This window comes from Sceloporus occidentalis, unplaced genomic scaffold, assembly GCF_023333645.1.
Source record: "Sceloporus occidentalis isolate IW3139 unplaced genomic scaffold, rSceOcc1.0.p SCAF_30, whole genome shotgun sequence".
In the NCBI taxonomy this organism is placed as follows: domain Eukaryota; kingdom Metazoa; phylum Chordata; class Lepidosauria; order Squamata; family Phrynosomatidae; genus Sceloporus; species Sceloporus occidentalis.
This window is the reverse complement of record NW_028317010.1, coordinates 432,856-504,944: the sequence shown is the minus strand read 5'-3', so window position 1 is coordinate 504,944 and position 72,089 is coordinate 432,856. Positions and strand designations below refer to the sequence as shown.

General features: G+C 40.8%; 2 protein-coding genes across 2 annotated transcripts; both read left to right on the top strand.

Moving 5' to 3' along the window:
* Window positions 1-19,510: 19,510 nt before the first annotated feature.
* Window positions 19,511-29,995, top strand: LOC149298848 (FACT complex subunit SSRP1-like). The gene is made up of 16 exons (XM_089486934.1): window positions 19,511-19,564; window positions 19,905-20,090; window positions 20,697-20,802; window positions 21,161-21,351; window positions 21,438-21,668; window positions 23,419-23,522; window positions 23,648-23,776; window positions 24,091-24,312; window positions 24,661-24,733; window positions 25,951-26,080; window positions 26,187-26,232; window positions 26,759-26,885; window positions 27,377-27,547; window positions 29,412-29,506; window positions 29,676-29,860; window positions 29,946-29,995. Exons 1-16 carry the CDS (start codon window positions 19,511-19,513, stop codon window positions 29,993-29,995), a joined length of 2,100 nt encoding a protein of 699 aa, XP_089343060.1.
* Window positions 29,996-34,196: 4,201 nt separating this feature from the next.
* LOC149298847 (P2X purinoceptor 3-like) lies at window positions 34,197-46,984 on the top strand. The gene is made up of 12 exons (XM_089486914.1): window positions 34,197-34,315; window positions 34,932-35,067; window positions 35,687-35,758; window positions 35,875-35,938; window positions 38,566-38,644; window positions 40,051-40,128; window positions 40,250-40,373; window positions 41,016-41,152; window positions 41,342-41,435; window positions 43,161-43,226; window positions 46,336-46,413; window positions 46,868-46,984. The coding sequence occupies exons 1-12, from the start codon at window positions 34,197-34,199 to the stop codon at window positions 46,982-46,984; spliced, it is 1,164 nt and encodes a 387-aa protein (XP_089343040.1).
* Window positions 46,985-72,089: the final 25,105 nt, after the last annotated feature.

Genomic DNA, 72,089 nt, shown 5'->3' with positions numbered 1-72,089 from the left:
AGGGCGCTGCGTTCCACCAAGAGTACTGAGCACGCTACTGAGCATGCGTGAAGCAGTTCTCTTGTTCAGGGCGCAAAAACTAAATTGTTTTTCGCATATATAAACCTGTGCTACCCAGTCTGACAGCAGAGGAGCTTGTCAGCACTGTTTTTTCCGTGTCACCAGCTCCCCCACACGGATTGAGGAGTTGTAAAGTAGGATTTGGTTAATCTTAACCCTTCAAATCCTCTGCCCTGTATTTTCTACAAAAATTTTTTTTTTTTTCTCTTATATTATTAGATGTCTGGTCCGGTTTCACCAGATAAGCCGGATAAGGAGAAATCTATTACACCTGCTCCAAGAAAGGCTGTTGTTAAGACTAAACATTTATCGTGCACTGAATGTGCCAGTCCTTTGGCGGATGGTTGTAAAAAGAAATATTGCAATGCCTGCTCCACTGAGAGTTTGGCAAAAGAGAAACAAAAAGACATGCAGTCTTTCTTAGGTTGGTTCCAGGACAACCTGGCACAAACGTTTGAAACGTTTAAAGCAGCAGCAGTTAAGCCTGTGGAACCCGTAAGGATTAAATCCCACAAACGTAAAAGGGCATCAGCTTCCCCTCATTCTGACTGGTCCTCTGGAGAGGTCTCTAGTTCGTCCTATTCGGATTCATCTAGCGAAGAGTCAGAGGATGAGACCAATTTTCCTCCACAGGAAACTCTTTGAGCAGCTTTTTCACCTTCAGGGTGATGAGAAATGGGAAAATATCCCTAAAGTAGATGTCCAGATAGCCCAGCTTTCTAAGCGTACTACCATTCCCATTAGTGAAGTGGCTGGTCTCAAAGACCCTATGGATAAGAGGGCAGAAACGTCCTGTAGACGGGAGTTCCAGTCATCTGGTTTCCAGTGACAAGTGGCGTTATCTAGCGCATCTGTGGCTAAAGCTCAAGGTATCTGGTTGCAGTCCTTAGAAGGCAGTCTGTCAGACTCCATGGATGAAGGTTTGTCTAAGCTTTTTAAAAACCTTAGGCTGGCTAATAGCTTCCTGGTGGAAGCTGCCGAAGAGAGCCTTAAACTATCAGCCCGTAACAGGGGTTTGTCTTCCGTGGCTAGAAGAGCTTTACGGCTACGCTCTTGGGCGGCAGATACTGCTTCCAAATCTACATTATGCGATTTACCCTTTGAAAGAACCAAACTATTCGGTTCTCCCTTGGAGGAACTGATCAGACACATGTCAGATACTAAAAAGGCACTTCCTCAGGATAGAAAAAGCAGATGGAATAAACGATACTAGTATAGACCTTCCAGGCCTTTTCAACCAGTGTTCAAGGCACAAACTTTTCGTAAACAACACGAAAGGAAGTTTCAGGAACATCCTAAGAAACCAGAATTCCACGTCCTCTGTTCCTGATTTCGTTTTACCCTTCTCAAGTGAAGAACTCAGCACTGTTTGCCGAAAGCCTTACCCTTCTCAAAAAAGGTGTCATAGAGCCTGTTCCAAAGAATCAGGAGTTTCAGGGAGTCTATTCTCGTCTCTTCCTGGTCTCAAAACCAGATGGGTCCTTCCGTCCAATTTTGGATTTAAAGAGAGTCAATTCCTGCATTCCTTACCGTCACTTCAGAATGGAATCCATTCTCACGGTTACCCACCTGTTAAGACAAGGGGACTTTATGGTTACACTAGACCACAGCTTCCAGGAAGTATCTCAGGTTTGCCATAAGAGTCAGGACAAGAGCTCGACATTTTCAGTTCACTTCTCTCCCTTTTGGCCTGTCGTCAGCTCCTCGGTTTTTCACAAAACTTTTAACCCCTATTGCAGCAACTTTGCAGAAAGAGGGAATCACAGTCGTCCCTTATCTGGACGATTGGCTTCTGAAAGCAAGTTCTTCTCAAGAGCTCCTGGCACATCTCAGGTTTACGACCCGATGCTTGGAGGAACACGGCTGGATCATAAACCACAAAAAATCCAGCCTTATTCCAACCACGAAGATCCAGTTTCTGGGACCCATAGTGGATTCCGTCTCATCGAGACTATTTCTCCCACGTTCAAAGATCAAAAGAGTAAGGAAACAGGTTTCCTTTTTACAACAAAATCCAACCCTTCCCTTCAGGATGGCTATGAGTATCCTGGGCAGTCTTACAGCTTGTATTCCAGCAGTAAGCTGGTCCAAGGCACAGTTGAGATCCCTTCAATGGGAGATCCTACAACAGTGGTCCAGGAGACTGCAGGATCTGGACGTCGCCTTCACGGTGTCCAAGTACGTCTTACTCCAGCTGAATTGGTGGAAAGTGAAGGGGCGCCTCGCCGGAGGGCGATCTTTTCTGCCACGTCAGTGGGTCACTCTCACCACGGATGCCTCCAAAGTAGGCTGGGGAGCTCATTTTAACGGCCTCTGCAGTGAGGGCAGCTGGTCCTTAATTGATCAGACCCAATCGTCAAATTTTCGAGAACTGAAAGCTGTGCTTCTGGCGCTCAAGGCATTCGGTCCAAGATTACGGGGGAAAGCTGTGCGAATCCAGTCTGACAATGCCGCCACAGTCTCATACATAAACAGGCAGGGTGGCACCCGAATTCCAAGGCTCCAGGACCTGTCAGACGAACTCATGCTCTGGGCCCGAAGGAATCTAGAGGATTTAGCAGCCACACATATCAGAGGAGTGGACAACGGTCTGGCAGACGATCTCAGCAGATCTCGTTGCTCCCAAGCAAACTGGTCCCTGGACAAGAGCATCTTCTCTCTCTTGGTTCAAAAGTTCGGCCTGCCAGATATAGACCTTATGGCAGGGGCGTCCAACCTCGAGGTGCGGCCCGCGTAAGATCGGCAGCCAGGATCACAAGAGCCCTGCTGCTTACTTGTGGGAGGGTCTATTCTCTGCTTCAGTCCTGCTTCCTCTGTGGGGAGAACGAGGGAGGCCGCGCCCCCTGCTGAAGTCTGTGAGCGGCATTGAGAGCTGTAGAGCAGGTAAGGGGATGGGGTAGGTTGTGTGAATGAGTATGTCTGATTGAGGGAATGAATCTGTGAATGAATGAATTTGTGTGTGTGTGATAGCATGGATGTGTAAGTGCTGGAACCTAGGCATGATGGGACTATGATTGCTGTTAGCAATCACACTCCTATCATGCCAAGTCAGCCAGTACATGCTGAAACCTGGCTAGCTGCCCCCCTTGTGTATTGATGCTGCCAGTAGTACGGGGTCTGCACTTACAGCCACCCTGTACCAGCACGTATTGGCTGACTTGGAATGATAGGAGTGTGATTGCTAACAGCAATCTGCTAACAGCAATCACAGTCCCATCATGCCTAGGTTCCAGCATTAACTGGTTGCCTGGGTATAAAAAGAGTGTGTTTGCTGTTAGCAATCACACTCCTATCATGCCAAGTCAGCCAGTACATGCTGAAACCTGGCTAGCTGCCCCCCTTGTGTATTGAAGCTGCCAGCAGTATGGGGTCTGCACTCACAGCCACCCTGTACCAGCATGTACTGGCTGACTTGGGATGATAGGAGTGTTATTGCTAACAGCTAACAGCAATCTGCTAACAGCAATCACAGTCTCATCATGCCTAGGTTCCAGCATTCACTGGTTGCCTGGGTATAAAAAGAGTGTGTTTGCTGTTAGCAATCACACTCCTATCATGCCAAGTCATATTGTTGATTTTTTTTGTCCAATTTTGGTGTGTTACTTTTAATAAAAGTGTGGTTACACACTAAAATTGGACAAAAAATACAATGCCCAGCCAACCAGTACATGCTGGAATCTGGGTATGCCTGAGATTGCTGTTAACAATCATAATATATAATTTTTTTGTACAATTTTGGTATTTAACTTACTTTTATTAAAAGTGTGTGTGTGGGGGGGGGGGTCATTTTCAGTTTCGGCTAAGTGAACCCTGAATTTTTGGTTTTGGTCCAGAATTTTCATTTTAGTTCATCCCTAAAATAAATAGAACTATTTTATTTTTACTTATCCAGAAACCAAGATAAAGTCGTTTTGTACATTATGCCTTCTTTTTTGCATAAGGTCATCTCTGAATTTAATATCAATCAGCCATTAATTTTACCCTCCTTCTTCCCGTCACCTGCTACTCCAGAGGAAACGCTCTGGCACACTCTAGACGTCCGCAGAGGTCTACGGATTTATATAGACCGCACTGCTCCTTTCCGCTCTATGGATCAATTGTTTGTTAATTATTTTGGTAGATCTGCCGGCCATGCGGCCTCCAAGCACACGATATCTCGATGGCTGACGGAAACTTTTCGCTTAACCTACGCTCTCAGCGGTCAGGTTCTTTCATCTCGCATTACTGCTCACTCCACCAGAGCTATGGCTACGTCCTGGCTGAAAGGTCTTCTGCATCCCCGGAAGAAATATGCAAAACAGCCACTTGGTCTTCATTTCACACGTTTGTCAAGCATTACCGGCTAGACATCTTCTCCTCCTCTGATGCGGATTTCGGGCGTAAGGTGCTCCAGTCAGTTACCTCGTGACTACATTCCCCACCCAAAGGGGGCATCTTGCTATATCCCCGTGGTACTGACACTATATGACAGGAAAAATAGAAATTTTACTCACCGTAAATTCTTTTTTCCTTAGTATAGTGTCAGTACATATATCCCTCCCTGTACGTTTTTGTATTAAAATTATTTTTTGCAAGCTATCTTGTGTTCTTGGTACTTTCTGTAAGTATTTGGGCTACCGGGGCTCCTATAGGGGAGGAGTAGGAGGTAATCTTAACCTCTTCAATTCTAGGTCCTTGTCCCTAGGAAGAGCGACACCCCCCGTGGTACTGACACTATACTAAGGAAAAAAGGTGAGTAAAATTTCTATTTTTGTTCTCTAACAGGTGAGCTTTATTATTTTTTTTTCTTTCAACAGAGTATAAGAGTGTAGTCCCGTTCTGGCAGTGTGCATTCTCATCATTGTTTGCTTTCCACTTTATCTGGCTGTCTCTCATGCAACTTCGGCACTATATGTTTATTGGGACATTAAACCCTACAGTGACACGTCTCAGTGGAGGAGACCAAGACATAGGTTTGTGACACTTTACAGTGAGTATGCAAACAAAACAATAAAGAGCCAAAAATGTAATAATGGTCTCACCAACAGAACTCCCTTTGATCAAATGTTATTTTGCCATGGAAGTAATTTGATATTCTCTTCTTTTTATAGTCAGCCACTTCACTAATGTTTTTGCAATATCACAGTTTTGTGGAGTTATATGTGCTCCTTGGAATGGTCTTCTCATGGACAGACATAAGCGGAAACAGAAAGGTAGGAACCAACTGCAAAGCATGGCAAGATACACACATTGCTACAACTACATACCAATACAAAATATAATGGGAGTACAAGTAAAGGGATACTACCGTATTTGCTCGATTATAAGACGAGGTTTTTTTCAGAGCAAATGCTCTGTAAAATAACCCTCGTCTTATAATCGGGGTCGTCTTATAATCAGACCTCAAATTGGTCTGACTATGAGATGACTAAGATCCAGATCCCCCGCAGCTGCAGGGGACCTGGATCCTCCTGTCTCCCCCCCCCCCCGCCCCACTTACCGGTACTTCTGAGTCCCCGGTGTGTAGCTGGGGCAGCGTGTAGATGTCTACGCGATTCACGTAGACAACTTCCGCTGCAGCAGGAAGGAGGTGTGGCTAGCAGCGGGGGTTGTCTGCGTCCATCACGCAGACCTTCCCCGGCTGTCAGAGACATTCCCTATTCTTTTACCATCACCTTACACGTGTTTTTTGGGTGTTTTTAGTTTTTCATTTTTCCGGCTGTCAGAGATCAGAGTTCCCCGTGCCGGTGCCTTTTTAACTCTCTATACGCCACTCTGCCTCCTGAATGCCTTAAACCTCCCTATATGCCACTCTTCCCCATAATATGCCTTTTAACCCTCTAAATGCCAGAGTGGCATATAGGGGTATAAGGCATTTCTGGAGGCAGAGTGGCACATAGGGGGTCAAAAGACATATCATGGGGCACAGTGGCATATAGGGGGTATAAGGCATTTCTGGGGCAGATGGCGCATAACTGGGGGGCAGGTTGGAAAATAGAAGGAAATAAAACCAAAATATTTTTCTCAATCATAGCTTTTATTAAAAAAAAATAGTTTAGATGAATTAACATTTACTGGTAAAACTTTTTTCCTATAGGGTCGTCTTATATTCAGGCTTTTTCTTTTTTTCCTAAATTAATAGGATTAATCAGATTTGGGGGGTCGTCTTATAATCAGGGTCGTCTTATAATCGAGCAAATACGGTATTTATTTTTTTCATTGGAAAATTAATCAAAGATGTGAGAAAAAACATTCTCTGGCTCTGCTGCTTTCACTGAATTTGAGGGGTGGGCAACTGCCCCCTGGACCAGTCTAAAAGTCTTCACAAAAGGCCAGTCTGAAGCCAGTACACATCAAACGTGCCCTTTGTGAACAATTTTGGACCTGCCCAGGGCAATGTTACTTGACCCCACTGTAAAAGCAAGGCTGCTCGCACAGCGTGGAAGCATCAGAAAAAAAGCTGGGGATGAGATAGGGGGGGGTACTGGGAGTAAGGGAGAGGTATATATGTGTATGTGAGCATGATTAGGTATGTGTGTTTGTGTGTTAGCAGGAATGTGTATGTTAAGTGTGTGTGAGCATAAATGTGTATATGTAAGTGTGTGTACATAAATTGGTCTCTGTGTGTGCATGTATGTGAGAGGGAGTGTGTGAGCATAAATGTGTTAGTGTAAGAATGTGTAAGCATGCGTGTGTATGTATGTTAGCATGAGTGTGTAAGTGTAAGTTTGTGTACATATGTGTACCTTTGTGTATGTGAATTACCAGGGAGGACAAGGGGCCGATGGGGCTAATTGACCACCCAGACTGCAAGGTACCAGCCCTCCAATACCACCTAGTTTTGTATATGCACACTTGGATTTTCATAGGTGCATGCACATGTGTTTGGCTTTACTGCCTTTACTGGTTTTATTGGATCTGCAAAATCGGTTGAGGCCAGGAGGCAAATGGTAGGGTGCTAGCAGGCAATATTTTTCATAAAAATATTGGACAGTAAAGGTAATCAGGGTTTGCTTTAACTATGCCTCCACATACTCCACTAAATTTTCTTTGGACAACATGTTGTGCTAATAGGCATATCATATGACAAAGAAAAAAACTTTTTGTATCATTCTTACCCATTTTTATGACAATTGTATAAATACTTTAGCCAACTTGATCAGGACTGTTTTTCCTACAAGGCCCACCAGCATGATTATACCTAGTACACAATTAAAGTTAAATACATGCCTGCAAACCATAAGAGAACCCAAATAACAGTAATTATTTTCTCCTTTGCTCAGTTTCAGACTCATCGGTAGATCTACGTGCTTCTGTCCTCTCATTGACTGTCACAACCACACAGTGCTTGCTCTTCTCAATCTGTGCCGCACTTTCGATGCTCCCTGCTCTGTATCCAACATTTATCCTGCAAGTTTTGAACCGCTCATTCTTATATGGAGGAAGCGCAGCATTCCTGGCCATAGCGTAAGAAAATAGAAATAAAATCAAGGAACAGGAAACCGTAGTATACAAATATACATTTTTTACATTTATTAATGTTCAGTGGTTGTCAGCCTTGGTTAGGGATCCTTTAATAATATTTCTGGGTATTAGCAGGTTAGCAGAGTGGACATCTTCCAGTCCCGGGTAATTATTTCACTCAATTTATTTTCTCTGAAAAAACCTCGTCTTAAAATCAAAGCAATATACGGTATTTTATATATGCGTTTGGGTTTTTTTAGTTTATTTGTTAGTACTTTCTCTGCTCTATTGTCAGTATAGTACCAGTTTTGATCCATATATTCATTACTCTTATTGATATTTCTCATCTTTATTTCATCAATTTGTTGTTTTTTTTATTATTCTAAGGGACCTAACTTTGGTTGGGGAGATTTTATTCTTTTTAATCAGATTGTCTAATTGTATAAATTTAAAGAGTCTGCTGTTAATTAATTAATTAAATAATAATTAATTAATTAAAAAATTATTTGTTCGCAATTCTCTCATTACCTTACTTTGTATATTGTTATTTATCACCCAAATAATAGCATTATGGTCCATCTTTTATTATTATTCTTTTTGTAACCTTCATAAAAGCTACATCTTCCAGGACCATATCTTTTCTGCCATAAGATCCATGTGGGGCAAAGAAACGGGTATAGGCTTTTTCATTCGGCTCTTTGCCCTCCATATAGCATAGAAAACTGATCATTAATTTGGAAGATTTAAATTATTCGGTTGTCCATATTTTCCCCTCTTTTTTGTTTTTCAGTCATTTTATAATCTACTACGCAATTGTAATCTCCTGCCATTACTCGTTTTCCTCTGATATATTTAGTTAGGTGAAATATTCTTCCTGGATTTTACAGACTACCAGTAAATATCTAGCACCTGGGTCTGCTTTCTGGTGTATAATTTCTATCTCCAACTCCTTGGAGAACAAAATCACTACACCCTTATTTTTTTATCTAATAGGGAGGCAGATATTACTGAGGATATTAGCTTAGAGTTTATTCGTACCTCATCCATCCTATGCCAATGTGTCTCTTGTATAAAGAATATATCTGTCCTTTCTTTTTTTATATATCCATTAATGCAATTCGCTTTTGTGGAGAGTTGAGCCCCTGGACATTAATTGATATACATTTAACCATGAGACAGTATCACTTGCTTTATCAAATCATCCATATTATCCTCTTTTCTTTCTTTTATTACCTCTTTCATCTTTACGCATTACTACATACACTTAACACAAATCACACAAAATTACTCCAGTTGTCCACCAAGGTAGACCTACCAGAGGACTATACCTCCTTCCTGTACAGGAAAGCAAAGTGTCTAACCTCTAAAGATACCAACACTATAGTAGAGGATATATATATATATATATATATATATTATATATACACACATATACTTCATATTTCCTATTGCCTTTTCTTCTTCAGTCTCCTGCACCCCCATTTCTTTAAACAATTTCAATACATGTGAATTTATCTTTGACTGATCCACATGTTCTGGGATTCCACAGATGCGCAATTTCTTTCAGCCCGGTCTTCCATATCCATCATTTTTATATCCATTGATTCGATTTTAACTTCTAGATTGTTTACTTTTTCCTTCATTTCTTTGACTTCAAATTCCGTATGTTCCAATTTTTCCTCATTTCTTTTAACCCTTTCTCCAATACTAATGAGATCTTTTTTGAATTTGCTCAATTGTTTTTCTGGTTTCTTTTTTTATAAGCTCTAATTGGAGATTCCAAGCATGATTGTAATTTTTCCTGCGTTATTACTTGTGTCACATCCTCATAGAATGATCCTGTGGTATTTTCACACTTTTAGTATGTAATGAAATTGTACAAATCTTGTCTTAGGTTGACTTATTTAGATGTGTCTTAAACATCTTGTTTCCTTTGCATCCAAAGATTTGTTGCTTTTTTTCTTGTTTTTTGGGGTGATTATTTGATTTAATTACCATACCATATTTCTGTGGTTACTATTAGCTGTCAATCTCTAATGGTATGAAAATATGATACAGCATAATAGAGAGATACCTCACTACTTGCATACCAAACCACAAAGATAATTGTAATTCTATTACAGGTCTACTATCAGAAATACCAAGGCCCTGTGTCAGCTGTAACCTCTGCAACCCTAATTTCACTTTCTACCCTAACATAATCTTTTCATTTTGCTTTGATCATTTAGATTTCCATCTGAACACTTTGGGAAACTGTATGGATTGGTGATGTGTCTTTCTGCAGTGGTGTCTCTTCTTCAATACCCAGCATTTTACATCATCAGGACTCATCTACATGGTGACCCTTTATATGTACGTTACAAAGTATCCTAGTTGAATGTGTTCTTGGAGGGATAGTAACATCCTTGATTCAAAAAATGGAAACTGACAGCCAAGGCTTTATTGATATAACTGTCAATTACAATGGTGGTGATAAATACTGTCCCTTTAGAGGGTTGTTCACTAAATGGTATTACAAACTTAATTGGACAATGTTGAACATAGTATACACTATGTGAGCAAAATATTGGGACAGACCTCTTAATTATTGAGTTTAGGTGTTTCAATCAGACCCACTGCCACAAGTGTATAAAATCAAGCACCAAGCCTTGCGGTCTGCATTTACAAACATTTGTGAAAAATATGGGTCGTTCTGAAGAGCTCCATGAATTCAAGTGTGGTTCCACTGGCATAACTACAGGGGTCGTTTGGGACCCATTCATCCTGTCTCCTCGCACCATTTAAAATAGTTTAGAAAGGGCCATTCCGACCTGGACTGCATCAAACCACTTCGGAAGAGCCCTTTCTAAACTGGTACAGGGAGACATGGGCGTACCGGGGGGTGAAACTGTGGCTGCCCGAACAGTGTGCAGGAGCAGCCAGAGAGCTCAGACCATACACTGCATACTGCATCAAATTGGTCTGCATGGCTGTCGCCCCAGAAGGAAGTCTTTTCTAAAGATGATGCACAAGAAAGGCCACAAACAGTTTGCTGAAGGCAAGCAGACTAAGGACATGGATTACTGGAAGCATGTCCTGTGGTCCGATGAGACCAAGATAAACTTATTTGGTTCAGAGGGTGTCAAGCGTGTGTGGCAGTAATCAGGTGAGGAGTACAAAGACAAGTGTGTCTTGCCTACAGTCAAGCACGGTGGTGGGAGTGTCATGGTCTCGGCCTGCATGAGTGCTGCCGGCACTGGGGAGCTACAGTTCATTGAGGGAACCATGAATGCCAACATGTACTGTGCCATACTGAAGCAGAGCATGATCCCCTCCCTTCGCAGACTGGGCCGCAGGGCAGTATTCCAACATGATATATTTTCAATTAAGATCAGAGGTCTTGTAATGGTGTGCTGTAATCTGTTACCCTGCATAAAGTTGGAGAGGAATTTTCCCAGCACTGATTTTAGCAGTTAAACATTTGATGATATTGCTCCCTAAAATGTTGCTGGGAGATTTGTCTTCTAATTCCTCTTCGTCTATGTATTTTTCAGATTGATATTACTCTCCTTATCCTGGTGCTCCTTACATTTATTCATCCTATTAACGTTTTTCGTGTTTGCAAACAGAAGAAGCATGCAAAGGAGGGATAACAATTTTATCATCTATATTAATAAAAAGCAAATAAAGCAATAAAACAAGATGGCGGATTACATAAACTGTCATTTTAAAGGTTTTTTTGTATATGGCTTTAAATGTAAATGGAAAAACTATGGTGGTAAAAGTCAATATTAGGCAATATTCAAGTTTCAAATGTAATTATAATTATATTTTGTCACTTAAATTCACATGTGACTACTTTCTTTCAAATAATTTAAGTATATATATATATATATATATATATGTATATATATATATACACCATATACCTTTATCAGTATTTTCCTATGGTTCTAAGGGTTAAAAGGTTTTGCAGGTCACATAGGAGTCTGCATACAAACATACAAAATAGTTATATGTATTTTCTCGTCAGTGGAGGGCTTTCTTTATATTATACATTATGCATCATTATTTGTCAGTCTAAGTTTGTCATACTCTAAGTATTGTATCAAGAGTTGTATACATTACTATTTCTTCTATAAATAAATGACAGTGTTAATAAGAATTAACGTTCCCAAGAGACGTGGATTCAAAGGTGTCCATAGGCTTGAATGGGGTTCTTTCAAGTCCATGGGAGATGCATTGCAGCTTCCAAACAGAGGTTGGCACACAGCCACACTTCATTTTTAATGTTTCAGCAATGGCCAGAGTACTCAATATAGTGTTTTTACTACTGGAATGGCTAAAGAATGCTCCAGCATAGTTTTCTGGTAACCTCGTAATTATCTCATAATAATTGTAGCATGTCCTGTAGCAGCATGGTGTTCTGCCTGCAAGAATGGCCAGAGCTCTTTTTGGTACACTGTTCTGGCTACGAGAATGGCTGGAGCATGCTCGAGTATTGTGTTCCACATACTATAATGGCTAAAACACACCCCAGTATAGTGTTCCAGTTACTGGAACAGACATAACACTGTGATGGAGATATGTACTCAGGGTGAGTAGCTCTTCCGTGAAGGTCTTCCTGCTGAGAATTCACTAGACAGCCCATTAATTATAGCTCTCATTAACCCGGTTACTTGCCGAGAAACAGTGTAGGGTTTACTGAACAGGACAGCATCCATCCCTGCCCCTCCTTCCCCTGATGTCCTGCTGTGAAATGTCAGAAAATAGGGTCCCTCTAATGGTGCAACCTCAAACCCTGTATATCCCTGGACACCTCTCACAATTGCCTCCCTTGTCCCGAAGCAGCATACCAATCAGAGGCCTTACGGTGAGCAACATCCATAGTACGGCAGACCCAGTGAGACTCCAGTCAGCTCCACTTGGGGCTGTCTGGGTAGCCCCATTTATTCTCTCATCTCAGTTTGTCTGCGTTGGTATTCTTTTTTTCCTGGGCAGTACTGCACCACAAGCCTAAATGGTTGTAGGGCCAGACTGTGTGCCCCCAATACCTACAGGGTGACTTTGACATAAGAAGGAACTGGGAAGCTGAGAAAGGCGCTTCCCCATGTGTAGGACCGGACAGGGAATGAAAAGCAGCCCTGGAAACATTTGGAGACCAGCCCCATTTATTGTATCTCGTGGTCAAGCTCTTGTACCCACACACAACCCGTATACATACATGAGTCATACTACACTTGCCATACAAATAACTATAAAACATTCTTTTTATCACATTATTTGTATTAAAAGGCCCTAATAAACTAAATTAGACATAATGGAATCAAAACATTTTCTTCTGCAAAGATTTTTAGATGAAAAAATCCCAGTGGAACAAAACAGTGATCACATTATTCTTCACGGTGTTCTTGTATGAAACTTTTGGCTATTAATACCACCACAACAGTTCTATCACTGCATCATCCAATGAATACCTCATCCCAGATACACAACACAATACCTTTACTTTTCCACTCACTGCTTTCTGGGCCTAGAAAGTTTTGTCCTCTGGAGGGTGTTTTATCTCTGAATAAACATTAAATAAACTTATTACTACAGTAAGTACAGTGCATACACCGACACCCAGACACACACACACCAGGACAGGCCCTGCCACACCAACACCCAAACACACACCAGGACAGGCTCTGCCACACTGACACCCGAACACACACACACCAGGACAGGCTCTACCACACAGACACCCAGACACACACACCAGGACAGGCTCTGTCACACAGACACACCCAAACACACACCAGCAAAGGCTCTGCCACACCGCCACCCAAAAACACACACCAGGACAGGCTCTACCACACCAACACACCCAAACACACACACACCACGACAGTCTCTACCACACAGACACCCAAACACACACACACACCAGGACAGGTTCTGTGACACAGACTCACCCAAACACACACCAGGAAAGGCTCTGCCCACACCAATCCCCAAACACACACACCAGGACAGGCTCTACCACATAACACACCCAAACACACACACACACCGGGACAGTCTCTTCCACACCGACACCAAAACAGGCTCTACCACACATTCAAACACATACCAGGAAAGGCTCTGCCACATTGACACCCAGACACACACCAGGACAGGCTCTGTCACACAGACACACCCAAACACACACCAGGACAGGCTCTACCATACCGTCACACCCAAACACACACACCAGGACAGGCTCTACCACACCGACACATCCAAACACTAACCAGAAAAGGCTCTGCTACACCGACACCCAGACACACACACACCAGGACAGGCTCTGCCACACCGACACCCAGACACACACAGCAGGACAGGCTCTACCACACTGACACCAAAGCACACACACACCAGGACAGGCTCTGCCACACTGACACCTAGACACACAGCAGGACAGGTTCTACCACACCGACAGCAGAACACACTCTGTCACACAGACACACCCAAACACACACCAGGAAAGGCTCTGTCACACCCAAACACACACACACCAGGACAGGCTCTACCACACCGACATACCCAAACACACCCACCAGGACAGGCTCTGCCACACTGACACCCAGACACACACACACCAGGACAGGCTCTGCCACACCGACACCCAGACACACAAGGACAGGCTCTGCCACACCGACACCCAGACACACACACACACACACACCTAGACAGGTTCTGCCACATCAACACCCAAACACACACCAGGACAGGCTCTGCCACACTGACACATCCAAACACATACCAGGAAAGGCTCTGCTACACCGACACCCAGACACACACCAGGACAGGCTCTACCACACCAACACCAAAACACACACACCAGGACAGGCTCTGCCACACCGACACCCAGACACACACAGCAGGACAGGCTCTACCACACCGACACCAAAACACACACACACCAGGACAGGCTCTGCCACACCGACACCCAGACACACACACACACACACACACACACCTAGACAGGTTCTGCCACACCAACACCCAAACACACACCAGGACAGACTCTGCCACACTGACACCCAAACACACACACACACACACACACACACACACCGGGACAGGCTCTGCAATACCTACACCCAGACACACACACACCAGGACAGGCTCTGCCACACTGACACCTAAAAACACACACACACACACACCGGGACAGGCTCTACCACACAGACACCAAACACACACACACAACAGGACAGGCTCTGCCACATCATCACCCACACACACCAGGACACGTTTTACCACACCAACACACACACAAACACACCAGGACAGGCTCTACCACACCGACACCAAAACACACACACCAGGACAGGCTCTGCCACACTGACACCTAAAAACACACACACACACACCGGGACAGGCTCTACCACACAGACACCAAACACACACACACACCAGGACAGGCTCTGCCAGATCATCACCCACACACACCAGGACAAGTTTTACCACACCAACACACACACAAACACACCAGGACAGGCTCTACCACACCGACACCAAAACACACACACCAGTACAGGCTCTGCCACACCAGCACCCAGACACACACACCAGGACATGCTCTGCCACACTGACACACCCACCAGACAGGCTCTACCACACAGACACATCCAAACACATACCAGGAAAGGTTCTGCCACACCGACACATTCAAACACATACCAGAAAAGGTGCCACACCGACACCCAGACACACACACCAAGACAGGCTCTACCACTCCAACACCAAAACACACACACCAGGACAGGTCCTGCCACACAGACACATTCAAACACATACCAGAAAAGGCTCTGCCACACCGACTCCCAGACACACACAGGAGGACAGGTTCTGCCACACCGACACATTCAAACACATACCAGGAAGGGCTCTGCCACACCGACACCCAGACACACACACCAGGACAGGCTCTACCAAACCGACACCAAAACACACACACCAGGACAGACTCTGCAATACCTACACCCAGACACACACGCACACCAGGACAGGTTCTGCCACACCAACACCCAAGCACACACCAGGACAGACTCTGCCACACTGACACCCAAACACACACACACCGGGACAGGCTCTGCAATACCTACACCCAGACACACACACACACCAGGACAGGCTCTGCAATACCTACACCCAGACACACACACACACCAGGACAGGCTCTGCAATACCTACACCCAGACAGGTTCTGCCACACCAACACCCAAACACACACCAGGACAGGCTCTGCCACACTGACAGCCAAACACACACACACACCAGGACAGGCTCTACCACACAGACACCCAAACACACACACACACACACACCAGGACAGGCTCTACCACACAGATTCCCAAACACACACCCACCAGGACAGGCTCTGTCACACAGACACACTCAAACATACACCAGGAAAGGCTCTGCCACATCATCACCCAGACACACCAGGACAGGCTCTACCACACCGACACCAAAACACACACACACCAGGACAGGCTCTGCCACACTGGCCCCCAGACACACACACACCAGGACATGCTCTGCCACACTGCCACACCCACCAGGCAGGCTCTACCACACAGACACATCCAAACACATACCAGGAAAGGCTCTGCCACACTGACACCCAGACATACACAGCAGGACAGGCTCTACCACACCAACACCAAAACACACACCAGGACAGGCTCTGCCACACCGAGACCCAAACACACACACACCAGGAAAGACTCTCTGATATATATAGATATATATATATATATATATATATATATATATATATATATATATATATATATATATTAGGGCTGAAACAACTAATCGATAAAATCGATAATGAAAATCGTTGTCAACGATTTTCATTATCGATTCATCGAATCGATTTTTAGCGATTATAAAAATTATAATCCGACCTCAAACAGAGATCGGATTATAACACTAGAATCCAGATCCCCCGCAACGCTGCAGGGGACCTGGATTCCCCTCACTGTTGGCCGGTCTCTCACTTCCGTCTCTCTGAGGAGGGGGAGGAGGCAGAGTGGTGTATGGGAGGGGGAGGAGGCAGAGTGGAGTATGGGAGGGGGGAGGAGGCAGAGTGGTGTATGGGAGGGGGGAGGAGCCAGAGTGGTGTATGGGAGGGGGGAGGAGCCAGAGTGGTGTATGGGAGGGGGAGGAGCCAGAGTGGTGTATGGGTGAGTTATAGTGGTGTATGGGGGGTATTATGAATTTCAGGGCATAAAGGGGGTATAAGGCATATCGATATTAGGCATATCAGGGGGGCATAAAACATATCTGGGGGTAAAAGGTATATCAGGGGGCTCAGTTGCATATCACTGGCATATAACAGGTATAAGGCATATATGGGGGCAGAGTGGCAAACTGGGGGTCAGATGTGCATAACCAGGGGCAGTTTGGTAAATAAAAAAAATTTAAACAAGGCTTTTTTCTCATAGTTTTTATTAAATATGAATTAATATTTCCTAATAGCTTTGTATTAAAACCTAGTTTGAAAAACACTGTGTTTGGGTTCTTGTAGCTTTTATTATTATGTCAGTAAAATAAGAAGGTGAATAGAGAGAGGCCATTGTGATAAAGAGATGAAAGTGTAAATTGTACGTTTTTTATTACATTATTTTAAATTTAAAAAAAAAAAAATTTTTTATCCGATCAAAAAAATAATCGGCCAACTAATCGATTATTAAAATAATCGTTAGTTGCAGCCCTAATATATATATAGATATATATATAGTGACAAACCCTGTTGCATGAGGGGCATACATGTCACATTTAGGGGTCCTAAGCACAGTCCTCTAGGGCAATCAGAGTCGGGAACACCAGCTTTGAACAGAACAGCAATTTATTTTAACCGCTTAAACCCCCAAAAAATAAATCATAAAAAGAAAACCTAGCTCCCGATTGGACCCCTCTCTAACTAAACTATGCTGGTCCAGACTGACCAGCCTAATCACCCACTAACTCAACCTCCCAGCCAGACCCAGCTACGCCAGGCTCTGGAAAACGTCCCCGGGACAGCACGCACAGGTCCAGGCAGGTATTGCCTCACTTGGCTCACGGACGGTCTTCTTGTTCAGGGCCTCTCCTTGCCCTGGGAGCTCAGGGAAACTTCCTCTTCCCCCAACAGTCTCCCTGAGTATCAAGCTCCAGGGGTTTTTAATGCCCAGCACCTGTGCCTGATGCCGGCCCCATAAGAATCCCGGACCGGATCCTGCAGACTTCTTGCCTCCTGGAAAACCTGGCATGGAATTTCCACAAAATGGGGAAACTGAGCATTGGCCCACCCTGCTCTCCAATTGCTCCACCCCAGGGACCCATATGTATAATCTGCATAGCAGCTGTACTCAGATGCCATGCTAATCATCTCCCTGGGGTTGACAGTCTCACAATATATACATATATATATATATATATATATATATATATATATATATTTATAATGTCTAACAGCAATCACACTCCTATCATGCTGGAACCTGGGCATAATAGGAGTGTGATTACTGGCTCTCAATGCCATGGCACCCCCACACACACTCATATACTCATTAATTTACAGATACTCATTAATTCCCTTAATCACACATACTTGCTCATAACCCCACCCCCTTACCTGAACTGCAGATCTCTCCCTCGCAGACTTCTGCAGGGGCCCTGCAGCTTCCTCTCGTACAACTTCTCTGGCCATGCCCCCAGGGGAATAAGGAACAGAGCAGTCATGTGCATTCACGTGACTCTGTTGGGTTCCTGCTTTTCCTGGCAGAGATGCTGCTCGCACACTGTGTGACCAACGCGCAGGTAAGGTGCGTGCACGCCGGCGGCGGTGGCCTGACTGCCGCACGACGGCTGCTTTCAATCCTGCTCGCTGCTGCTCATCGGCTGTTTTGAACTTTCGCACGGCGGCCACTTTGAATGTTGGTCTGCCAGCCGCCCGACACACCAACAGGTATCCCGGTGGGCCAGTCCGGCCCTGCCCATGTGTGACGGCTGATTCCCAGCCGAGAACTGTATACGGACCCACTCCAAAGCACCGACTCTCCAGTCACCCGAATCACTAGCCGAAGCTTAATGCAGGGTGAAGTACACACACAGGGTTTTTATTTCAGACATAAATACATTTTCAACGTAGTGGAATACTATGGGGAAAGACTGATTTAACCAACATATTAGTGTGCCATGGGGGGGGGTTCTTGTGCTTGTGGCGGGATTGAAAGAATACTGCAACATCAGCGGGACCACCCAATGACAGCAGTGTGACCACATACCTGCATCACGAAAAAGGGAGGGCTCTGGGTAGCTGGATGTTACCATGTATGGTTATATGTTATAATTGAATTGTGAATGTTATGTATTTTTTTATTAAATCAATGTGTTTCATCTCTCTGTCATTTGCTTACTTTATTGAGTCATCACTAAGGGATAGCACTCTAGAATCAGTCATACTAGCCTCTTATAATTAAGCAACAGGCAGACCAAATGGGCCCAAAAGTTCTTACCTCACGTCAGATTCTGTGTTTTGCAAGCCCCACTCTCCAAAGCAATCCAGTACGGGAAGATTCATTTTCCGCCGCGTTTTTAGACACCTGGGGGAGGTGAGCACTGAGAGTTACATGCCCACCAAAGTCATGCCCTGTGACAAGAGGGACAATCAATCTTAAGAGAAACCCATAGGGGTAAACGCAATAGACGATTTTTTATTTTATACAGCTTTTTTGTCGGTTACAATCTTTTAAAGGGCTGTATTAGAAGCAAAAGTGTTTAGCGCAGAAAATTGGATAGCTAGTTCGCTACCTTTTCTCAAACCAGCAATATGGCAGCACACAAGCAGGCGACAATTTTGAACAATACGCCGTCTGAATTTTTATGGAAGTGACGTAGTCGAAGCGACACGTTCTCTGCGCCTCAGCGGAAGTGTCTCTCTTAGAGGTCCGGCTCCCGTGCTTGTGGCGGGATTGAAAGAATACCGGTCCCGAACACACGTGACGTCATGGCTGACACTTTGGAATTCAATGATATTTACCAGGAGGTGAAAGGGTCAATGGTGAGGAATAATCTTCCATTGTTTTTTTTATGCGCTCATTCGTATCTTAATATGTGTTCACGGTAACATCTGTATCTGTAAAGTAAGGTGGCAATCGTTATCCGTACACACGCAATTAGTCTCTTAAGCGAATGTAAACTAATACATGTTTTCTGTTCAGGATGTACTACTGTATTTATAGAAAATAGTTGTTGCATGGATGCAGCTGCAGAGATACGTAGCCAGATGGTGTTATGTGTGACATATAGAGTTAGTAATATTAAGTAATCTGTGGAGTACAAGGTATTACTATTACACAGTATGCAATTGTCAACCTATATGGTGGTGTTCTGTGTTACAGAATGATGGCCGCCTGCGTCTTTCACGTGTGGGTCTCATGTACAAAAACAGCAAAACAGGAAAGGTGGAGAACATTGCTGCGACTGACCTTTCCGAAGGAGTATGGCGCCGCGTGGCTCTTGGATATGGCATCAAGCTGCTGACGCGCTCTGGGCAGGTTTACAAATACGATGGCTTCAGGGAAACGGTAAGTTTAGGAATTAAGTTAGAATGCGGGTGCGAATGTATTGTGATTGATGCATCTAACTGGTACTTAGCCCTTTTAGCTCTCCTGTGCCATTACGGAGGAAAAAATCACTTTGATCCTGCCTAAAAAGGCAGTCCAGAACCAAAATGTGAGCGAGACTTCCTCTGCACAAGGGAACCCACAATCCCAAACATACATTTGGCCTTCGTTGGCCTTGTCTGTGGGGTACGGTTGCTATACCTCTGGGTTAACTCCAGTGCATGCATCAAACTCTCAAGCGCTCTTCTGCCAGCAGTGAATACAGAGAAGGATGGTGGCTGAAGTTTTTTTAATTGTATAAATGCATGCATTTTGGTGTACTTTGATGTGCATTTTTCTTTAGAAGAGTTGTCCGGAACTAACATGCCCCTTGGTCAAGATCTACTCAAGAACTCCCCAACCTGGGATTCCTCCGTCTCCACAGAACGTTACACATAAATGTCTAGTACAAAGGAAAGGAGAACCAGCATGTCTCAGAAAAGTCTTAATTAAATTGCCATATATTACCTTTTTATTATTAATATTTAACTTTCCATTTTGTAAATCAATCTTAATATATTTCCTTAGGAGTACGAGAAGCTGTCTGATTACTTCAAGAATAACTTTCATGTTGATTTGATAGAGAAAGATTTATGCGTAAAAGGCTGGAATTGGGGTAGTGCTAGGTTTGGAGGTAGGTGTGCTATTTTGTTTTTTATGTCCTGCTGTAAAATCTAACCTCGCTTTTGTGTAAGTTTACCTTTAATATCTTTAGTTCCTTCATTGTACTGTGCATACGGTAGAATTTTTTTTGTAAATATATTATTTTTATACCATTCTGATAGTCTATTTATGATTTAATGTAAAGGAAAGCATACAGAGTTCAACACATTGAATAATAGGCTTGCAAGGGTTTGCCTTACTTTTTTCTCCATACCGTCCATTCTTCCACCTTCTATTCCTCTCGCTTCCTGTGTTAAACTTTGCTACCAGCTCTCCCAAACCTGGTTGCTGAGTAATATATTTATATTTTTATTTATGTTTGGTTTTAGGACAGTTGCTTTCGTTTGATGTGGGAGACCAACCAGCTTTTGAACTGCCTCTCAGTAATGTGTCTCAGTGTACCCCAGGGAAGAATGAAGTGACCCTTGAATTTCATCAGAATGATGACTCAGAGGTTTCACTAATGGAGATACGTTTCTATGTTCCCCCAACCCAGGATGATGGAGGAGACCCAGTTGATGTTGGTATTTGTTTTTCTCAGTGGACTTAATCACTTGTAACTCACCATACTAATAACCTCTCCCTCTCAATTTCTCTCATCTTCAGGCTTTTGTACAGAACGTTCTTTCTAAGGCAGATGTGATCCAAGCAACAGGTGATGCAGTGTGTATATTCCGTGAGCTGCAGTGTCTTACCCCACGTGGCCGATATGATATCCGGATATACCCCACATTTCTTCATCTGCACGGAAAGACCTTTGATTACAAAATACCATATACAACTGTACTTAGGCTCTTTCTGCTACCACACAAGGACCAGAGACAGATGTTTTTTGTGGTAAGTCTGACTTTAAGAAGAGTTCAGCAAAAATATTTGACACTGGAGAAAATTACCCTAGTATGGCTGTTGACATCAGTATCTGATTTTATCATTTGATTTTAACCTACTTTCAGGTTTAATGTCGGTTAGGGCTGCAACAACTAATCGATAATAATCGAATTTCATTATCGATTAGTCGAATCGATTATAAAATGTTTTTTTCAGAGCAAACGCTCTGAAAAACACCCCTCGTTTTATAATCCATTTGGGACTCATAGCAGTTCCTACTTACCAGTCACTCCCTGCAATCCCTGCCGGAGAAAGAAAGGGGTGGGGCCAATTGGCAGTGACTGCAGGGAGGAAGAAAGGGGCCGGGCCAAATGGCCAATTGTCCCCGCCCATTTCCTATAGCGTCCACATGGCTGTGACACTCGTCTAACGGAGTATAAAATTAATATTTGGGCTGCTGAAAGTTAGGGGAGGTGGGGGTTAATTTAGGGGCAGTTATAGTTAATGGGGTGTTTAGGGTTAATTTAGGGAAAGCTGTGGTTGATGGGGTCTTCAGGGTTAAATTAGTGGCAGTTGTGGTTGATGGGGTCTTCGGGGTTAATTTAGGGGCAGTTGTGGTTGATGGGGTGTTTAGGGTTAATTTAGGGGCAGTTATAGTTAATGGGGTGTTTAGGGTTAAATTAGGGGCAGTTGTGGTTGATGGGGTCTTCGGGGTTAATTTAGGGGCAGTTGTGGTTGATGGGGTGTTTAGGGTTAATTTAGGGGCAGTTGTGGTTGATGGGGTGTTTAGGGTTAAATTAGGGGCAGTTGTGGTTGATGGGGTCTTCGGGGTTAATTTAGGGGCAGTTGTGGTTAATGGGGTGTTTAGGGTTAATTTAGGGGCAGCTGTGGTTAATGGGGTGTTTAGGGTTAAATTAGGGGCAGTTGTGGTTGATGGGGTCTTTAGGGTTAAATTGGGGGCAGTTGTGGTTGATGGGGTCTTCAGGGTTAAATTAGGGGCAGTTGTGGTTGATGGGGTCTTCGGGGTTAATTTAGGGGCAGTTGTGGTTGATGGGGTGTTTAGGGTTAATTTAGGGGCAGTTATAGTTAATGGGGTGTTTAGGGTTAATTTAGGGGCAGTTATAGTTAATGGGTTCATTTGGGCAGTTGTGGTTTAATGGGGTCTTCTCTTCAGGATGAATTTAACGCTGAGGACTGAGGGTGCGAAAAATTCTCGCATGAGCAGGCAGTTTATTCCGATACTTTCGCTTAAAGAGTTCTATGAGTCTGATAACTGATTTTGTGGCTCTGTAACTTTAACTGTAGTCTCCTTGATTGTTTACCAAAGTGAAATACTAGACTGTAGAAAATACATAATGAAACCAGTTTGCATAACTTAAGTGTTTTTCTATGGATGCCATTTTTTCCTCACCAATCGTAGATATTAGTATCGCTGAAAAGAATTGCATTCGTTAAAATAGCCTAAAATACCTGTCCAGTATTGTTATATCAACAGCCATTCATCTTGTTTTTGTTTTTCTGTGGTAATTATGCAGTTTTTTGCCACTAACAGCTACTGAAATTGGTGGTATAGCAGATATTAAACCATTCCTTTCAAAAGGTGTGCCAACAATTACACTGATTCACAAACGAGAATCTCGAGCTATAGTTTATATAATAAACACACTTATTGATAACATAAGCTGTATAATAACGAGTTCCTTCTAGCAGTCTGTTGTATTCATTACCCGACCCGTTCATTTATGTCTTTCTCTTGTAGATCAGTCTGGATCCGCCTATTAAACAGGGACAGACCCGTTACCACTTCCTTATTTTGCTTTTCTCAAAAGATGAAGACATCACTTTGACACTAAACATGAGCGAGTGAGTGACATCTGTGCTCGCTGTGGCTTTTCTATCTTCGTTTTGCTATTTTGGCAACTGTTTTGTCTCCCCCCCCCCCACTGCAAAAATCCCCTTTTCATTTTTACCAACGTTCTACTTTTCAGGGAAGAGGTAGAAAAACGTTTTGAAGGAAAATTGAAGAAGAGCATGACGGGCTGTTTATATGAGATGGTTAGCCGTGTTATGAAAGCTCTGGTGAACCGGAAGATCACAGTGCCTGGGAATTTCCAGGGGTAAGCAAATGTCAAATTTGAGATCGGGAAGCTGTGCTTGAGGAGCGCCATGTCAGATTAACTCTAAACGTTCTGTGTTCTCTAGACTTACTTTCAGGGCAGTAATCCAGTTATAATGTCATTGTTGGTATGCGGAGGACTAAAAAGCTTGTAATGGTGTGATTAGGTTAAGGACAATATGTACGTTCGCTTTTGCCATTTCCATTTGTTGTTAGTTTTTGAATAATAATATAAAAATATTCAGTATAATGAAATCCATGTAGTCTATGTTCAGACAGGAGGACACTTGCTTTTACCTTTCTTTGTTTCTACAGGCACTCAGGAGCTCATTGCATCACATGCTCTTACAAGGCCAGCTCAGGCTTGCTTTATCCTCTCGAGCGCGGTTTCATCTATGTCCACAAACCACCAGTGCACGTTCGTTTCGATGAAGTAAATTGTGTCAACTTTGCTCGTGGTACCACAACTACGCGATCCTTTGACTTCGAAATAGAGACAAAGCAAGGATCACAGTATACATTCAGCAGCATTGAGAGGTTAGAAAGTGGGTGAGGCGTATATGTCTCTGGGGCATGAAATTGGGGTACATTTAGACTTTACAAAGTCTTATTTATTCTTTATGAGAAACCGTGTGCTTTGGCACCGTTAAATTCATTTTGGCACTGCTGGCTTCTTTGCTGTACCCAGCAAAACAGGGAACTAATACACAGGACTGCCTCACTGACCTCGCAGTGCAGCTGCGAGATAAGTATCAAAGCAGAATTCAACAATGTCCTATTTTTATTTTTAAAAAAGGCCATATTGTTTGCATTTCATCAACAGCATTCAGGTTGAAAACTTTGCATGTGTGTATTTGTGGCTGTCATGTTTTTCTCTCGTTACAGGGAGGAATACGGGAAGCTCTTTGACTTTGTCAATGCTAAGAAATTAAATATCAAAAATCGTGGCCTCAAAGAGGTGAGTTGTAGTTAATATTCCGTCACCGTCCTTTTTTTTTTTTTTTTTCTCTCAAACATTTTGTTCATGCGTATCTCATTCCACCGTGTTTTGTTTTTTGTTTTTCTTTTTATGTTTGTCTTCTCTTAGAAGTCACAGGTCAGCTCATACGTCACCAGACTCAGGTTACGTGTTTGTCTTGTGCATGTTTTGAAACTGTGTGTGTGATATCGCAGCAGGTTACAGAAAAGCAAGTGTTTGAACTTTTTTTTTTTTTTTTTGTATATGCACGAATCACTCTACTACTACGCTCCGAGTGGAGTATTATTTGATAATGTGCTACACCTGTGAGGGCACACCAGTCTGTAATGTACTGCATTTTTGTTTTTTGTCTGCCCTCTACGTAGTCCATCCTATGTTCTCCATTAGTATGCCGACACTTTTGAACTAGCTGATGTACTCCAGAATATAGCGCTAGCAATTTGATATACTTGAAATTTGATATACAGGTAGACCTTACTAAGCCATGTTAACTGTTTATAAGCCCTACACACACACACACATACTCAGTGTTGTGCTGTGCGTGATCCTTTTCTTTCATATGACATTTAGACTCTTGCTTCTTCGCAACATATCAACATATTAGATTTTAGGTAAAGGCATTTTTTTTTTTGCCTTGAAAATGTTTGTAGTTTAAGTTACTTCCTCTGGTGTGTAATGGAAATGGTCGCTGCGGTGCTGCCCGTGTTGGCCAGTTCCAGTTTTTGGCTATTTGTTAATGCCACCTGCTGCATTTTTCTAATAGTGAGGATTCACATAGACAGGCCATGAAATTTCTGCTTGCATATCACATACACAATGTAAATACAGCAGCAAATCTTTTTCCATCCGCTAAATAATTACAAAGTTGATTGCATCAAACTAAACATAAATCATTCTTAAATTGTTGCTATAAAAATATTTTTGATGAGTTCAATTGACATTAGTCACTTGGCTGGTACTTTCTCTGAACTTCAGCATGCTGATTTATTGCTTTGGTTTGGAATGCTTGAGAAGGGGCACATCATTTTAGTCTGGTGTTTGTTGTTTTCTTCCTAATTGTACTCTTGATATTTACTAGTTAACCTTTAAATTTATTGTCATTGATGGAATCGTTTGTGGTAGGAGCATTGTGGAATTTTGTTTCCTGGACAATACCTTTATGCAGTGATACGTTTGTCTTTTTTCTATTCTCTCAGGGTATTAAGCAGCCGTATGATGACTACGCAGACTCTGATGATGATCAACATGATGCTTACCTTGAGCGAATGAAGGAAGAGGGGAAAATTCGTGAAAATGCAGACAGTGATGACTCTGGAGATGAAACTGGTGAGCGCTTGCAACAGCTTAGTTAGTATCGGACATCTGTGGTTAGGAGCGGTAACAATCACTAAATGCATTTTTTTTTTTTTTTGATTTTTTTTTTAAATTTTAGATGAGTCATTTAATCCTGGAGAGGATGAAGATGAAGTTGCTGAAGAGTGAGTACCTTGATTGTCTGAGGTTGACTATGTAAATAAATTACGAGCTCTCAAATCCAAACCTGCAAATATATGCATTTAATAAGCATACTGTACTAGTTCTTTATGTTCAGTTGTTGGGTCTTATAATTTGTTAAATATAGCTAAATTCCATGTCATTGCTGCTGCATCCTGTAAATTGCTGGTGACTACAGATATCTCTGATTGTAACCTGTGACTGACACCAACAAGTCTGATGGCATAATTTCATGGTTTCCAGCTGTTCTTAGTAATTATTTCCACTCCTAACGATAGTTAATACAAAGTGACTCTTTCCTGTGCGACTCTCAGCTGGTACTGCATGACTGAAACATGGCCCTTTCTGTGATATATGCGCTGAATACGGTTGGACTTATGCCAGTTTTTATGTTGCGTTAGCACAATTACAAAAACAAAAATGTAATGCTGCAGAACAAGCATAAATTCCAACTATGGGTTTTTGGGGGAATTGTTCTGATTCATAGCAAATATGTTCGTTATGTTGCAGATTTGACAGCAATGCCTCAGGCAGTTCCTCCAGTGGTGGCAGTGATGATGATGATGAGGCAGAAAAGAAGAAGAAAGTTAAAAAAGCTAAAATTGTAAAAGAAAAGAAACCACGCAAAAAGGCAGAGGTAACTATTATCCTGATACTATCGGCGTTCGTTTACTGTCACCCCTTTCTTAATCTATCCTTTGGTTTTTGCCAATTACAAAGATATTTGTTACTGCCACAAGCAGCCCAAAGCTACTCACGTGTGTGTATATGTCAGGGGTCTCCACGCCTTTGTAAGGGATCTCAATATGTGTAGCATGAGAGAGGCCATGCAATAGCGACAATTAAATACTTAAAGGGAGTCAATAAAGTACAAGAGGGAATTTTATCTATGTAATGTAAAGAAGCTTTACATTACTGTGAATGGTGATAGATAAGTGGAACATCTTGGTAAATGCTAAAACAGGGAATTTAATCATGCTTGGGATAGGCATATGTCTATCCGGAATCTAGAATTGTCACAAGAATAAGAACTAATTAAACATTGAGTCTTTACATCAGGAAAGGTGGATAGACAAGATGGACCAAATGGTTCTGCTGTGAAATTCTATGTTTCTGTATTTCAATCAGGGCAAGAAGCAAAAAGACCCATCTGCCCCCAAGCGTCCAATGTCAGCTTACATGTTGTGGTTAAATGCAAGCCGAGAGAAGATTAAAAGTGAGAACCCAGGTATCAGTATAACTGATCTTTCCAAGAAAGCAGGAGAGATATGGAAGACTATGACACGTGAGAAGAAAGAGGTGAGAAAGCCACCAACCGTCTTATGAGGTTGATTCTGAGGTCTCTGCAAAGACAGCATTGGCACCTGAAGCTAAAGCAGTGTTATTAATTTTGACTAACTATGCTATAAGTTTATAGAGGTGGTCAGCCTTGAACATAACTTTGAGCAGTACATTTTTTGGGCCATACAGGGTTTAAATCGCGTTTCACTTCACAGCCATTTGTTTGGACTAGGAGCAGCATGATTTGTTTTCTCGCTACATCTGCCCTGAACAATGCTTATTATACTTTCTTTGAGCTGAGGCAACCTCAATGTAACTAGCTGAAAACAGTTGTGCTACAAAGCAGCTTGTATACACTTTACTTATATATTTAAAAAAAACCCAAAAAACTCTTTAGTAACCTAAAAACAAATCGGCTTGGATTAATCTCTGGTTAATGACCTCATAGATCATATAACTGATTGTTATTGAGGCTCTGGGGAAGAGATGAACCCAGCAATAAAAGGAGTGAGTTTACAATAAATGGCAATGTTTTTCACCGAAACAACTGTTAACTCTGTCAAGCATGTTGCATTATCTAGCAACCATGTTTGTCATAAATGCGAAAGGCGTCCGCTCCAGTCCCCCAAAAAGGATTTGTTTTAAACAGTTAATCCTTGCCTACTGATTTCCATAAGATTTGTACAATGGCCTAATAGTACATCTATCCCAGCTATTCATTGGGCAAAGAGTCATATGAGGCCTACTTGGTTCCTGCCAGGAACAAGTCTGCTTCAACTATGTGTGTATATATATATATATATATATATATATATATATGTATGTACCTATCCTGTCTGAAGGACAGAATTGGGCGGCTGCTGAATATGACCAAAGAAAAAACGACTTTGCTGAGTAGAGTTTAGCTTTAATGCCTCCTTAGAAAGAAAATGGTTACATTTGGAGATAACATTCTTGGTGCTGTGAATCTGTCATATCTGACTGATTTGTGCTGCGTTCTAATAAGGTTTAACTTTAAAGGCAAAGTATAATGTCCCTGACACACCCACTATAGAAGAATTCACATTCATACCCTGAAGACCTGATACATAACATTATGACCGCTGACAGGTAAAGTGTATAACACTGATATTAAGATCATCATGGCCCCTGTCAGTGGGTTGGATATATTAGGCATTAAGTGAACATTTCGTCCTCAAAGTTGATAGAAGCAGGAAAAATGGGCAAGTGTAATGATCTGAGCGATTTTGACAAGGGCCAAATTGTGATGGCTAGGCGACTGGGTCAGAGCATCTCCAGAACTGCAGCTCTTGTGGGGTGTACCGGGTCTGCAGGGGTCAGTATCAAAAGTGGTCCGAGGAAGGAAAAGCAGTGAACCTTCGACAGGGGTCGCAGTTTCCTTTTTTTTTTTTTTTTTTTTAAGTTAAATTAAATTAGATCAAAATGATATCCAAAAAATGACCTTGTCCTTAAAAGAACAATATATAAATTGTGTGGGTAGAGTAAACGAGAGAAAATTACAGCTAAACACAAGCACTGCAGAAACATTAAAGCCTCTGTCACATAGGGTAGAACAATTAATAGTAAGTAGGTGCCAGCGATGGCTGGTGTTTCCCTGTAAAAGTTACTACTATTACCGCAATGTAATCATGGGGCAACAAGTGGCAAACGCATAGATGTCTTTGGAATGGTTCCTTGAGACACCACAATTATTGAAATAAGATTGACTGTCTATCATTATAAGTAGAATTTACATATTTGCTCCAGATAGCTTCAGCCGTGATTCTGCTACGAAAGTTTTCTTTAGACTTGCCTTAGACTTGAATGAGCTGAGACTCCAGGTTTTATCTATAGTTCAGTAATGCTAATGTATCTCTCTTAGGAATGGGAACGTAAAGCTGAGGAGGCAAAGCGAGATTACGAGAAAGCCATGAAAGAATATAAGGAGAGTGCACCTTCTTCTGAGCCATCAAAAAAGTAAGAATAATTCTGCTATTCTGTGATTGGCCGGTTGAGTTTGCACAAAACTTTTTCCAATGGAGTGGACGAGACTCTAGTAAAATCAGAACTGAACGTTAGCAGCTTTCTCGTGGGAAATGTGAATCTCTTAGCACATTGGCCTTAATATATGTTTTTGCTTTCTTAGGGAGAAGAAATCCAAGACTGAAAAGAAGAAGGCAGAGAAACCCGAAAAACGGAAATCCGCAAAAGCCTCCTCCCCAGTCAAAGCAGCTGCTGCCGCTGCCAAATCAGCTTCAGACAGCTTCAAAAGCAAAGAGTTTGTATCCAGTGATGAGAGCTCCTCTGATGAAAGCACAAACAAAAAGGTGAGTGGCTTTTGCAATGCCTAAAAAAACTTGTATCTATTGAAGTTGTCTCATTTTCATGAAAAAAAATCTTGTTTTTCAGGGGTCAGATGAAGAGATGGCCAGCACTCCCGCCAGTTCCGAGTCAGGATCAGACTGAAGAAACTGGACGTGCAGGATTGAGGGCCCAGCTCCACAGAATGCGTCAGCCATGATGATGAGTGTTGTGACGCTGGGAATGCAGTCGAGATTGTTAGAAATATGATAGATGTGTAAATTTCAGTGTACTGCTTCCTGGAATATCACCCGTATATATATTTCTCAGTTCCTGTTTTTTTCTTTATTTTGTAATAAAATATGTGTATTACCTTTCAGTTGTTTTTTTTTGTTTTTTTGCACACCTATGTTTACCAGAGCAGTAATGTTTAATTTGATTCTTGAACATTTAAACCCTTTAAACCCCTTCATCCTTTAGCACTTAAAAAGTGCCTTTGTGTTGCTAAGTGTGTGTAATTGAGTTAAAGAACCTTTAAGTAGAGCCTTCCGAGAGCAAGTAAAGTGCATGGATCAATCCAAGAATTTAGAAGATAAGGGATGCCCCTTCATAATCCAACCCTATGCAATATATTTACAGGTTGTTTTTTTTGTGCATATATCCAATGTGAGCTTTCAGGTCTTTAACCCGAAAAAATATATCTATATATTCATATATGTTTATATTTTCTTTAAAAATGGACTAGAAATACAGCACTGACATTGTTGATGTTTAAATGACGAATGTAGCTGGAAACGTTTGGTTTTTAATGGAATATCTTCATAGTTGTACAGAGGTCCTTTATCCGCAACCATCACTTCTGTGTTCCATGTTGGCATGTTGTGCTAGCTAAGTACGTTTAAAAGGCTAATTGATCGTTAGAAAACCATTTTGCAATTATGCTGACACAGAAAATATTTAAGTGTTAAGTGACCCCAAACACTTGAATCCAAGTGTGTGTATATAAAGTACACACCATTTTAAAAATAACGGGGCGCCCTACACCTTGGCACCACATTTCTCCTTTACATTGTGCTAGTCACTTGGCAAATATGTAGGTGCAACACTATTTTATCTGAAAGATTGCCAGATCAATCCCTATTCTGTGTTGTACCTAAAGGATTGATAAAGGGTGAGTAAACTTACAAATATGTACACTGTCGTAAATGGTGTGCCTCCAATCCTCTCTATGCTATATAACTATATATACTCACTGGCCACTCTATTAGGTACACCTGTTCATTTGCTTGTTAACACAAATAGCTAATCAGCCAATCACATGGCAGCAACTCAATGCATGTAGACATGGTCTAGACAACTTGCTGAAATTCAAACTGAGCATCAGAATGGGGTTTAAGTGACTGAATGTGTCATTCTGAGTAATTCAGAAACTGCTCATGTACTGGGATTTTCATGCACCACCATCTCTGGGGTTTACAGCGAATGGTTCTAAAAAAAGAAAATATCCAGTGAGCGGCACTTGTGTGGACAAAAATGCCTTGTTGAAGTCAGAGGAGAATGGGCAGACTGGTTCGAGATGTATGCAGAATACCGTCTCTGAACACACAACACATCAAACCTTAAAGCAGATGGGTTACAGCAGCAGAAGACCACACCGGGTGCCATTCCTGTCAGCTAAGATCCCCTATTCACTTGAAAGGCAAACACCGTACATTTAAAGAGACCTCTCCGCAGCAGTGGCGGGGGGGGGAGGGAAGAGCGGGCCACGGCCCCCTATATCATGCTGTGCCCCCCCCCCCCCCCAATTGAAACGCTGTCTTTTTTTTTAATAGACGTGGAGAAGAGAGAGGTGCTGAGCGGTCACTGAAAAATAAGTTTTCAGCAACCGTTCAGCGCCTCTCAGTCTCCTCCGCGAGGCCTCTGCCTTGGTTGCGGTGCCGGCATTTCATGCTGAGCGCCAGAATATGATGTCATATTCCGGCGCTCAGCAGTGAAGCCGTGCGGACTGCGGCAAAACAGGGAGAAAGGCCTCGCGATCCCACCGCTGGACTTCTACAGGTAAGTGAACGTCAAAGGGGGGAGAGGGTAGAAAGTGAGGAGCGGGTAGATAGGGAGTGAGAAGAAGTAGATAGGGCAGAAGGGAATGAGAAGGGGTATATAGGGAGTGAGAGGGGGTAGATAGGGAGAAAGGAGGGTGGCATGAATATTGAAATAAAGAGTCAGAATGAGAGAGAGACTGAATGGATCTGTGGATGCATTAATGAATATGTGTAAATAATTTGTGTGAGAATCAATGATTGTGTGAATGAAAGTGAATTAGTGAGTGACTGTGAACGTGTTTGTGTGAATCATAGGTGTATAATGGATTTGTCACAAAAGCAAAGATGGTATAAGCAGGGTGTTTAAATACTGGGGACAAATATAGCACAGGTAGCGTGTTTATGGGACAAAGATGGCGTACGCTCAGCTGTTTGGGGACAATATTGACTCATGCTGGGCAGTTTGGCGACAAAGATGACACATCCTATGTATGTGTAATTTGGGTGCTGGTCAGGTTCTATGTGGGCAATGTGGACGCCAGGGTTGGCTTTGGGGTGTGCGACCGGTGATCTATGCCTGTAATTTTAAAAAGGGGGTTTTATCTATACCTTTAATGCAGAGTTTATATGTAATTTCCAATTGATATATACCTGCAAAGCTGGGTTTTGTGTTATTCTGTTGATCTGTATCTGCTATGTTTCTATACATTATTTATGTTTACCTGCAAATATAGGATTTGTATGTCTTATTCAGTTGATCAATACCTGGAGTGCTGTTTCCATGTGTTGTTTACTTGATCTATACCTTCAGTGCTGAGTTTACAAGTGATTTCCAGTTGATCTATACCTGCAATGCTGGGTTTGTGTGTTCTGTTGGTTTATACCTGCAATGCTATGTTTCCATACGTTATTTATGTATACCTGCAAATACAAAGTATTTTTGTATGCATATAACCAGATTTTTCTGTGATTGCAGAGAGGATTGTGCCTGTATTCTTAACCTTGGCGATATTTGTACATTTTATTGCTATGCTGTCAGTGTTGGAGGCACAGTACACAACTGGTGGATCTTCCTTTTTAGGATTGATGTATTGTTTAGAGAGAATTGTGTACGTCAGATTTCATTAGGGAAAGAATGTATGTAAGGTGCAATATAAAAGAAAAGCATCATTATTAGGCATGGGGAAAAAGTGCTGATGTGTTAAGACTGAGAAGATTAGGTGGAGAAAGTATTGATGTGTTAAACGATAGTACTCTGGTTCCCATGGGTAGGAAACATTTTATGCTAATTGTTATATCTAAAAGAAATGCAGGGTTTAAAAAGTAGAGAGGTTGGAGAACGACAGCAGCCTGAAAAAAAAAAATAGAATAGGAGCAAATTTAGAACAATTAGAGATGAGCTTTTAACTTTTAAAACCCCATGAAAGCATATACTCTATATACAGCTGCAGCTGAGCAATGTACCAGGGAATGCTAATAATAATTAATATTCGCTCTGGCGGGGAAGTGTGTGTTATTTATGAGTACTTATAAGAAGGCTTTCTACTTTTTGACTGCCTGCAATAAGTGGACTTTTTGGAATCTGTTAATAATATTAAAAACTTATTTGTTCTTCAATATTAGGAAATGTAGTCAATTGCATGTAAGCTACCGTAACTAAATGCCAGCTAGTTCCACCTAAAACAACTGAAGCCACTTTTCTCTATAATCGGTCCATTCTATTACATTTCATCTCTTGCCTCCCAACAGTCTCTTGTCAGTGAGAGAGGTCTCTTCCCTTACACAATGTCTCTTGACGTTATATTCATTCTGCATTCAACGGCAGTAATTGAGTTTGGCAAATTGAAATGTTTTAACGTTCAATCCTTAGGGATTGTCAGAGCAGACCCTGGTTACATCAGCAGTGAGAGTGAGGAAGCATCACTTAAAGATCAGACAGGGCACGTGGAGAAGTAGAGAAGGCAGAAAAAAAGGACCAGAAGGACCTCCAGTAATAAGCGAAAACCGATTCTAGGATAAATTAATGTTTTAAGGAAATACAGACATCATCATGAGGATTGCGTCCCTTCAAGACAGACACCAATCACCAGCATCTGGAAACTGGGCTTTATTGTCAAAGCTTGGGAATTGACAAAAAAAGGTGCCATCTTTGGTATCAGTCAATACTAATCAGAAGAGCTTTTACAGTAAACCATATTTAACCTGCGTTATCACTGTAAAATCCATGCAAGTGCACTTTGACGTGATCATTGACTAAGGAGTAATTAACTAGTAAAACAACTGAACACTGTCTAAGGAACACATTTGACCTGAAGATCTTTGAAGTCATGGGTTGGATTACTGACTTCTTCACATACGAAACCACCAAGTCTGTGGTGGTGAAGAGCTGGACTATTGGAATAATCAACAGAGCGGTGCAGCTCCTCATTATAACATACTTTGTATGGTAAGTGCAAAGTTTTACTATAATATCCAGCTTGACATTCTTTACCCTAGTTGCCAACTTTCCTTACACTACTGGAGTACCTTGATTGTTGTGTTCTTTATAACTGGGTTGATGTGTTTCAATGTTTCTTTGGGCCAAGAAAACCTATAGTGGCTTTATTAGTTGATGCCTCTTTTTTGAGCATTACCTTTTATATGGACTTATTTTTCCTGTATGCTTGGTATCAGTTTTCATGCTGGGTGCAAGATATTTTCTTAGCCATGGTTTGTAGCCATTGCTCTTTTTAGCAATGGAGATGTGTTATCTTCACGTGTTATGGCATAGCACTCAATAGCAATAGCTGGGTGCTACATATCTGTAACCAGTTGATAATTAGCTTGATGACTCTATCACTTGATATATTATTGGATAAAAGTCACATTTGGCTTCTTCAAGTTCAAGAAGTTGAACTTGAAGACTTCTTTGAAAGTATTTTTCAACCTGAAACCCAATGTGCCTTTTCCAGAACTCTGTATTATCTGTTGATATTAATGATATCTGAGTGTTGGTTTCTCTAAGTGAGTTTTATAGGTCTTTCTCACCTGAGCCGAGTCATGTCTTTCTTCTATCTCCCTAGCTGGGTGTTTCTGCATGAGAAAGCTTATCAGATTCGCGACTCTTCCATTGAATCGTCTGTGATGACAAAAGTGAAAGGTATCGGGCGCTATAGCAAAAGAGTAATGGATGTAGCCGACTATGTGACTCCCCCACAGGTAACCGAGATGAACATTATCCTCACTGAAAGAACAAAAATATATACTTCGCTCAAGTGTCCCAGAAACTGATCACTTATTGTTATTTTTTAATCAGCTCATTATTTTTGTAACCATTTATAGGTAGAGGTTAAACGGAAAAGGTTTAATTGGGGCTTATTCCATATGTTGCCTGTTGCCCATGTTGGATACAAGATGGGCAACTCATGTAACAACCTGTTCTGAGGTGTCATGTGCTTTTGAAACTGAATTCTAAGCTAATACTATTTATTTCAAGAATTATATAGTATGATTGTTTTTATCTTCAGTTCTCCTTCTACTCGATAAAAACACTATACATTTGCAGCTCACAGACCCCTTTTTTTCCACCCTTGATCGATATCCTGTATCCAAGTTGGCTGTGACTTTCCACAGAATTGAGCTTTTTGGGATAGTTGTCACGGCTTTAAGTGCACTAAATTCCTAGGTGCTGAGAAATCTGTGGAATTTAGACATGGGGATGATGTTAGCATTATTTATTTGTTCTACCAAGAATTATCAACAATCTGGGATTTGTGCAGAAAGCTCCATATGTCTCACTGCCTTCTACTCACTCTCTTGCTTCTTGTGTTATTTCCAGGGATCTTCAGTGTTTGTTATACTCACAAAGCTTATAACTACTGAGAATCAAGTTCAGGATTTTTGCACAGAGGTGAATTACAAAAAAAAAAAAAAAAAAAAAAAAAAGTCAACGGAAACAGATCCAGTAGCACCAGTACCAATTATACAGTTTGTCTTATTTTATGTTTTTTGTGTGTGTTTCTCCAGGCGGATGTGAAATACAAATGCACTTATGATAGCCAGTGTGTAAAAGACAAGTCCACGGGGAATGGTAAGAGATTATGTAATGTAGGTTTAGTCAACAACTCTTTAGCTGTTGTGGAACGAATTCTAGTGTGACCCTTAGCTGGTAGATTATATATATATATATATTGTTAAAGAGCAATTATATGGATAATGCTTTCCAAATCAGATCCATTAGAGTCCTATTAGCTTTTACCTTTAAAATTTCCAAGCTGTTGGCTTGCTATAATTCATACTTCTTTCTTAAATTTTGTGTGGAAGGGGAAGACCCCTAGGACCAATGCTAATCTTATGAGCGCACGTCCCAAAGATGGAGGCATGAATTTTCCATTGGTTAATCAATATTATAAAACCAGTATACTGTACCATACTGCTAAAACCTACTATGAAACATCTGAACAAGAAGTATGGTACAAGATAGAACGCAAAGCATGCGAGGCAAGTAGTTTGAATAAATGTATCTGGTCCTTAAAAGACAGAACTATAATAAATAAATTTAAAAATAAAAATATGATTCTAGAGAACATTATACCAGAATGGTTAAATATTTAAAAAAAATTGGGATGTAAAGATAAACTAATTGACACACTAAAGTTTAATATTTTAGAACATTGACAATATCTCACTTGATCACTGGCAACATGCAGGAGTTAATATTATATCAGATATAATGTCACACGGAGAGATACTCTCTTTCCCTTCTATTCTATCCAAATTTAAATTGATAAAACTATCTGTCTTTAATTACCTACGAATAAAGAATTGTATCAATAAACATGTATTAGTCTCACAAGTTATATATATTAAGAAACTTGCCCAAATCTTCAGTTCAAATCAACAAACGAAACTTTTTTCTAAATGTGCTGAGATAATAAGGCTAAAAGAGGGAAATACCCCTATTATGAGAATAATCTCAGCTTGGGAGAGAGAATTTGACATCTCAATTTCGGCTGAAGAATGGCTAAAACAGATTAAGAACTGTATTATAAGGATACATGATCTCTCCCTATTAGAGACGCAATTTAAAGTTACAAATAAATGGTATCTTGTTCCAACCCGTATCGCTAGGATGTTTCCACCGAGTTCTAACATGTGCTGGCGCTGCGAGCACGATGTTGGAACTTACATTCATATTTGGTGGTCTTGTCCTAAAGTTATTATTTTTTGGAAAGAAATCCTCGCCCTTCTAAAGAAAATAGACAACATAATAATTCCCGACACCCCGGCATCTCTAATTTTACATCTTGGTTGGCCCCCTTTAACTCAGATCCAACTAACTATAACTATTCATACCTGTTTAGCAGTCAAGAAATTAATAGCCAGAGAGTGGAAACAAAATGGTAACTTCAACTTATCTCAAGTGATAAATCAAATTAAATATCAGCTCACAATGGAGAGACATGTATCATATATAAACCACATGCCCTTTAAAAAAACTCAATTATGGGATACATGTCTTAAAATGGTCAACGATATAAGTCTACTCAGCAGTAATAACCAATAGTCCTGTCCCGAACCCCCTTCCCTGCTCTATCTCGATATTATATATTATTTTTATCATTTATTTATTTATTTAAGTTGTCATTTTTTTCTGTGTTTGATGTTTCTACGATATGTCTGCTTCTAATCAAAACGTAAATAAAGATTTGGAAAAAAAAAAAAAAAAGATTATTAGGAAAACTGATGTGAAGTAGAAAACAGGTTATTAATAAAACATGTGAATTTTACAAAAAAAAAAAAAAGAGTCCTATTAGCTTGTAAAAAAAATATATATAACAGTATTTACTAGACCCTACCTTATTTTGGATTACGTGTTAACCCCCACCACCACCACCTTTGGTCGTAATCATGTGGAAAGACGCCAGGCTCCTGACCATAATTTACTGCATCTCACCTACATCCTTCCTGTGAATATTAATAATTGATTAAAATAAGCACTAAAAGTTTTCAATTCTGATGCTTCTCTGCCAGTAAACACCAATAACTATAGACACTGCGCATCCATACAGGCAAGACAAGTCTATAACTAACATTTAGGATCTTGTAGAGATTCTGGTTTAGGTGTTTAGGATTTAAGAAGTTATGAATTTTTTTACTGTTTTGATTTTATTTGGCACATACGCTACCACTCAAAAATCTGTGGTCATTTTGCTGTTTTTATGGGAAAACAAGGCAATGTCTAGTTTTGTAACATAATTGCAAAAGGGTTTTCTAATGATCAATTAGCCTTTTTTAGCAATTTAGCCTGGATTAGCTAACACAACATGCCAAGGAGTTATGGTTGCTGATAAAGGCCCTCTGTACATCTATGAAGATATTCCATTAAAAATTAGCCGTTTCCGGTTACAGTAGCCATTTACAACAATTACAACATCTACACTGTAAATCTGATCCAATTTACTTTAGTAGACAAAACTTGCTTTTCTTGTAAAAACAAGGACATTTCCAAACTTTTGAATTGTAGTGTATTGATTCTGACTTAGGCTTCTTAGCCTTGATGTTCATAATGATAGTATGATAGTATTGCGTTAGTTCAGTGCTATCTGTGATGGTGTTTTCACTGAGGATGGGCACTTCATTGATATTCATTGATATTCATTGATATTCATTGATATTTATGTCCGTTTCTTGTTCTTTTTTCTCGTTCTATTGCAGGCTTCCTTACTGGTCGCTGTGTCAACTCATTCTGTCAGATTCAGGGTTGGTGCCCAACGGAGAACGACACTGTAGACGTGTGAGTAATGAAAAGAAGGATTTGAAATAAGTTTGGAAGTAGAACTAGAAGTATGTAGACCTATCTAGTTAGTCTTTTTTTGTAGTCAAAAAAGGTCTGCACTTAATTATCTTCACTCGACGTGGCAGGTAGAAAACCCTTTGAAAATAAAGATTAGAGAGGTATTTTAATGTCTGCATTGCATACATTAAGATATATATATATATATTTGCTTAAAACAGTAAGTGAAAACCAGATAGAAATTCCTAATTGATCAAGAAGTTATGATATGATGTAAGTGGTGTTACGTCAAGGAAGTAAGAGCAAGGTAATGTTAATTACCAAAGAGATGGGTCTTGACATTGTTTATTAGGAAACATAGAGTGTCAGTTTCACTAAAGGGTGAGTTAACATGAGAGTTATGGTTCCTGCTACCTCACTTAATTATTCATTATGAAAGGCCAGCACTGGCTGGTTTAGGGCTGAGGTGGCCCCACATAATGTATAATTCAATAATATAGGACACTTTGAGGACATTTCAGAGATTTAATTGAACATTATACAGGGCAAGCTATTCCTGCAACAGAAGCTTGTCAGTGTTGGGCGTTCATAAGGTATAGCGGAATCACAAAGTGGAAACCACAAATCTCCTGCAAACTCTGCATTCTTAGTGAATCGGACCCAATGGGACATGAAATCCAATCACACATTTAGGTCTGTTTTCAGATTTTGTTAATTGTGATTCATGCTTCGTATTGTGGCTGTCCATTCTCCCTATATAGTACCATCCTGTGATGCACGTGCACACATTTTAACATGTACGACATCAGTTGAGAAATTGGTTAATTACTTTAAATTTTAAATTGCTAATTATTAGGTAAAAGTTCTTCATGTGTGGTTTGTAACTTTCACTGTTATCCAATTCGAAAAGAGTCTATAAATTTACCACAGTCTGGAGTTTCAATGTAAAGGGTGAGGTTTGTATTAAACTACAGAAGAAAGTAATGGCGATCTGAGAAATGCTTCTTCCTTGTTTAATACTGGAATTAATCTAGTTATGCTTGGAATAACCCCTGTTAGACTATATATCACAATTTTAGGCAGGCAGGACTAGGTCAGAAGGAACTAAGATATCAGTGCTCTAGTAAGGTTGCCTTATCTAATTTTTATTCCTGATTTGTGCGTCTTCATTATCCATAAGAATTTCTCAGACTTATCCCATTTTATTGTATACCAACAAATGTTATGTTTTCTTTTTCTTTTGCTTTGGCTTGTTTTACATTTTTCTAATTTAGTTAAATTGTTAGCCATTTGGCTTGTTCCACCAGGAAAAGGTTTACATTTAAAAATGTTCAGAATTTAAAAAAATACATTGTATTCTTGGATAGTGCCTTATATGTCTTATTCTTGTCTGGCTTTATCTTTAGGCCAATTCTTCATGAAGCTGAAAATTTTACAATCTTTGTAAAAAACAGTGTGCGATTTCCTGTGTTTGACTTTGAGAGGTGAGCTTATTGAAATATTTTTACATGATGCCTAAACGATGAATAATACTACATGTTTATACCATCTCCTTGCTGCCAAGATATGTTAGAAGTTTAATCTGTTCATATTTTAATTTTTTAGGGGAAACCTGCTATCCAGCCTGAATTGTCGATATAATGCTGTTACGCATCCTTTCTGCCCAATATTCCGCCTTGGGGACATTATTAAGCTTGCAGGTGAAAATTTCTCAAGCCTCGCAGAAAATGTAAGTCCAATCACTGTGGTATTACAGGACTCTTTCAGTGTGTTTTATATGGAGAATACATTGTTGTTTATTTGTTTCCTGAGGACTTGCAAACTAGAGTTTCATTGCTCCTGAAATTGATGTACCAGGTTCATATGGATTGTAGGCACTAATTCAATAGGTTCTAATTCAAAAACACTCTTTAAAAAAATTAATAAAGTCTCATAGATACAAACCCTTCCAATGGAGTTGTGATCTTTGTAATAATGGACAAGATTCTATTAACCAGAATAGAAGCTAACCATACTCTACGGGGTTGGAATTGCGGGCTTCCATATGGTCTCCAGTGAAGACCCAAGCCTCCAATTGGCCTTCTGACCAGTAAAGAGCAGAAATGTTTTGCTCTCCAAAGCACTGCTAACAAGGGAAGCAAAAGACCCAGCCCTTTTGGTCAGCGTTCAGCAGGGAGAAGACTGGGGTTCATCATCACACTTGGCATGAGCCACTTGGATATGCCTTTTGTTTTCTACACAAATTGGAGCACTACCCCTCAAGTTTTAAACAAATGTTACCTTTTCTGTGAAAGCATTTAATGGAATTAACTTTTATTCAACAATGTTATCTATCTGGAAGCTTGTTCATTTTTAATGTGTTTTATTTCAGGGAGGAGTGTTGGGCATAAAGATTGGTTGGCTATGCGACCTTGATAAATCCTGGGATTTATGTCTTCCAAGTTATAGCTTCACCAGACTGGATGGTGTATCTGCAAAGAGCAATGTTTCTCCTGGATATAACTTCAGGTTAGAAGATCATGGGAGAGAAGAAAACAAAACTACTTTTCTATTAAAATACAAAAAACAGTATTTCACTCATAGTTGGAAAGCTATCTGCTGATATATAAATACATAAATAAGGGATATTAAATAAATTGGTATGCATTTGTTAGATGTCAATATCATTTATTTCATGACGTATCTCTTTTATCTTAGGTTTGCTCGCTATTACATGCGCCCAGATGGCTCTGAGTTCCGAACGCTGGTCAAAGCCTATGGAATCAGAGTAGATGTGCTGGTTTATGGCAATGTAAGTCCAAAACAATCAATGATTAACAATAACTTATTTTTAGATGAAATACAATGAAAATGCTTCAGTTCTGCAGGATGGGTTAAATTATGCTGCCAGCAAACAAGGAAGAACGTGATGAGCTAGACAATCTGAAAACAAGGAATCAGCGCAAACTATATAACCACATATAATTTAGCCTACCAACTACAAAAAAGTACCCTAATATTGGCAAGTCCTTTCTAATTTGGTGCACCAAGACTCCTTCAATTTAAAGCCCGATGTGGACACCATTATTAGCTGCATTTGAGGTAGGAGGGTTGGTTAACGAGGAAGTCTGGTCAAGATGTTATCACACCCTTATATATATGAGAGAAATAAAAAACCCCATATCTTTAATATTTTGAATATTGCTGTCTTGTTCATGGTCCTGTTAAACCACAAGCCTACTTGTGCCATGCAAGTATTAGCTTTTCTATGGGTTCTACAGTTTCATCCTTCAATATGTGATAAACTGCATAAAAAAAATAGGCAGGTATCTATGAAACAACTGGCCTACTATTGAAATCTCATTTTCATTTATTATGCACTTTCAAGTAGCATCCTTTCAAGTAGCAACCTTGTCAAACCTACTAGTAGATCATTTAGTAGACTTCTCACTTCATATACTTTTGATAACTGTAATGTTTAGAACATACCCCCATTAATATTGATTCAACTGCAAAGTCAATGCAAAATTAGTTATTTGATAAAAAAAATCCATATATATTTGAATTAGAAGTCTGTGTCACATAGCAGAAAGTGGGACAAAAGTTTTAAAGCTTTGGCGTATTGGAGGACTATCAGAAAAGACTAACTGATCTCAATATATACATAGGTTTGAGGGAAGAAGAGAGAGGAGAGATGGGATGGGAACACTTAATAATTTAAAATATTTCAGGGGAGAAATGTTAAAACAAGTGGTGATGGTCTAACTAGAGAGTCACATGCTTAGAGGTAATGTAAGGAAGTTTTACTTTACTGAGAGGGTGGTAGACAAATGAAACAGCCTTCCATCATAAACGGTAGAGGCTAATACAGTGAGGAAACTTAAACATGCATGGGATAGATATAAAGCTATCCGGGATCTAAGAGAAGACCAAGGACTGATAAAGTTATCTAAATGAGTAGACTTGATGGTTCTCATCTGCTGTAAGAGTCTAGGTTTATTTGTGGTTGCAATTTAGTAGAGTCATGTCTTGTTTTTTGAGTTTATTTAGTTATTATTTAACAAACTATTAAAGCCATGCCTACCTTTCCCCTTTCAAAGCACAATGTTTACTTATAGCAACTCTTTTGCAGAGTGGCTAAACAGACCTACTCAGCTAACGTCCTGGCCACATTGTTAAACGGGTCATGATGAAGCAATCATGGTGGTTAAAAACTGCTGTCACTTAAGGGCCAAACAGCACACCTCTCAGAAATCTCGGTTGTTTGGTTTTGTCAGTGAACTAAATACAGTTTGATCCACCGATCCATTAAAACACATTTGGAGGTATATCCCTTATTGCAGTAGCCCAAGGGATTTATAGTGGTCCATTAATAGCATTCAAAAGTGTCTCTATGAGAAAGCAGAAGATCTATGCCTCTATGGGAGAGGTATGTTGCAAATGGATAGGATCATCCACTATCCAATGTTCCTTTTCCTCTAAAATAATATGTTTCATTTTTTTAAGTATTTAATTCGATCATTCATTCATTCTTTAGGCGGGAAAGTTTAACATCATTCCAACGCTCATCAACACTGTGGCAGCATTTACATCTGTGGGTGTGGTGAGTCAATTTTCTCCTCTGTCTTTAGCTGTAAAACAAAAATGAGGTTGTTTTTTACATATTTGTCGAATTGATCCCCAACCTGATTTTTTTCAAGATTAATTGTGTTGTACATCCACAATTACCCATTATTAAGATCTTATAATATTGGACAGATTCTAAATATCTATGGAGCATAGTGGTCTACCTTCCATGTGCCTCGTTTATTTGTAGGACAGTCCTACTTTTAATTTGCTTTATCAATAATAATTTGACATTTTACTGCTCAACTTTATGTCAAATAGGATTGTTTTATATTAGCGGCTCTGGCATAACAGAGGCCCCTCCAGCCCCCGCAGGGCAGGGGGCCCCTGCCCAGGGCCTGCCTTCAAAGCCAGCGCATTCCTGCCAAACCCATCCCTACCCTGGGCCAGGCATACCCCTGGACAAGAGAGCTGTACTCCCTCAGTCCCAGCATACTGTGTCTGAGCACCTGTATATGATGTAAGTTCCCAGCGCTCAGGTTTAGGCAGCGTGTGAGGACTGCAAGAAAGCAAATGAGCTCTCACTGGCCGGTGGGTAACAAAGGTATGAGGGCAAGGGGGTTGGGTGTATTTGTGTGTAAGTATCTTAGCGTGTATGTTACTATGAGTGTCTGTGTAAGTATATTACTGTGTGTTAAATATGAACTGTACAGTATTTTAGTATTTAAGAGTGTGTGTGAGTTAGTGTGTGTATAAGTATGTTACTGTTTTTGTGTATATATGTTTATTACTGTGTGTGTTATGTATATAAGTATCTTAGTATATGTGTGTATAAGTATGTTACTGTGTGTGGCAATGTGTGTATGTTAGTATGTTACTGTATATTAGTATGTTACTGTTAGTGTGTGTAAGTATGTTAGAGTGTGTGTCATTATGTGACTGTGTGTGAAGGTGTACACCACTGATTAGAAGTGAACATGCCATTTAAAGAGACAAATCAGAGGTTGCCAAGCCAGACTTATAGGTTTGCTCAGATATATAGGCACAACTATGCCAATACCTAGTTCAGCATGCAAAGGCAGCAGCCTGTAGTTTATTTTGTGTGTTTAGTATATATTATACATTTTCCTAATCTGATTGTTGTTTCTTAGAGTGTACCAACACAACCCTGGAACATAGTTGTAATTTGATGTATTACTTTATGTTTTTGTTGTTCTAAAATTAACTATATAATTAACTGTATAACCTATATTATTTTCTGCTGGTAAGGATGTTTATCAAATTATTAAAAGTATTACCTTATTGATGCAACTGAAGCGGAATAACTATGTGACACATAGGATACTCCATCCCTATTTTCATTATAAACATTGTAAATTGTACCTGCCCTAAACATCTTCGCAAAACATGAATGTATATTCATGTATTTGTAAGTACTTTAATATGCAGAGCCGGCCTTAGGCGTTCTGGCGCCCTGTGCGGACTACTCCTCTGGCGCCCCCCTCACTACCCCCCCTCTCTGCCCCTTCAAACTACCCGCCCTCTCTGCCCCTTCAAACTACCCCCCCATGCCCCTTCAAACTACCGCCCCTCAAACCACCCCTTCAAACTACCCCTCCCCTCTGCCCCCTCAAACTACCCCCCCTGCCCATTCAAACTACACCCCCCCGTCCCTTCAAACTACACCCCCCTCCCTCTGCCCCCCCTCACTACCCCCCCTCTCTGCCCCTTCAAACTACCCGCCCTCTCTGCCCCTTCAAACTACCCCCCCATGCCCCTTCAAACTACCGCCCCTCAAACCACCCCTTCAAACTACCCCTCCCCTCTGCCCCCTCAAACTACCCCCCCTGCCCATTCAAACTACACCCCCCCATCCCTTCAAACTACACCCCCCTCCCTCTGCCCCTTCAAACTACACCCCCCTCCCTCTGCCCCTTCAAACTACACCCCCCTCTGCCCCTTCAAACTACACCCCCCCTCTGCCCCTTCAAACTACACCTCCCCTCTGCCCCTTCAAACTACACCCCCCCCTCTGCCCCTCCAAACTACACCCCCCCTCCAAACTACACCCCCCCTCTGCCCCTTCAAACTACACCCCCCCACACTTACCTTGTTGCCGGAGTCCTGCGGTGAGAGCGGGAGGCATCCGTCTTCTCGCTCTGCCGGCATTTCATGTTGAGAGCCGGAATAGTCCGGCGCTCAACATGAGATGCCGGCACAGCGACGGAGTCACGGAGAGTAAGGGGCGCCGAGCGGTTGCCGAGAACTTCACGAGCAACCGCTCGGCGCCCCTGACCGGGACATAGATTTAAGCATCGTTTTTTTTTTTTAACTTTATTTAACATGAATGATGTTAAATAAAGTTTAAAAAAAAACAAACGATGCTTTAATCTAAGTCCCGGTCAGGCGCCCCTGCAACCATGGCGCCCTGTGCGGTCGCACAGGTCGCACACCCCTAAGGCCGGCCCTGTTAATATGCATTAATGACTTTGTAAAAAAAAATGCCATTTACCTTCTGAAGAGGCTGGAATTCTAGAGTGCTCTGCGATTCATGCTAATTTTGGCAGCTACAAATTATTTCTGCACATGAACCGACATTCAGTTATTATATATGTGACTTGCTGTTGGTACTCCCATTAATTCTTGTGGCAGCTCAGCTGCTATATATTTAATTGTAGTGCTACAGAACATATGTAGGAAGTATATTTAAGTATGTTTTACACTTCTGTTCAGATTTCAGAAGAGGTAACTGGGGAGGAGTTAAATTATATTTAATTTTCTAACTGCAGTCTATGCAAAGTGGACACTAGTATGCTTTAAAAACTAATTTATGTACTAAAACAACTACATAGGCCCTAGCATTCTATGCTGTAATTATATTTTGCTTTCTATTTTAATCTATATTACTTAGAATGCCAGCACCATAGATTTTACACTGAAACACTAAAACGTGAATGCAAGATACTATTTGAGTATTTCACCAACAAGTATTAATTCTTAAAAAATTACTTTAAGCGCCCCAAGATGTCAAAGCTCCACATGTTTTCTCTATATCAGTTGACCTATGTATGCTCGCCTTTTAATCTGTCATTTATTAAAAAATATCAACACCTCCTTGTGCTTTCTAATGTTCTGTTTTCTAACAGGGAACTGTTCTGTGTGATATAATTTTACTGAATTTCCTGAAAGGAGCTGATCAATATAAAGCCAAAAAGTTTGAGGAGGTAAGGAGGGGTGATATTGCTTAAGGAAGTGAGCCAGGCCTGAGATAACTGAGTGAGAGAGTCCTGTAGCGGCTGAAGACGTGTGGGAATGTGGAAGAAATCTGGAGCTTCTGAGGAACAATAAGGAGGATGAAGTATGTGAAATAGATTTTAGAGATGTCTATTAGCTGGATCAGAAGAACAGTACAGAGTAGCTACCAGCAGAATAGTAGCTAGAGAGTAGGAGACTTATGTGGAAACATAGAGAATGAGAAGATGTCTTGGAAACCAACAATGATGTAATATTATTTGAGGAGATGAGAGTTCATCGAATGGAAAACACACACCACATGAGAGTAGAACTAAAGCAACATATATGTGGAGTTTAGAATTATCAATTAATGTAACATTAAAAACAAATTGCCATTTTTAGCAGGTCTACATTTTTGATTTATTCTTAATACATATCCCACAGGTGTCGGATAACACTCCTCCTTTGGGAAGTCAGGTGTACAAGAGTGATCAGACTCTGGCTGGACGTGCAGATGAGAAACGATCTACGGATTCTGGGGCCTACTCAATAGGCCTGTAATCACCTAATGGACCTCCTCAACCTTAAAGTGGACGATTAGGGTTCCACTTAGTAATGTTCTTTGTATAGTCCCTTAGCTTTATATGAAAAGGCTTTAAGCTATTTAAGATACTCCTGCTATTTTGTTCCTTAGATGCGGTGTGTGAATATATAACTTGTAGCACATTTACAACTCCCCTCCCCGTAGTGTATCTCTTATGTCATTCTTACTAAATCATGGTCATAAATCCTTTTTCTTTCTTTTCTGGTATTGTATCCCCAAGCTAGGTAAAACAATCAGATGTGAATTCAAATAAACTTAAAAAGATAAATTCTGAAACCTCTACCAGCAACCAATGACTTAGCCATGTCATGTAATAGTTGCCCACTGAATTTGATGTAAATACCAGTTATGTCTGTATATTTCAGAGCACTGTCTATAGAGAAATACAATAAAAATTCCTAGAGATATTTATAGCATTTGTGTAATTTATTCAAAAACAAAAAATGTATAGTACAATGTATTTTGCTGCCTTCTACTGCAAAACAACAGATGTTTATATGAAAGAAAATATAGGTACATATGCATACCTCTCAACATTTCTGTTGCCCAAAGCACAGCTGCCCAGCATTCTAAGACCTGTAATCTGTTGATTTTACAACTCTCTGGTCTGATTGTGGGACATCAGAGGGTCTTCCCATGATGCCCATGATGCCCACTGCCAACAAAAGTTGCAGAGTTTGAAAACAGTACACTTGAAACAAACAGATATACAGAATACAAAGAGACAACAGTAATCACATCATACAGTAAAAATAATAATAGTTCAAGGGGAGCAGAAATAGTGGCCTTGAAGCAGTAATAACACCTGTAGGAGGGTTAGGCTGAGTGAAAAGATATATTGTAAAAGTCCAAGGGCTGAGAGTGCCAGGAAAGTGAGGACTGGGATTAATGCTCCTCCTTGAGATTGTCAATGATGGAGTAGTCTCTGAGCAAGCTGAGGATCAGCCTGTGACAGTCTCAGACAGTGACCTTTTCCCTTCTCAGAATCAGGCAGTTCCTGGCAAACCACAAAGAATTCTTAACTAAACACATTATAAGCCAAGCTCATTCTATAGCACTCTCCATGTGAGTTCCTGGAAAAAGCCCATACAAAATAGGTGATAGGTGAGGAACTTCCTTTCCACATAGTTAATTTTCCAGAGATCAAAACCAAGCCTGAACACTGCCAGAACAGATGTAGTGAAGTTTCCTCTACCATGCGCCCATGCGCTGTGGGCAGTGTTTGCACCTGTACAGCCATCTAGCATGGAGAAACCTCCTTAGGGAGAGGCCTCTCTTCATGGCCATCAAAGCCATGTCTTTGTGCCTATAAGTCAGTTTGGTCAATGTCACATTAGTCCACACTATCTCTGCTGTGGCATTGGGGAGCTCTGGAGTCTGTTCCATTGGGTCCTTGGCTAGTCACCCCCCCCTTTATTTTCCTTTTTTAAACTGAATAAATGCAATTATGGATATGTTGGGTGGGCTGAACCCTATGCACTTATGTAAATTGTGAGGCTTATTAGCTATGTAATCAAGGACAGACTGGCCATGGTTGGTAAGACATGGACATCTGATAAGGTCATTGCAGCTGACATGTGTGGGCACACGCTACATTTTTCTACTGAAGTAGTGTGTGACCAGGCATATCCAACCGATGGCTGCATGCTACAGCACACAATCTGCCACTGAAGCAGCAGATCGGGTGAGTATCTGGTGGTGTTGGCCAGTGGCCCTCTGGGCATTTGCCTGGTGTGCCAGTTGGCCAGTCCAAGCCTGTTTGTAACTAAACATTGGGATTTGTTTTCTTTTTACAGTAGATGCAGAGTAGAGTGCTTCACAGATCCTTAATAATGTTTTGACAAGATACCAACTGGATATGTACTATAAGACACTCAGTGCACATGCACATCGGTTATACAAACAGCAATTTATATTTTTTAAAGTTGTCCATGGGGAAGGTCATCAGGATAACTTGGTTAATGCTTGTATTATTGCTAACAACTAAATTGGTGGTTTTCTCGAGAAGCTTGAGCTAAAAGCATCCATTTCTGATTAATTGCTTTTGTCAGTAAAATTCTTTGTGTAAGAGGAATTTTGGCCATAAGAGCACTTCTGTGACTTTTGTAAAATAATACAATTAGTAGTAATAGTCTAGTGGCTGCAATGGTGATGGTAATGGCTCCTGATTTAGAGTGATGCCCAAAAGTCATCAGGCCCATAGATTTTTATAAATATTGTTTAATGCTTTACAGTACGTAATGTGAATAATGTGATGGCATTGTATGCTTACAGACTCCTGTATCTGCTGTAACACTGTACAGGTCCAGGGGATGTTTTGTTGGCTTTTGTGTGCAAAAGTTCCTGGGGCTAAAGCCCAACAATAGCTGTAACATGCACTGTGCTTTACAAACTTTGTTAGGTTCAATCCACTCACCATAACACCCACGCTAACAAAACAGCTTATTTCGTGAGAGTGTTAGTCTAACACCCACAAACTCTTTCTAACACCACATACACACGCTGCCTTAAAAGCAGGGCCAGCCCTACCATGGAGCAGAGAGGGGCAATAGCCCCAGGCGGCACTTTTGAAGAGGCGGCACTTTTTTTTTTAAGCGGAGGAGAGAGAGGGGCGCTGAGTGGTTTTCGCTTACCAAATTGTCAGTACCCGCTCGGTGCCCCTCTCTCTCCTCTGCGAGCCCTCTAGCTCATTCTCGGTGCCGGCTTGTAATGCTGAGAGACAGAATATGACGTAATTTCCGGCGCTCAGCGGTAAAGCAGCGCGCACCGTGGCAGAGCAGGGAGACTCGCCACAGGACTGCTGAAAGGTAAGTGAAGTACAAAGGGGGAGGATAGGGTAGATAATAGGGAGGGAGAGGAAGGGTAGATTTTGAACCCTGGCGTCGGCGGGGGGGGCGTCATTTTAAACTTCGCCCCAGGAGGCATTATGTCTTAGGCCGGCCCTGCTTAAAAGGCATGCCATGCCTTTAAAACATAGAGCACCTGGATTTGATGTCTAATCCAGACTATGGGGGCTGTGCTGAGTTTGGCAGCAGGCAGACAGCCACCCCCCTGGACCTGCCGCCCTAGCCACAATGTATCACTGCATACACCCATGCTCAGGGCCGGCCTTAGGGGTGTGCGACCTGTGCAAATTAAAATCGGGGTTGTATTTGTTTGGCTTTCTTTAACTTTATTTAACATCCTCCATGTTAAATAATGTTTTTTTTTAACTTTATTTAACACGGAGGATGTTAAATAAAGTTAAAACAAAAAAACCCGATGTTTTAATTAAAGTCCAGGGCAGGGGTGCCGAGCGGTCGCTCGGCGCCCCTCACTCTCCGTGACTCCGTCGCGGTGCCAGCGTTTCATGCTGAGCGCCGGAATTATTCTGGTGCTCAGCTGTGAAGCGCGCACCGCGGCAGAGAGGGAAGACGGACGCCTCCCGCTCCCACTGCAGGGCTCCGGCAACAAGGTAAGTAAGGATATGGGGTAGATAGTGGGGAGGGGCAGGGGGGGAGATTTTTTCCTTTCTTTTTTTTGGGATGGGGGTGCCAGAGGAGTAGTCCGCACTGGGCGCCAGAACACTTAAGGCCGGCTCTGCCCATGCTAACACCATAAACTAAGGTATACACACTCTAACAGGAAATGTGGGAACTGAAGGAGGAACCAGCAGGCTGCTCCAGGGACTTAAGGCTGGAGTAGCCCTTAGCCTCAAAGTCTGCATTTAGACCCTCCTAGTAACTCTAGATACTATACAACTGAATATAAACACAAAACAAACATACCCTGTTATATCAGGTGGAAAAGACAATGGAGTTTATTCAGTAAAGGACGAGAGACAGAGAATTTTGCAGGATGATGTGGTTTCAGTTTGCTCACCTTACTATGAAGGGCCAACAATGCCTAGTTTCTCCAACACAATCGGCTGACAAGACTGAAGAAATCTCACTGGTTTAAACATATATTATACAGGGCCAGACAAGCTCTTCCTGCATCAGACTCACTGGGGTTAGATCTTCCTAATGCATAATAAAATATTGAAACCACAACTCTCCTGTAAAGCCTCCCTTTAGTGAATAGGTCCCCATGAGGGACAATGAAATGAGTAGTAATTCTACAATATTACTGTTGACTTGCCCTGTGTATAATTTTTAGGGGGACAATTGTAATGTTATTTGCATACCGGTCCGCAGATCTCCAGAAGGGGTAGTCTCACTACTGTAACAATAATTTGCAGCTGTTGTTTAACACACACATACATGTATCCCTTTTCTTGACTGGACTGAAATGTTGTACCCTTCCTAACAAGTGTTTGCGTTCAGATGTAATTTTCTTCTTTTTCATTTTCTATGTTAGTGCCCAGTGAAACACACACTTATAGAATACGAATTGATACAAAGAAACAATTATCCACGTGCGCAAGTGTTAAAACAAAAATGGTTAGTTTATAATAACCTGATATTTCAGATGGTAATCATCAGATGTTTTTTTTAAATAGTGTATACTATGTTAAAAATTGGCCATAAACTAATAGTTGCACTCACATGCATGTGTACTTGTGTGTGAGAGAGACCATGCATGTGTACTTGTGTGCATGTGTCAGCATTCATGTGTATTTGTGTGTGTGAGAACATGTGACTAGCTGTTGAAGTTGGGGGGCCCGGGGAAATTTTTCGCACCAGGGCCCAACGGTTTCTAGTTACACCCCTGCCTATTAACTTTTGTCAACAACTTTTTGGAAGGTACAATGTATATGTTTGAAACACAAGTAAGCCACTAGGTGGCAATCACACACAAATACATCCAAAAATACTCAAATGTTGCTAATAACAAATATCACAGGAACCACAATACAATCCACAGTTTTGCCATTCATTTTTTTAATTTTAACAGCATGCACTTGGCATAGTAAAACTGGGTCTTCTATTATTTTTACTATTGCCATATACATTACTTTTCAAAAGTTTATGGCCACTTAGTGACAAATTAGTTGTTTCTAGCTACAATAGTCACTTACAACATTAACAACACTAGCAACATCTACACTGTATTTTTGATCCATTAACTGTTTTTTTTAATGGAAGCAATTTGCTTTTCATTAAAAACAAGGACATTTTTACGTGACCCCAAACTTTTGAACAGTAGTCTATTTCTGTATTATTTTACATACATACCACATACGTGTGGTTTTGTTTTGTTCCTAGAGATTCAGACCCAGGACTGCACATATCAACTATGGTCCTCAGGCTCAGGAATTACTACCATATAGATAGACTGAGTTGGTGCTTGGAACCTACGTTGGACTAAGGGGTCAATGCACAGGATGTAAGGGGCGCTATAAAAATTATACTGGTTTCTTTAACCTTTTCATGACTACAATCAGTGGAATATAGCTCACCTAAACCTCTCATAAACTTGTGTATGATATTCACCCACCAGATTTATTAGGGTAAAACCTAAAAATGTTGTCAAATAAAAAATCTGCCGCCACAATCAGACAACTTGTAAGTGACAAGTTCAGGTCATTGACATGGGTCAGTAAATCTGATCAGTATTCAGCATACCTGGAAAATCTCTGACTCTGGCTACTCCGGATGCAAGTAAGAGGAGCTGCTGCCAGCAGAGGGTCCCGCTGACATTGTGTGGTCTCGCTAACGTTGTGGGGCACATCACATTGTTGGCAGGGAAGTGGACAGAGAGTGGGGTGTGCCATAATGCCACCCCCGCGGACTCTGGGTATAACCTGGAGAGTTCCCATGTATGATTGTGGCATTATAGGGGTTAATGTTGCACAATTGCTCACGATCATTGCAGCGATCATGCTGCATAAATAGGCTTACACACAATCTGTACATCCTAAGGGCATCTTGCTTCACCGTTTATGGATGTACCGATATGTCTATAGGGTAGCAAATCAGTCGTCGGTCCCGTCGTAAGCCTTCTGCCTATTCCATGCATGTTTAAACCCTCTTACTGTATTAACCTTTACCACTTCTGATAGGAGGCTGTCCTGGTTATCTACGACTTTCTCAGTTAAGTAAAAATGATCCTGCAGTATGATCCAATCACAGCATTCCCTGTAGGCTTTACCACAAACGGAGCTCCCAGTCCCATTCGTTGTCCTAAACTGTAGCTTCCTGTGGAGAATCTACCGCATAACGAGCAATGAAAGAGCATGCCAAAAGACAAATACAGTCTGAATTCCAATTCATTCACAGTCTTTCCCAAATTTGGAGTGCTGTGAAGCTTAGGAATCTTGGATCTTCTGTCTAATTCTAGTTGCAGATTCATCAGTATCGCTCTCTACAACCTAAGAAATAAATAGGATTTCTTAATGTTTTACTATGTGAAGGCCAAGTGGATTTATATATTTTACATATTATGATCCTATTATTTCCTCCAGTTTATTTGCATCATTCTGTTGTGATGTAGTTAAGGCCTATTATATTATATTATATTATAAACTGCTATTTTATCAAGATCCAGGATATTTTTTTGGAGTATATAAATGTCAGTATTTTTAGATTTAAAAAGCTCACATTTTTTTCACATATTGTCCAAATCACACTTTAGTACTTTATGACAGTATAAGCAAACAGCATAAAGTGTCCCATTGTTTTCCTTGGCAATGTCCGTTGTAACAAGTGTATCCCAGTGCTCTAAAGCCTAGGTTTAGTGGTGCAGTTTTCTCCGGTGTCACCATACTGACACGCAAACACACTCTTATACCCCCTTACATTGGATGCTCAGTAGAATTACTACATTTCCACCTGCATACACATTGACTGACATAAACACAGATCTCAGCTCCTAGTTGAAGATGATTTCTTATCCTGTAGCTGCAGGTTGCTGGCTGGGGGATCCTGATACATTCATTTCAACCCTTGTGTTACAAGCAGAGAGCAATGCAGCACCTGAGTGTGACAGAACTGAACTACAGAAGCTGCTTCTTACCGGAAGATTCTGTCACATTAGGAAGCTGACTCTACCATAATGAAATCCTTCTTTGTCTCTGCAAGTACCCCTGCAGTAGGAGAGGGGTCCCGCGCACCAAGTGGCCCCATCGGGGCTCCCACATCACCCAGAAGAAGAAGTATTATATTGATGCTGTGCAGTGTAGACAGATGCATAAATTGCACTGCAGCAAGAAAGCTTATACATACATACATACATACACACACATTAACTCCCTCCCTTAAATCACTAAGCTTACCCCTGACAAATACCATACGCTAATGCTCACACAAATATATATATATTATTTGTTAGTACAAAACAACCAATTCCCTCTCTCCAATCATCTCTCCAATCAAGCACATATGATTCATATATTCCCCGCCAGTGTGTTATCTTATTCAGTTCAAACATCTATGCTTAAAGTGCCCTACCTCTGCCATTCAACTCATTATACTTTTGGATTTAACCTTTTATGTAAATCTTTATGTATACTTTTATTCATAGCGTGGCTGCCATTTGTATTGCCATTTATGTGTGCAAGGGAAATTGTGCTATTTGCGCATTGAGTATATAAAGCTGATTCACCGAACAACATTTGTCAATGCAACTGTGGTCAAGAAACCTCCTGGTTCACCATTTGAAAGCTGTGTTTGAGATATGTCATTAGTAAAACTCCTGTTGGTGTTTCACATTTGTTTTTTGTGGAAATGTTGTGTTCATATTGATTCTCACCACTTCGTTCCCTGCAACTTCTCTCTCTAACTGAAACCGGGCTAACCTCCTGTAGCACTGCCTCGGCTGCACTCTTCTACGATGGCCTCCACCTCACTTACACTCACAGACACTCTAAGACATGACCAATTACTTCTCCCCCCGCCTTTACCATTCTCAACGAAAATATAAAAGAGCGGAAAATTTGCAAATGTCTCTCTCGTATATTCATTGACAAACATTGGCAGTAGAACGGGCCATACTGAAAAGCTCAGTGATTTTAAATGTGACATTCTCATGGGATGCCACCTTTGTCACTAGTCAGGTCGTGAAATTTCTGCCCTGTAGGATCTGCCCTAGGAGTAACAACAGTGCAGCTACGAAACTGTAGATCACACACACGCACACTCATAGAGTCGGGGAGCTGACTGCTGTCCTCTGTAGCGTCATTCACTAAAGAGTTCCAAGCTTTCTCTAGAAGCAATATCAGTGTAAAGCATGCTGTCACTAGACTCTAGAGCAGTGGAAATGCTCTCTGGCGTGATAGTGAATCATCCTTCACTTATCTAGAAGTCTGATTGAAGAATCTGCTGCATGCCAGGAGAACCCTACATATCAGAATGCATAGTACTGACTGTAAAGTTTGATGTAGAAGGGATAATGGTCTGGGATTAGGGCTATGTTCCTTTGTTACCGTGAAGGGTAATATTAATACTACAGCATACCAAGACAATTGTATGCTTCCAACTTTGTGGCACCAGTTGGAGTAAGGCCCTTTCCTGTTTCAGCATGACTGTGGCCCTGCAACGGGGCAAGATCCATAAAGATATTTTTTAACGAGTATGGTGTGGTGGAACTCATGTGGTCTATACACAGCCCTGACCTTAAGCCCATTGCACACCTTTTTGCTGAACTGAAATGCCAATTGCAAGCCAGACCTTCTTGTCCAATATCAGTACTTTCAATTGGCACAAATTCCAACAGACACACTCAAAATATTTTGGAAAGCATTCAAAGAAGAATGGAGGTGGTTATAGCTGCAAATGGGAGGCGTGGGGCAACTCTATATTAATGCCCATGGGGTGATGACCACGTGTTCACATACTTTTGGTTTCACTCTCTGGAATGTACGAGTTAAAGAAAGCCTGCAACATAAACAATTTGCCTATTAAGGCCTCAATAATATATACATTATATTTCAACTGTTAGCTGTGTGTGATATCACCAGCAGCAGTAAAATATATCTTCTGACATCTCAAAAAGCCAAAGAAGGACATATTTTTATTTTGGACCTACAGTTAGAGGCAGTTCTAGGCACAGAGTTTTACAAATCCTTTTTTATGACTTTGTGACCTGTTGATATTGATTTATGTAACTGAGCAAAACATTTAGATGAAGAACATATGTTGTTTACACAATGATTTAAAAACACTTTCTGCTGTTTATCTACATAATATTGTGACTTTAGGACCGTAGAACATTGTAACACACTCATACTCAGTAAACATTCTAAACTCCTAGAAAGGAGGGACTTTGGGGACTCTTAAAGAAGAAACCTTACTTCAATTGAGACACTGTGAAGATATGATGACATGCACGTGTTTTTTTCGGAAATATTTTGGCCCTTGCTCCTTTGTGATCCTCCTGTGACCCCACATCAATTACAATAATTTGTAATTAACCTTGTTTGTGTGCCATATGGATTTTGGACTGCTATATTACTGGGCAATATATTTACCCATAGGGCTAGAAATTACCGATTGTCTTCTGGGGAATAACCGTTACTCATAAGCAAAAAACATTTTCCGGAATATAAACTAAACTCAGTGACTGTGGAACTAGTCACTTGAAACACAGCCAACTGCTTATCTGTCCTGACAATGTTTTTAATGTCTAACCAGAGATTTCATCCTTTCCAGTTAGGACTGCAGAAGAGTACACAGAATTGGGAATTAATTTTGTCCATCTTTCCACATGGCAGAATTTGGTTGTAAAATACACCAGTGGTTCTAGATTCAATGTCTGTAGACTAGAGTGTAATCTGGCACAATTGTATTTGTATAACACAGACTCTTTTATCTGTGCTGTAACCCTTATGCCATAATGGACCTCTTAATATAATTGTTTCTAGATTGTAAAATCCTAAACTTTTGTTTGTATAAATCCAGGTTGTTATGTGGCGCTCGACCGTTATGCCCATTTTACAGTACTGCAAACTATTATAGTGCTATAAAAATATTAATAACAGTAAGAAGTAAAAGACAAAAAAACTTCTTTACTGCTGCTTTTGTGAGTGCATTCAACACTATTAATAGCCACAGTGTGCTTATTTACTACACTAGTAGTATTTTTAAAACTTTTCCACATGTTCTTGTGCCTCATTTTTGACGTATCTAACAGTAAGAAGTAGTAATATTAATAATAAAGTAAATTATAAAGTGAACAAAAGTAAAAAAGCAACCCCCTGCATTCTGCATTCATTTAAGCCTAGATTTATCAGCTGATGTTATAATAATGTGTAATGTTATGTGACCTGTTTCTATATATTTTCCATAGGGGCTGAGTCACCAGTCATCTACAGCTTTGTAAATCCCATAGCGCAGAGGATTATGTCCCCCAGGGCAGACATAATGACATTTTTGTCCTCCAGGTGGCGCTCTGATCTGAATCGACCTAGCCAGCTGGATCCAGCACCAGGCTCCGCAATTCTTATGCAGAAGGCAATATTTATATTCATGAACTGGGCTGAGTTTTCAGAAGAGGGTGTGCTGGGTCTGCGTAAGCAGAGAGGAATGTCTCTTGAGCTCTCGTTTACTTGTACAAACTTTTACAGACCAACAACCAAGAGCTGCTCATCACCAATGCAGGTACCAGGTAAGAATGCCGTTGCCCCTTAATTAGGTGGCTTAGGGGTTTAGCATTTACTATCAAAGTGCTTATATAGTTTTGTTGCATCAGAGTTGTATAGCTTTGCTTCATCAAAGTGCAACAATATGTCACACGGTGTATTAAAGTCATATTTAACGATGGTTCCTAATGTGTGTGATCCCATTTGTCTTTGGGTTTGTATCTGTGAATGTTGTGTATAAGAATCTGTGAGTCTGCACGTGTGTTTTAAGTGAATCGCAGATGTACATTTCTTTGTCCAGATGTGAAAGTGCATCAGTATGTTTCCTTTTCACAAATCAGTGTCAATGGGTAACAGTGGCGAGTGTATAAAGTGTGTGTCTTTGTATCCGTGTTGTTGCGACTGTGTATACATGTTAGTGTCTCTGGGTGTGGGATCGGGTGTGTCTCTGTGCCTGTCACAGTTTCTGCTTGGCATGTGATACTTATTGCTCAATTCTTGGCTCTCCTAGTTATTTCCCTTGAGGATTTCTTTGTACTTTGGAACATTCTATCAAGCACAAATCATGACACACACACAAAAGAAACGCACACCCTGTACACAGGAGACGGGGAGACATGCCACCCCTGTAACACACACTAACATTTTAAACACAGGAACATACAAACCTTGTGACCTCTCACACTGAATACAAAGATACAAACACATATATGTATACATACCTACATACCCACAACATCAACTGCTGGGACAGAATGAGTTAATAACTGTTAGGAAAACAATTTTTTCCAGATGTTTGCTGATAGTTTTTTAATGTTTGTGTAATGTCATGTCCCATTTAAGAACTATGTGAGAATGAATGAGCTCAGACTAATAGAATGCAGCAAAATGAAAAGCCAGGACAAAATGATATGCTATGAAAATAAAAGTTGAACCTGAACTATAGATAAGTCATGCATATCCAAAAAAAAATAGGGCAAGCTTAAAAAACTTTTATAAATGTGAAACAAACCCATTTTGGATGTATTTGTAAATGTGTTAAACTGTAAAGTATGGCATTCAATCTGGCCATGATTTGTACCTGATATCTTTTGGTCAATGATGTCTTATTAAATGGTGCCAGTAGATTCCATATGGTCATTTGGTGAAAATAGCTGTGCTTGCTAGAGTTTGCAATCTTAAGGGTAAGCGCAACCTAAGGCAGCAGGGGTAATTAAGAGGGGATGTGACATTGGATCATTGACAAGATTGGTATACTGAAGAAGAGGCATGAAATGTCCAAATAAAAGAGGGTTTTAGGAGCCAAGACAAAGAAGTAAATTCGGAGGTATCTTGCGTAAAAAGCCAGGAGATTAGAGAAATATTACATAAGTGAATGTGGCAAGACATGGAAGTAGAATATGATAAATGCAGGAGAGAGTAGAGACATGTTCAACAGAAACGAGAGTTAACAATGAGGTGCTTGAGAAATAGGATGGACGCTTGAGTTACTTACAGGCATTTGTTTTAGAGATAGATGGGGAAATACAATAAGATAAGTTGAGGTAGTGGTAGGACATCCACAAGGATACAGCAAAACAGCAGTTGATGACTCTTGATGGTTGATGGCTTTCAGTGGATTTAAAACAAGAATGCTCTTGTATTGATAATGCTTGAGGGTCAAGAATTAACAAAGAAACATTTCCTGTTAATGTGTCTATCAAAGTTCTTCTGTGATCAAACCTTTTTTTCTTTCTATCCCAGCATAAAATCCATCCATTTTCAACAGGATCATGGCATCGCCACAAGGTGAAGTGCTCGGGCAGCCTGGTGATCTGGGTCTGGAAAAAGCAGGTATGATATGAGCTGAATAGTGTTCCATAGGGTTGACAGAAAAATAGGTTGTAATTGTGGAAAGGGGCAAACCACAAAAATATTTTAGAAAGGTGTGAAAACTGCATGTGAAAGTCAATGATATCATGCTGAGCAAAATGATAACCCTAGAAACAATTTATTATGTCTTTCTCAGCTTTCAAGTCATTAGAAGCCACCACAGTGTTATTTATGCAAATATTAAAATCAACAGGATATTGTCTGGGGCATTAAAAAAAGAAAATCTACAGCTATATGGACTAACTTCATTAGCCAAGAATGGTTACCACCATAAAAAAGTCTATCGCACTGTAGCCAATTGTACAATGTAGCAATCAATTCAGTGTTTCAAAAGAGCCACCCACTAAACCCTGGGGTGATCAAACCACTCCTTTGAAGGCGTCTTTTGGTGAATTATATTTTATGAAATTATATCTTTGATGTGGTACTTCTTGCTTCTGTTGAATCATCAATACGTTGAAATGACTTCTTTTTTGTATGAATATAATGGAACAGTGTGGCGTGGTCTATGTTATATTTTTCACGTGTTGAAAATAATTTTGATGACGTGTTGTTAGTGCAATAATCCCCAACTAGTCATCATAATAGCAAAAGAAAAATACTGCATTTTCATTTTTCATTTGCAACGTATGGTATCTTAAAATAATTCCACTGGGTTAATGTAACTTTTTTTTTAATGTGCATTTGGTATGTAATATTTGTTAAAGGTCCTAGAAGGGGGGGGGGCAGCGTGAATTTTGGTTGAATGGGGTAATGGAGTAAGGTGCTTTTCCTGAAAGGTGTTGCACTCAAGACTTGACCCGCTTTAACTGTGCTCAGCAAGCTCTAGGGGATTATAGGAAAATATTATTCCAAGAGATTTAGTACAAATTAGCTCATGCGCCAGACCTCCATAATATACGAAGCACACCAAAATACTATGGAGATGTCTTCTGTTTCTGTGGCCAACAACTTGTTGGATACAGCAGCCAAAGGCTGTAGCCCAGAAACAGCTGGAGAAAAGTCTGTAGTCTACCCTATGCACAAATTATGTCTATTATTGGGGGGGGGGGGTTTGTGTGTTTTAAGCACACACAATTAAATTGTTTAGGCCTGATTCATTTTAGAGAAAATAAGTTACTTAATGCCTATTTTGGCATCTGCTCAAGTAAATTACATTGTGTCTTTATGTTGCACAATTATATAAAATGCTCCCAAAGGTAAACAGGATTTCATCATACGGTTTTTGAAAGCTAGAAGGGAGTGCCTTTGGAAAATTTACAGTCACGACATAAAGACTGAACACAGATATAAACGTGATTACAGTTAAGAGATGGCGGCAGATGCAACAGGGGAGTTAAAGGAGAACTCCATGCCTGTTTTCATTTTAAATTCATACCATGGGCCGCAGTGCATTTTACTGCATACTTTTACCGGCATTCTTAAGTTATTGAAGTTAGACCTCTGCTCTACTGAAAGCCAGGAGCGTACTGAGGTATGACCATACTGAGCGCCAATGAAATGAGTTACAGCAGCCAATCACGTGTATGCTATCCGAAAACTGATGTATCGCTAGAAGGTATATGATTGGCTGCTGCTTTACTTTACCTAATATATATAAAATGTGCAAGAAGTAATCATGCAAATGCTTTTTTGGTAATGTCACAGTATTTTATGTAATGTATAGAATTAAGAAATTAACCCCTTAAGGACAATGGGGGGGTCCCTAAACCCATTGACAATGCATTTTGTCATTAAGGGGTTAAGAAAGAAGAAGACTATTTACAATGAAAAAACATACAGAAAGGAAACGCATGATAATAAAAGTTGTCATGAAGTGGCAGAACTAAGCTGTAGATAATCAGTCAGACATTACCAATGCATAGCCGTGGCAAACTTTTTCCAAAAAACATTATAAAATATTTACAAAAGTGCAAATCTAATCTAGTAAATACAGCATTCATGATTTCCACCAGAAAGCCTTTGGTAAATAGTGCCCTATGATTTTCCAGTGCCAAAATATTTCATATGGTAATTTGGTGCAAAGGGCTCTGCATGCTAGAGCTTGCAAAGGTCATATCACGATAACCCTTTAAGGCTGAGGTATATTTGACAACAATAATCAGTGAGGTCCATAAAATGTCCCGTACTTTACCCCCAAAATAGTCTCTTTAGACCAATCTAGACTCCAATCGCACATGGTAATACTAATTCACTAATCTGTTGTTTGGGAGGGCATGCAGCTTCAAATTGTGCAAGCGCAATGTCAAGTTATATGTTCTTGCCTGAAATGCAGAAATTACACCCATCCCCCGCAATTTCTTTACAAAGAATAAATATGATGAAATTAATAAATAAGGGAGACAAAAAAGCAGACGTCCCCAGGACCCCTGCGAACCAAGGGGGCAGTGACTGGGGAGTAAATCTGGTATATATTGCAGAGAGCAAAGGATGGGGGTGAATGTAGTTAAAATGCAACAAAATAATATTCAGAAACTGACTAGGTAAGGCTAGTTGAACCATCATCAGCCACATCCCTTTACTCCCGAATGTAAGCTTTTAAACAAAATAACTCCCAAACAATTATACTGATAAACAAAAATCACATGCGATAGGTAGTTTTAAAAATGACTTATTTGTGGTTTTATACTATTTTGTTATTTTAGTTGCCATGAAGAGTGTTTATATTTGTATTTCGCAACCAGTGCTTGGCACATTCTCTGATTAACTCAATAGTTCGCAGATCCACAGATGGAGGGCATAATCACCTGCTGATACAAGAGTACAGACGCTCAATGGGAGATTTTTAAGAATATCTTAAATTCTCACTGTGAAAGGTACATACCGTATGGGAATAAAAGAGTCAGGAACAAGAGAAAACCAATGTGGATAAATAAAAATGTAAAGGGGGCAATAAATGGCAAAAAAAAGGCATTTAAGCTACTAAAACAGGAAGGCAGTGAGGAAGCACTAAAAAGCTATCGGGAAAAAAATAAAATATGTAAAAATCAGATAAAAGCAGCAAAATTGGAGACAGAAAAACTCATTGCCAAAGAGAGTAAAACAAACCCCAAAATGTTCTTTAACTATATAAATAGTAAAAAGGTTAACAATGAAAGCGTTGGCCCCTTAAAAAGTAATGAGGGAGAAGTTATAGACGGGGATCAGGAAAAAGCTAATCTATTAAATATATTCTTCTCTGCTGTATTCACAGAGGAAAATGAAATGCCAGGTAATATACAGCAGGATGAGATAAATGCCCCAGTACATGTCGCCTGTCTAACCCAGGAAGAAGTGCAGTGCCGCCTAAAAAAAATCAAAATAGACAAATCACCAGGTCCAGATGGCATTCACCCCCGCGTTCTAAGGGAGTTAAGTAATGTAATAGACAGACCCCTATTTCTAATATTCAAGGACTCTATAGTGACAGGGTCTGTTCCCCAGGACTGGCGCATAGCAAATGTTGTGCCAATATTCAAAAAGGGGACAAAAAGTGACCCGGGGAATTATAGGCCTGTTAGTTTAACTTCTGTTGTGTGTAAACTGTTTGAGGGTTTCCTAAGAGATGCTATTTTGGAGTATCTCAATGAAAATAAGTGTATGACTCCATATCAGCATGGGTTTACAAGGGATCGGTCCTGTCAAACTAACCTGATCAGCTTTTATGAGGAGGTGAGCTCAAGACTGGATCGGGGTGAATCGCTGGATGTCGTATATCTTGATTTTTCCAAAGCATTTGATACGGTGCCACATAAAAGGCTCGTACATAAAATGAGAATGCTTGGGCTGGGGGAGAATGTGTGTATGTGGGTAAGTAACTGGCTCAGTGATAGGAAACAGAGGGTGGTTATTAATGGTACATACTCTGAGTGGGTGACTGTTGCTAGTGGGGTACCACAGGGGTCAGTTTTGGGTCCTATTCTTTTTAATATATTTATTAATGACCTTGTAGAGGGATTGCATAGTAAAGTATCAATCTTTGCAGACGATACTAAGCTCTGTAACGTGGTTAACACAATAGAGGACAGCGCACGATTACAAATGGATCTGCATAGGTTGGAGGCTTGGGCTGGGATGTGGCAGATGAGGTTCAACACAGATAAATGTAAGGTTATGCACATGGGGAAGAAAAATCCAGGCTGGGAATATGTATTAAATGGGAAAACACTGGGGACGACTGACATGGAAAAGGACTTAGGAGTTTTAGTTAACAGTAAATTTACCTGTAGCGACCAGTGTCAGGCAGCTGCTGCTAAGGCAAATAAAATCATGGGGTGCATCAAAAGGGGCATAGATGCCCACGACAAGGAAATAATTCTACCCCTGTACAAGTCACTAGTCAGACCACATATGGAATACTGTGTACAGTACTGGGCACCAGTGTACAAGAAAGATATAGTGGAGCTGGAGAGGGTTCAAAGACGGGCAACCAGAGTAATAAGGGGAATGGGAGGACTACAGTACCCAGAAAGATTATCAGAATTGGGGTTATTTAGTTTGGAAAAAAGACGGCTCAGGGGGGACTTAATAACTATGTATAAATATATAAGGGGACAGTACAGAGATCACTCCCAGGACCTATTTATACCCAGGACTGTATCTATAACAAGGGGACATCCTCTACGGCTGGAGGAAAGAAGGTTTCTACACCAGCACAGACGGGGGTTCTTTACAGTAAGAGCGGTGAGATTATGGAACTCTCTGCCAGAGGAAGTGGTGATGGTAAACTCAATAAAAGAGTTCAAAAGGAGCCTGGACGTGTTTCTTGAAAGCAATAATATTACAAGTTATGGATATTAGATTAATAGGGACAGAACGTTGATCCAGGGATTTATTCTGATTGCCATATTTGGAGTCGGGAAGGAATTTTCCCCCTGGTATGGGGCAATTGGCATCTGCTTCATAAGGGTTTTTTGCCTTCCTCTGGATCAACACAGTAGGGACACAATATGTATATAGGTTGAACTTGATGGACTTTGGTCTTTTTTCAACCTTATGAACTATGTTACTATGTTACTATGACTTAGTTAGGGCTGTTATTTTCTCATGTGTTTTAGAACAGGTTGGTGGAGAAATAACTGCATGAAAACAAGTAGAACAAGCTTTGTCAAATAGCCTAAGAAGTCTTCATTTCAGAAACAATTTTTGTTTTAATCTATTCATTAAAAGGAGAGTTAACAGAAGTTGATCTCTTCTGCAATAAGATATACCACGGACATTACAAGTCATGTAGGACCATGTTTTATTGCTTACATTCAGAAACTATATATATATATATAAAGAATAGTGCAACCCTGTAACATATACAGAGTGAAATATTAGAATTTAAAGGGGAACCATTTTTATTAATATTATCAGATTAAAAATACATTTTCAAATATATTGTTCTGTTTTCTTTTTTAAAACAGTTATAGTTTTTGCTTAATATAACATTTTTAGCTGTGTTACCTTAGCCTATTCTACTAGGCAAACAGCCTGACTTCTCATTATACTGACTGTGGTAAACAATATACAGCCGGATACTCTGACTAATGAAAGGTTATGTAGGAAGCCACTTGATAGGATTGCCATAAAGAGCTCAGTGTGGTGATTGTGCACGGAAAGTCAACCAAATTATCACAACTGTGATAGCAATGGCAGCAGTCTGCATATAACCAACAATTTTGGAACAAAAGTGAGATTAAACAAGGTTTTGTCAATTCTAACCTGCATTACTGTAAACAACACTGTATTTCCCCTTATAACAAAAGTCATATATACAGGGTATACTACATACCCTTCTGTCCTGGAGGTCCCTATGACATTGGGGACAACCATAAGTAGATCCAGCTTTCAAAAATCCTTCCCTTCTCACCTTGATTGTCTTCCCTGCAGGGGATCAGCCATGTGGCTTGGTGGTCATTGTAAACCTCAGCAAGGTCTCTACATACCCTGCATATTCTTTATTACATTAATGTTTTCTCATGATTAAACCCACTTCTGTTATTCAAATACTTTCAATGTAACTGGTGTTTGTACCAAAGGCTATTACACCAATCTGTCTGCTAACAGCTTGTGGTGCTAACTCTTTCTGACAGATGGAAGACTAGGCTGTCATTAGACCCCGCAATCCTCAGTGCTGCAGTGCCAATTTTTACCTATGTTGTACCATTTTTATAGGTATGGTAGAGGTTTCTAACATTAAAATATCCATGTTTAATATTCTTTTCAGGAGCTCCATATTCAAAACCACCACTGAAGCCTAAACCCGTTCTTCCACCACATCTCAGGAGCTCACATGCCCATGGGAATCAGAATCCCTGCACAAAAAACATCTCAACATCAGACTCTTGTCCCACCTCTCCTCCACCTGACCTCCCTTCAGCTGTAAAGCTTACCCAGCTCACTGGACCCCTGCCCTATGGAAGTAGGCGTCCCTCCTTTAAAAGATGGGCTTCTGGTGGGGAAAAGATGTCAAATCCGGATGGTAATCCCTTGTCACCAGTAGAAAGTCCTGTTCTCGATGTATCATCCAAAGCTGCTGTACACCCTGTATCCGCTCTTCCAAAGCCTTTTCAACCTGGCACATCATGGAAGGGACGTAGTCCGTTTTTACTTACATCACGAGGATGGGGGGAGCAAAGATGGCAGCATGGAAGAGATTTCCCTGAAAGGTGAGTTTTGTAGATTAGATTTCATTTTGTGACAGAATGGGAATAGAGTATTGTCAGTGGGAGGTGAGGTCCAGATTGGCTACATACAGTAATGTTTTAGCACTGTGCTGATCCTAGTAAAACAATGTGATGGGGGTACGTGTGTCTCTCTATTTGGTCACCCTTTCGAAACAGAATATCACAGGGAAAGTAGGTGCCCTTCCCTCATTGTAGCTAAATGCCGTAATATTTCCTCAACTGTAACTCATAGATTAGTGAATCTGCAAGTTGTTTGCTAGCAAGTGAAGGCATGCAACTGGAGTCAAGTCTATTCTTGACTCATCTGATCCCTGGACTTCTTAGTCAATAGATTTCCTGTAAAATAGACAAGATATTGGTTAATTTATAGCCCAAACTACTTCAACATATTATAGGGATTAAGTCCATACCTGCTCCCATCCTAATTTTGGGGCAAACACTTTCTTGTGCCACCCATTCATGGTCATGAATAGCTCATATTCTATCTCTCCTCCACCCAGCACAAAAGAGTAAAAAAAACATTGTTTTTATTATAAAATCTATACCTTTCCAGACACATCTTATTACTACGCCTCATTGCATTTTCTTTTTTAATAAATATTCCTACCTGACATTCATATGGATCATCTGCGCTATTGCCTGTGTTTTATGTGCCTTTTATTTCTTAATATCTCACCCTCTACCCTTTCTTCATCTCTCTCTTTTTCTCTCTCCCTGTTTTTTGCACTTCTCTGTATTTAATATATTTGTTTATTTTGGCTTCTGTCAGTGATTTTGCATCCAAGAGGCACAGTTCCACCTTAGAGAGTAAAGAAGAAACACATGAGAACAAAATAAAAGATCAAGCACAAGAAAGGGCAGTATCTGTGACATGTGACAGCAATAAAGAAAACCTATACAATAATTCAGCAGCAAATAAAAGGGATGTTAAACCAACTACAGAAGAGCTCAATACAAATTTAGAGGAAGTTCCTGAAAATTTTGAGAAAGTAGCTGTGTCCTGTTCTGAATCACCTTCGACAAGCAGAATCCCAAGACCTGTTAAAGATACTGATGAAACTCAAGAAACCGATAAAGTTGCTTTGCCAGAAGCAAGGCTTTCAACAGGAAAGGTTTCTGACAATCTTGGGTGTAAAATGACCCCTGCAGAGAATACAGGACCTGAAACAGGTGGAGTCGGTGGACTCTCTTTAGTGTCTGAAGTCCATCTTACAGACACGCAGACTGAGTCCCCAAAATCAGACAATCTTCTTGTCAGTGCCTTATTTCCTAGCATCGGTACAAAAAGTTACCAGGGGAGCACAGCTAAGCCTTCCGAGAAACCTTCTGAGGTTTCTCAAACAGTCAGTCTGGAGTGCCAGGAATATGGTGATAAGCAAGCTTCGGAATTGCATCAAAGACTTGGACACAGTTTAACTGATAAAGTTCTACAGTCACCAAAGGTCTCCACAACAGTATCTGAGCCAACACTTGCTCGAACAGCAGGCGTTGACCAACAGGAGCAGCCAGACAGACACGGGCTATTTGAGCTAAACCAAGAGGAAAAATATTCACTTCCAGTGCAAAGCCCAAAGGGTGGTAATGTGCCTTTAGCGAGTCATCTGCAATATGGCAGCAGTGATAGTCCTGAGCAGTACTTACAGGACAGGGATGCGTCTAGTGAGCAGTACATTCACAATAAACATGTGGAGTGGCACAGGCACAACAAGGATAATGCAGATATGGAACAGATACAACACAACAGATCCACAAATTCTAAGGAAACTGAACGGGTGCAGTATTTACCTCCACCTACCAAAGATCACATGATCACTCATGATATTCATACTATTCAGTTTGATAATCCAGACCTGAGTAATGTTACAAGTGATTTAAAAGTGGAAGAGCATGGAGTATTAGACAATACAAATGTGTCAGTTATTAAAGACTGTCAACAAAACAAAGAGCACATTATAACTGAAACCTCACTGTTGAAGGAGGAGCCTGGCACTGGATACACCAAATGTGATCTGGAGGTAAGTTTTTAAAAACTTACATGGTCTTTTATTAAAAAAGACTGTAATCCTCATGCAATATTCCATGATCCACCATGTGTTACAGGGTCACCGTACCCAAGGCTGGGTACCCGTGTTTGAGGGCTGAGGAATCACCAGTCAGTCCCCTCATACGGATAGCTCCTGTTCTCCAAGAAGCAGTCAGGCCACAATTCTTTCAGTAAAACCTCTTTTATTACAAACACACAGAATTTATATAGCGCCGTAATTCTATTAACATTCCTTTAACAGGCCTCAATGTACACCGAACCCAACCCCAAATCCCAGCAGCTTGGGGAGTACACAGGCAATACATAAAGTGAGGGGATTAAGGGATACAAAGGGTTTCCCCCGCCTGTGTTATGCCCCCTGTAGTGAGGCTGCAGTCTGGGCAAACAGGGCTGTGCTGGCCGAATAAGAGCTTCAGCCAGGTTACATGATTGTCCCTTTGAAGGGCTTGAGCTGCAGCCACATTCAGTCCAGCTATAACTTAAAAACATCCTATAAAATATTACCGTGCCATGGGATCCGAAACAGGACACAGACGCGCTCCATGACCCAGCTAAACCGCACACGAATCCCCAACAAAGACCTCCAAAACACACTCACACAATGAAACACTTGAGTGTTGTAGCTTCGATTTTCCGGGCTAGGCTTAACTCCCCATTAAGAAGCCCAATAATGACACCACACCATAGAATATGGATAAGAAAAGGCCACAGCCAATTTTATTTATTAGAGTCATTGTCACGCCAAAACCTGAAACAATAAACAATAAACATAGATGACTCAAAACACAAACATGTAAATATATACAATAAACACCCAAGCTTGCCAAGTAATCCAGGTACCAACCAAACACCATTTAAGGAAGGGACATACCCAGATGCCCCCACCCAGACCTGAGGTTTCCAGCACTGACAGCCAAGAACCTCCCACCAGATGTTACCATTCATTCACTTACCACCACATTAACCCCCTGGATACCTGGCAAGATGCCGCCCCACAGACTGTGACAAACGACACAAACCAACAAACAAAAGAAAAAAGTGAGGGAGGGTGGGACACGCAACCAGGTAAGCTAACCACAAGAATGGTTCCTGAGCCTGGGAAAGCAGCCACTTATATAATCTTCCCCCAACTCAACCCCCGAAATTCCCGCCAAAAAGCCTACCCCTCCTCCGCACAACAGTCAGGGCCCACTATAGCCCATGCTGCCCCCCCGTGGGCATCATTGTGCAAACTACCCCCAGACAACCAGGAGGTCTGGGGCAACTCCAGTTAACCTGGCCCTGTCACATCATGCATTGCATAATTTTAATCCCAATTACTGTGTTGAGAATATGAGTGATGCTCTTATGTGCTGCATGTAGTGCAGGTATTTAATGCCAACATATAGCTGAAGTATTTGTTATTGATATGTATTTGGGAGAAGATGTACTTATATTCATAACAAGACGTAACAGAGACATACAGTATATGTAAATAAAAACATATGCAGAGCTAACTCATAAGCAGAGCTGGGAACTTACTAAATAAATTGACAAGGGACTCTTGAAATATTAACCTTTGAATAGCCCAAAGTGAAGATTCTACGTAGTGATGCCAAATGTGCTTACCAAATGACTCTAACACTGGTCCTTGTGGAAGCATTTATCTGTCATTATTTAAAGAGACACCTGATTAAGTCACCTAAATTTAAAGGATGCCAACCATAACATTTAGTAGTAAAAGCACCAATTGGCAGTATTAGATATGATCACAGCAGTGTTGCATAGGAAGGAGCCAGCTCCAGGCTGTGTGACCCTGAGAATCTGCCCCTTCACCATGAGATTGGGGCAAAAACCCTGAGACTTGGAAACCCTGAGAATTCCTGGGTATGCTCATAAGATCACTGCATACTTATTGGTCGGGTGCACCAGAATTTAACTTATTTAACTGGATTTTGATTCAAAAGCTATTTGGTTGCACTGTGATATTGCTAATATACATATGGCGACTGAAATTGACTAATATGTGAGTTGTTTGTGAGGGCATGTGAGTGCATGTCACCAAGTCGGACGCTTAGTAATACTTCTCATTGAAATGTGTATGCATGTACAGGAGTTTTTTAAATCCAGGAAAATACTCTGACATTTAAAATTGATATTATAAACATTAGCAGTAACCAAATTATGCTTCTGGGTGTTTTGAACAAAAAAATGGGTTCTGTATCCCATTTCTAAATTACACTGAATGTTTAGTTTGTGATAAATGTCACAATAAGTTTTTTGCCAGTATTGGTTCATTGATTACATAGTTAAAATGCTTTGATAGTTAAGTATTAATTATTAACAGACCAAATATTTGGAATCTTTCCTGGATTTAGGTCATAATTCAAATACTCTGGGGCAGAGCAAAGCACGGTTACCACCATGCCAGCTGCACATGCAGACAACCTCATATTTTACGTTACTAAGCCACGTTAAACTGCCAATACATTTTGGAAGGCTTCAGGTACTTTGTGAGTTATCCCACTTAAAACCTATTAAGGAATAATATTTAGGAAATAATTTCATCCAATAACACCATAACTAAGGGTCAACATTGCATTGTGAAGGACAAACAGTGTCAGACAAACTTAACTGCATTCTATGAAGAGGAAAACAAAGGTATAGATCAGGGTCTTTCATTGGATGTGATTCATTGTGATTTTGCAAAAGCATTTATACAGGTCCTCATAAAAGGTTACAAATTAAAATTGTTATATAGACTTAGGCGATATTTGCACATGGGTTGAAAACTGGCTTAAATGCAGAGTTTAGAGAATTGTTGTTAATAGAAAAGTATCCAGCTTGACGTAACTGGGAATTGGGGTATCTCAGGGTAGTGATGTATTCTGGCCTGGGCTGACTAGGCTGACTAGGTTCTGGCAGGTCCAGGGGGCGGCAATCTCCTTATGCCAAATCAGACACAGTATACTGCTGCTCCATGGGCCAGTTACAGGGGAGATTTGATCAGGATTTATATTCAATGTCAACTGCTGTCAGAGCCAATAAGACATTTTCATGTCTAAAAAACAGGATTGATGGCTAGAAAAGTTGCATACGTACAGGAATAATACCAGCCACTTTCTGATGACCCATCCATTAACAGCAATTTCCCGCCTCAAGGGAAGTTCTCCTCTGTTGAGGAGGCAGGGTTAAGCAGCCAAAGATTACATTGCGTGGCCTCTTGGTAGTAACGTGGCATCTAGTCCTGCGTGCTAGGACAGGCTGACACTTCACAATGGGAAGTAGTAGACATGCAAACATTTTTGGACAATTTGTTTTTGGGTAACGAGTTTCCTTCAATGGCCATTCGGTTCGGTGAAAACTCCTGATCCCCACATTCAGTCTCATTCTCTCATACCCTCTAAATGTTTCCCTACCTTCTTTGCTGACCACTTCCGCTTCTGATAACCACTTTCGCATCTTCTTCTTCATCATCTTCTAGTTTTTTCTTCATCTGCATCTCTGCAGACATAACCTGACAGGAATTTCTGCCAAAATGGTGGTGCTTGTGGTGACGTTCTCCCTGATCCTCCAATCAGGGGAGAGGTAGTCACTGAAAGCTCTTTCATTTTGCCCTCACTTGAACTCAGGGTAATATGGCGGCGCACCCAGTGAAGTCCTCTCCCTGATCCTCCACTCTGGGTTATGTTAGTCTGATGACTAACATAAGGTTAGTTTGTGGGTTTATTTGTTTTTGCTTATGCGTGTGTGATGCAAAATATCAAGGTCATACAATAATGTCCTAGTATTGTTGCAACTATTTTTTGAGGAGGAAAATCTAATTCTATGGTGGCTGTATTGCTTACCATTGAGTGACACTGCATTACTTTTAACCCACTAGGATACTCCTCTGCATTTACATCTCTTGGACACCCTTAATAAAGAGTCTGTGTGGTGGGATGGGTGCCCAGGACCCCACAATATACAAAAAAAAAACACATCCCACATGCATGCACCCTGTGAATTATGTATGGAAA

Bases quoted from the DNA above. Each gene is read 5' to 3' on its own strand.
- LOC149298848 (XM_089486934.1), top strand. From the start codon at position 19,511: ATGGCTGACACTTTGGAATTCAATGATATTTACCAGGAGGTGAAAGGG. The intron at 23,777-24,090 runs GTAAGCAAATGT...TTGTTTCTACAG, and splicing joins GTGCCTGGGAATTTCCAGGG to GCACTCAGGAGCTCATTGCA. The intron at 26,233-26,758 runs GTGAGTACCTTG...GTTATGTTGCAG, and splicing joins GAAGATGAAGTTGCTGAAGA to ATTTGACAGCAATGCCTCAG.
- LOC149298847 (XM_089486914.1), top strand. From the start codon at position 34,197: ATGGGTTGGATTACTGACTTCTTCACATACGAAACCACCAAGTCTGTG. The intron at 35,759-35,874 runs GTGAATTACAAA...GTGTTTCTCCAG, and splicing joins TTCAGGATTTTTGCACAGAG to GCGGATGTGAAATACAAATG. The intron at 40,374-41,015 runs GTAAGTCCAATC...GTTTTATTTCAG, and splicing joins TCTCAAGCCTCGCAGAAAAT to GGAGGAGTGTTGGGCATAAA.